Source organism: Struthio camelus, chromosome 3 (genome assembly GCF_040807025.1).
Source record: "Struthio camelus isolate bStrCam1 chromosome 3, bStrCam1.hap1, whole genome shotgun sequence".
Classification (NCBI taxonomy): Eukaryota; Metazoa; Chordata; class Aves; order Struthioniformes; family Struthionidae; genus Struthio; species Struthio camelus.
Window position 1 is genome coordinate 143420495 of NC_090944.1, and position 70007 is coordinate 143490501.

Below are 70007 nucleotides of genomic sequence, written 5' to 3' on the forward strand. Positions count from 1 at the left end.
CCCTCCCCTCCGTGACACACATTCCCCAGCCCTAGGGGACTCCCTTCCTGCTGCCCTGGGCAACTCCACTGAGGATCCCCCCCGAGGCACCAGCTGGGACCACCCAAAAGGGCCCTGCCACCTCTCCCAAACCTCCCAAGCACCTCCTGCCCACCGGAGCCCAGCACGCAGCCGCTTAGCTGCTCTGCTGCGAAGGGACCCCCTCCACCCCCCCACCACCTCCTCCCGGGGCCACACACACCAACGCCAGCGTGCTTGCCTGCACACTGCAGCGCACGGGCCCGGGACATCCTCGGCAGCTGCTCACCGCCACACTCAGCCGCCGTGCAAAGCAAAGGAGGAGTGAGGCCATCAGCGGCTGCCACCAGGCCACAGCCCCAAGAGACAAGCCCCCTGGGCCCCGACGGCACTCTCATCCCACCCTTGTGGAGGACTCCAGCGAGACCCCTGAGGGGCCAGGCAGCACAAGCCAAAAGGCTCCTCGGGGCTCTCCAACCCCTCCCAAACAGCCCCAACCCTCCGGGGCCCGGCCCGTGGCTGCGTACCTCCGCCATGGCACGCGGCCCCTCCGCACGCCAACACCGCGGCGCGCTCGCCTGCACTGCACTGCAGGGGCCTGGGACGTCCTCGGGAGCTGCTCTCCGCCACCCTTGGCCCCTGCGCAAAGCAAACGACGAGCAAAGCCAGCAGCAGCAGCTGCCAGGCCCCAGGCCCCAAACAACTCCCCACAGCTCCCTCGGCCCCAAGGCCCGCACACAGCTCGGGGCCCCCCACGCTGCACCACGGCAATGACAGTGCTGAGCCCCACGCTAGCTCCCCGGCTGCCCACGAGGACACCAACCTTGCGGCCAGGGGAGCCGCCCTCCACGGCCACCAGAACACACAACTCGCTGCCACCCCGGGCAACGGTGACAATGCCCTCAGCAACAGGCACTACCTCCCCGGCAAGACCAACAAGCGCCCCAGTCCCCCCACCAAACTCTCCCACCGTGGCACCCGCACGCCAAGAAGCCTGGCACGAGGGCCCCAGGCAGCCAAAAGCCCATGCTCAGAAACCCTCCCGCTGCTCCGGCCTCATCCGCAACCTCCCGATCCCTCTGCAGCACTCGACACTTGCTCTCGCAAAGGCTGCCTCACACAAGGACACCCTGCCAAGAAGACGACAGGCGCTCGGCCGCCACGCAAAGCAAAGGCGGCAAGAAGCCGCTGCCTGGACAAACCACCCCCGCCAGCCCCGCCACACCCAACGCCAACGCTCTGGCCCCAGGAGCCCCCTGCCCACTGGCCCTTTTCTCTCTCTTCCCACCACCACACACAGTGGCAAAGTGCAGGCTCACGTTGCCAGCAGAAGCAGGCTATACGGCGACTCTTTCCCAGCACACTTCTCCCCAAGGGGCAGCAGCTCCCCCATTCACCTGACCCACCACCACCCCCTCCACGCTGCAGGCACACAGCCCACGCTCCGTCTGCCCACACCAAAAAGGGCGACATGATGGGCACGCTGCTCAGGCCGCAGGCACCCCTTCCCCCAGCCAGCAATGGCCGCCCAATTCGGATGCACCACACCGAGGGGACGTTGCAGGGAAAAAAGACCAAGGCCCCCGGCTCAGCTTTCCCAAATGACACCAGGTCGGGGGCTGGAGCTGGGGGGTCAAGACCAACTCCAGCAAACCTGTCCCAAAAACAGCCCAAGGCTCGCTCTCTGCACCCACAAGTGCCCAACACCAACCTCCCCACACACCAGCGCAGCTCTTCTGAGATTGCAGTGGGCACGCAGGACACGAGTGGCACTAACGACAAGTCAACTCTCTGCTTTGGCGAGAGTCGCACAGCATGCAACAGCTTCTCCAACAGCTCACCCACCACCAAGCGCTTGCCGAGAAGCCCTCTTCGGCCCCTGCCCCCCCACCCCCCCGTAGCATTGGCGTGCCAAGTGCAGCCTCCAGAGACCTGCCCGTCCACGCTTCTGCTCGCTCCTCCCAAACCCACACCGTGCCCACTCAGACCCTGACACCAAAGCATCAGCCCCCCCTCCCCCTCGCAACGGTCACGCACTCGCCTGAAGTTGCAGAAAAGCGGTCTTGGGCCCCTCCGATGCCCTCCCTTAGCCAGTGCGAGGCAGAGGCCCAGCTCAGCACCAGAGAAGAGCTTGCCAAGCTCCACCCGCCGCCACCTTCTCTTCTCCAGGCTGAACGCTCCCAGCTTGCTCAGCCTCTCCTCCGAGGAGAGAGGCTGCCGCCCCTTCCTCGCCTTGGTGACCCTTTGCTGGACTCGCTGCAGTCGGTCCATGTCTCTCGTGTCCTGGGCAGCCCACAGCTGGAGCCAGTACTCCGCGGGTGGCCTGCCCAGGGCTGAGGAGAGGGCAAGGAGCCTCCCCCACACCCACCCTTCCCCCGCTACCTGCTGGCAATGCTCTTCTCATGCTTCCCAGGATACCTTCTTGGCCACAAGGGCACATTGCTGCCTCCTGCTCAGCTCGTGCACCACCACCACCCCCAGGGCCTTCTCCGCCGAGCCGCTCTCCAGCTGCCTGGCCCCTAGCACGGACCGGTGCCCGCGTTCTTCGTCTCCCCCGCCCCGGGGCGCACCCTTTGCCTTTGTGGCACGCCAGGAGCTTGCTCTCTGCCCCTTTTGCCAGCCTCTGCAGGGCCCTGGGAAAAGCAGCACAGCAACTTGGGCCATCAGCCACTCCTCCCAGGCTTGCATCACCTGTGTGACCTTGCTGCAGGTGCATTCAGTTGCATCTGCCAGGCTGCTAAGGAAGACCTCTGGAGTGAGAACACCTGTGCAAGCTCTGGCACACCTGTCAGTGCCTGGCAGAGTAGCTGCTAGCAGGCCCAGTGTGTGCAACTACACCCTGACCAAGTGCCCACCAGGGCCAGGCGGGCCTAGTCGCCCTTTTGGCAACAATGTCTAGCTGCTTCCCGGACAGCAGGTTCTCAGGCTTAGCACAGCTGAGCTAAGGGAAGAGTTGGCATAGCTTTAAGGGGCCCGTAGGCTGCAACGAGTCCAGTCCCGCCTGGGCGGCCGGCCCGTGCCTCCAGCAGCCTCCCATCAGCGAGCCCTGCCACGCGGTTCCCACGGCTCCCCGTGCAGCTCGGACTGCAAGTCCTTTCCTGTGTTACCCACCCCCCCCCAACCCACTTGCTTTGAGGGTCTCTCGGCCAGTAGCCGAGCCTCTCTTGCCCACCTCCTGAGCACTATGTTCCACACGCTTGGCTCCAGCATTGAGCCCTGGCGGACACCTGTGGTGCCTGGCCTCTCGCTGCTCCCTGTGCCCCCGAGCACAGCCCGCGGAGACCAGCGCTCGAGGCAGTGTTGCCTGCACCTCCCTGACCGCTTACCTAGCCTGTCCTTGCTCGGCTTGTCTAGGAGGAGGTGCAGGGCAGAGGCTGCTCGGAGTTTCCCAGACCCTCCGTCTTGCCCTTCTGGAAGGCTGGAGCCACTTTTGCCCTCCTCCCGTCCGCAGGCCCCTCGCCTCATCGCCACGACCTTTCCGAGATGATAGCGCGTGGCCTTACAATGACACGGGCCAGCGCCCGCCGCGCTCACGCGTGCAGCCCACCCGGGCCCATGCACGCGCCTGCGTCCACTTTGCTTCCACGCTCCCTTACCTGATCGTCCAGCCAGGGTCACAGAATTACAGAATTGTTTAGGTTGGAAGGGACCTCTGGAGATCATCTAGTCCAACCTCCCTGCTCAAGCCGGGACCTCTAGAGCATATTGCCCCGGATCACATCCGGATGGGTTTTGAATATCTCCAGGGAAGGAGACTCCACTACCTCTCTGGGCTCTGTCACCCTCATAGTGAAGTTTTTTCTCAGGTTGAGGTGGAACTTCCTGTGCTTCAGTTTCTGCCCATTGCCTCTTGTCCTGTTGCTGGGCACCACAGAGAAAAGTCTGGCCTCATCCTCTTGACACTCCCCCTTCAGATACTTGCACACGTTTATGAGATCGCCTCTCAATCTTCTCTTCTCCAGGCTGAACAGGCCCAGCTCTTGCAGTCTTTCTTCATAGGAAAGGTGCTCCAGTCCTCCAATCATCTTTGTAGCCCTCCGCTGGACTCTCTCCAGTAGTGCCAGGTCTCTCTTGTACTGGGGAGCGCAGTCACCCTTAGAGCAGCCTTCCCCTCTGCTCGCAGGCACCTGCGAGTGCTGAAGCCCGGTCTTCCTGGTGAAGCCTGAGCTGAAGAAAGCCTTCAGGACCTCTGCCTTGTCAGGCTCCTTTGTGCCCAGGGCCCCCGCCCCCTCTCGCAGCAGGCCCCCAGTTTCCCTCGCCTTCCTTTTGCTGCTGGTGGACGCTTAGGAGCCTTTCTTGTTGCCTTTCGTGGCCCTGGCCAGCTTCAACTCCAGGGGGCCTTTAGCTTGCCTAATGCCAGCCTCGCGCGCATGTGCACGCACCTGCTCACACGCTGTCTCCAGCTATGTGTCCTGAGGCACGCGACCACCTGCTTCCACCTCTTCTACACTTTGGACGTTTTGGGCACGAAAGACCGCTCCTCTGCTACAGAAGCGGTTCTCAAGGCAAAAGCTACAGGGGAAAAGTGAAGAGAAGAGCGAGAAAGGCCAGAGTGGTTGTGTTGGAGGTATGGGGAAAAAGGAGAGTAAGGTATTATTCAGTCTTTCACAGGTAGTTAACAAAACAAGGCCTTGAAGGAAGGAGCAAGACAACACTATAAGGCAACCAGATAAGGAAGTTCCCAAATAAACCTGAAGAGAACAAAAACAGCTGATAAACAGAGGAGAGAGAACTACTTGAACTCCGGGTGAACTATCCTAATTAGCATAATAAAAAACCCACCGGCAAGCAGGGAAGCCCCCTGCTGATCAAAGCCCCTTCCCCATAGAGCATGCCGAGTAGAAAAAGAGGATACTGTGACTTCCAATGAAGAGGAGACCTAACAGAACCAATAAGAATGAGGAGGACTTAATGGCCTTGTAAACTATACTGAGAACTGTTGCTTAAACTGTATAAAGTGTAAGCTGTGTAGTAATGAGGTGTGCTAGCTTGGTGGAGTTACCACCTAGCACCCATCTCTGCGCAGAAATGAATTAAACAAATATCTCGACTCTGTGTGGTTTAGGCTCATTGCACACCGGGCGAAAGAACCCTTCTTTGGGACAACAGGTGCACACTGTGCAGAACGTCAAGCTGCTGAGCCCTCGGATGAACATGGTCATTAGGTAAGGCCAGTTGTGCTCCAGGAGCCTCTCGCTGGCGCTGGCTAACAGCAGAGGGCTAGCGCAGAGCAGAAGAGCAAGGCATCGCGGGAGAGCGGTCTGTCCCAACACAGCCCTTCCCGTCAGCAAGGGCTCCGTGAGTTCCCGAGTGGGAAAACCGCACAGCAGCCAGGGCTGTTTTCCGTGGGCAAAACAGGCACCAGTGGTCTCAGGCGAAACACTGGTTGCCTTATTTCAAACAAGCCAGGGACGGTTTTGGCTTCCCCAGCGTGCTGCCAACTGGAACGCGGACAGTACCTGTGTGGGGGCTACAGCACCTTTGGCAGCGCATCAAGAGCAAGGCCCGAGCAACTTGCAGCCTTTGGCGAGGAAATGGCGCAGGCAGAAGGCTAGGCCTCTTCCAGGCATACAGGCCCTTTTACAAGAGCTGCAGCTGCTTTTGGCGCTCAGCGGCCAAGCCATCACAAACACACGGGAAAAAGTCAACACCGAGCACAGGCACTCAGAGGCATCGAGCTACCTTGCAGCAGGGCTTCTTCTCGAAGGCTGAGAGGAGGGTACTAGCACCACTACCTCGGAAAGACGTCAAAGCCCTAGCTGCCTGCAGCCTTGCCTTTGCCCGGCCTCAGCTGCCTGGACACTGCCTGGGCTTCAACAGCCTCACGAGAGCACTTTCGCCATCTGCTGCTTCTCGGCTCTTGCTCTTTGCTGCTGGCTTCCAAAGGCTCCTCTGCCGCTCATCACCCTGGCGGTTCCCTCACCACGCGCACGCTGCCATATGCCCAGCAAGCAGCTGCTGCTCCATGTGGGTGGCCAGCAGAAAGTCGCAAACGCACTCCCCGTGCTTGCAAGAGCGCGCCTTTCAGAACGCCAAGCTGACGTCCAGACAAACTCCCAAAGCACAGGGGGAGCAGTTCCACCGGGAGCTGTTTCTTGCCTTGCTATTTTGTTTTGCTCGGTAGCAGTGACCTCGTTAGGCACACCGCTCTCTCTTCGAGACTGCAACGGACAAACCCAAAGAGCCACTCAGCGAGCATCATTTCTTTAATAAGGTCTTTCCTTTTCTACAAAAGTGGACGAGACACATGTTGTTTCTCAGGGGCAAAGCGAATGCCCTCCCTCAGGTGCCGCCGGCGCGCTCGCCTCCGCCACCAAGACGCACGGCCCCAGGATGCCCTCGGGAGCTGCTCGCCGCCGCCGCCCTTGGCTGCTGGGCAAAGGAAAAGGAGGAGCGAGGCCGTCAGCGCTCCATGCCAGTCCCAGCCCTCCAAAGAAAGGCGCGCCCCCAAAGGCTGCAGCCTCAGGGGACCCCCTGCCCTGGGCAACCCCAGCCAGAGCCCCGAGGCGCCTGGCAGGACCACCCAGAAGGGCCCTGGGCACTCTCCGGCCCCGCCTGCACACCCAGCTCTCCCCCAGCTGGCCTGGCATGCAGACGCTTACCTCTGATGCAGCCGGGGGCGGGCGGCCCGCATGCAAACACTGGTGCCATCACCTGTGCACCGCCAAGCCGCTCAGCGCCAGGACGCCCTCGGGAGCTGACCGCCGCCACCACCACGCTCGTCCGGCATGCAAAGCAAAGCAGCAACGAGACCAGCAGTGGCCGCAGATGGGCCCCAGCCGCCCCAGAAACAAGCAGCCGACCCCCCCTCCCCTCCGTGACACACATTCCCCAGCCCTAGGGGACTCCCTTCCTGCTGCCCTGGGCAACTCCACTGAGGATCCCCCCCCGAGGCACCAGCTGGGACCACCCAAAAGGGCCCTGCCACCTCTCCCAAACCTCCCAAGCACCTCCTGCCCACCGGAGCCCAGCACGCAGCCACTTAGCTGCTCTGCTGCGAAGGGACCCCCTCCACCCCCCCACCACCTCCTCCCGGGGCCACACACACCAACGCCAGCGGGCTTGCCTGCACACTGCAGCGCACGGGCCCGGGACATCCTCGGCAGCTGCTCACCGCCACGCTCGGCCGCCGTGCAAAGCAAAGGAGGAGTGAGGCCATCAGCGGCTGCCACCAGGCCACAGCCCCAAGAGACAAGCCCCCTGGGCCCCGACGGCACTCTCATCCCACCCTTGTGGAGGACTCCAGCGAGACCCCTGAGGGGCCAGGCAGCACAAGCCAAAAGGCTCCTCGGGGCTCTCCAACCCCTCCCAAACAGCCCCAACCCTCCGGGGCCCGGCCCGTGGCTGCGTACCTCCGCCACGGCACGCGGCCCCTCCGCACGCCAACACCGGCGCGCTCGCCTGCACTGCACTGCAGGGGCCTGGGACGTCCTCGGGAGCTGCTCTCCGCCACCCTCGGCCCCTGCGCAAAGCAAACGACGAGCAAAGCCAGCAGCAGCAGCTGCCAGGCCCCAGGCCCCAAACAACTCCCCACAGCTCCCTCGGCCCCAAGGCCCGCACACAGCTCGGGGCCCCCCACGCTGCACCACGGCAATGACAGTGCTGAGCCCCACGCTAGCTCCCCGGCTGCCCACGAGGACACCAACCTTGCGGCCAGGGGAGCCGCCCTCCACGGCCACCAGAACACACAACTCGCTGCCACCCCGGGCAACGGTGACAATGCCCTCAGCAACAGGCACTACCTCCCCGGCAAGACCAACAAGCGCCCCAGTCCCCCCACCAAACTCTCCCACCGTGGCACCCGCACGCCAAGAAGCCTGGCACGAGGGCCCCAGGCAGCCAAAAGCCCATGCTCAGAAACCCTCCCGCTGCTCCGGCCTCATCCGCAACCTCCCGATCCCTCTGCAGCACTCGACACTTGCTCTCGCAAAGGCTGCCTCACACAAGGACACCCTGCCAAGAAGACGACAGGCGCTCGGCCGCCACGCAAAGCAAAGGCGGCAAGAAGCCGCTGCCTGGACAAACCACCCCCGCCAGCCCCGCCACACCCAACGCCAACGCTCTGGCCCCAGGAGCCCCCTGCCCACTGGCCCTTTTCTCTCTCTTCCCACCACCAAACACAGTGGCAAAGTGCAGGCTCACCTTTGCCAGCAGAAGCAGGCTATACGGCGACTCTTTCCCAGCACACTTCTCCCCAAGGGCAGCAGCTCCCCCATTCACCTGACCCACCACCACCCCCTCCACGCTGCAGGCACACAGCCCACGCTCCGTCTGCCCACACCAAAAAGGGCGACATGATGGGCACGCTGCTCAGGCCGCAGGCACCCCTTCCCCCAGCCAGCAATGGCCGCCCAATTCGGATGCACCACACCGAGGGGACGTTGCAGGGAAAAAAGACCAAGGCCCCCGGCTCAGCTTTCCCAAATGACACCAGGTCGGGGGCTGGAGCTGGGGGGTCAAGACCAACTCCAGCAAACCTGTCCCAAAAGCAGCCCAAGGCTCGCTCTCTGCACCCACAAGTGCCCAACACCAACCTCCCCACACACCAGCGCAGCTCTTCTGAGATTGCAGTGGGCACGCAGGACACGAGTGGCACTAACGACAAGTCAACTCTCTGCTTTGGCGAGAGTCGCACAGCATGCAACAGCTTCTCCAACAGCTCACCCACCACCAAGCGCTTGCCGAGAAGCCCTCTTCGGCCCCTGCCCCCCCACCCCCCCGTAGCATTGGCGTGCCAAGTGCAGCCTCCAGAGACCTGCCCGTCCACGCTTCTGCTCGCTCCTCCCAAACCCACACCGTGCCCACTCAGACCCTGACACCAAAGCATCAGCCCCCCCTCCCCCTCGCAACGGTCACGCACTCGCCTGAAGTTGCAGAAAAGCGGTCTTGGGCCCCTCCGATGCCCTCCCTTAGCCAGTGCGAGGCAGAGGCCCAGCTCAGCACCAGAGAAGAGCTTGCCAAGCTCCACCCGCCGCCACCTTCTCTTCTCCAGGCTGAACGCTCCCAGCTTGCTCAGCCTCTCCTCCGAGGAGAGAGGCTGCCGCCCCTTCCTCGCCTTGGTGACCCTTTGCTGGACTCGCTGCAGTCGGTCCATGTCTCTCGTGTCCTGGGCAGCCCACAGCTGGAGCCAGTACTCCGCGGGTGGCCTGCCCAGGGCTGAGGAGAGGGCAAGGAGCCTCCCCCACACCCACCCTTCCCCCGCTACCTGCTGGCAATGCTCTTCTCATGCTTCCCAGGATACCTTCTTGGCCACAAGGGCACATTGCTGCCTCCTGCTCAGCTCGTGCACCACCACCACCCCCAGGGCCTTCTCCGCCGAGCCGCTCTCCAGCTGCCTGGCCCCTAGCACGGACCGGTGCCCGCGTTCTTCGTCTCCCCCGCCCCGGGGCGCACCCTTTGCCTTTGTGGCACGCCAGGAGCTTGCTCTCTGCCCCTTTTGCCAGCCTCTGCAGGGCCCTGGGAAAAGCAGCACAGCAACTTGGGCCATCAGCCACTCCTCCCAGGCTTGCATCACCTGTGTGACCTTGCTGCAGGTGCATTCAGTTGCATCTGCCAGGCTGCTAAGGAAGACCTCTGGAGTGAGAACACCTGTGCAAGCTCTGGCACACCTGTCAGTGCCTGGCAGAGTAGCTGCTAGCAGGCCCAGTGTGTGCAACTACACCCTGACCAAGTGCCCACCAGGGCCAGGCGGGCCTAGTCGCCCTTTTGGCAACAATGTCTAGCTGCTTCCCGGACAGCAGGTTCTCAGGCTTAGCACAGCTGAGCTAAGGGAAGAGTTGGCATAGCTTTAAGGGGCCCGTAGGCTGCAACGAGTCCAGTCCCGCCTGGGCGGCCGGCCCGTGCCTCCAGCAGCCTCCCATCAGCGAGCCCTGCCACGCGGTTCCCACGGCTCCCCGTGCAGCTCGGACTGCAAGTCCTTTCCTGTGTTACCCACCCCCCCCCCCAACCCACTTGCTTTGAGGGTCTCTCGGCCAGTAGCCAAGCCTCTCTTGCCCACCTCCTGAGCACTATGTTCCACACGCTTGGCTCCAGCATTGAGCCCTGGCGGACACCTGTGGTGCCTGGCCTCTCGCTGCTCCCTGTGCCCCCGAGCACAGCCCGCGGAGACCAGCGCTCGAGGCAGTGTTGCCTGCACCTCCCTGACCGCTTACCTAGCCTGTCCTTGCTCGGCTTGTCTAGGAGGAGGTGCAGGGCAGAGGCTGCTCGGAGTTTCCCAGACCCTCCGTCTTGCCCTTCTGGAAGGCTGGAGCCACTTTTGCCCTCCTCCCGTCCGCAGGCCCCTCGCCTCATCGCCACGACCTTTCCGAGATGATAGCGCGTGGCCTTACAATGACACGGGCCAGCGCCCGCCGCGCTCACGCGTGCAGCCCACCCGGGCCCATGCACGCGCCTGCGTCCACTTTGCTTCCACGCTCCCTTACCTGATCGTCCAGCCAGGGTCACAGAATTACAGAATTGTTTAGGTTGGAAGGGACCTCTGGAGATCATCTAGTCCAACCTCCCTGCTCAAGCCGGGACCTCTAGAGCATATTGCCCCGGATCACATCCGGATGGGTTTTGAATATCTCCAGGGAAGGAGACTCCACTACCTCTCTGGGCTCTGTCACCCTCATAGTGAAGTTTTTTCTCAGGTTGAGGTGGAACTTCCTGTGCTTCAGTTTCTGCCCATTGCCTCTTGTCCTGTTGCTGGGCACCACAGAGAAAAGTCTGGCCTCATCCTCTTGACACTCCCCCTTCAGATACTTGCACACGTTTATGAGATCGCCTCTCAATCTTCTCTTCTCCAGGCTGAACAGGCCCAGCTCTTGCAGTCTTTCTTCATAGGAAAGGTGCTCCAGTCCTCCAATCATCTTTGTAGCCCTCCGCTGGACTCTCTCCAGTAGTGCCAGGTCTCTCTTGTACTGGGGAGCGCAGTCACCCTTAGAGCAGCCTTCCCCTCTGCTCGCAGGCACCTGCGAGTGCTGAAGCCCGGTCTTCCTGGTGAAGCCTGAGCTGAAGAAAGCCTTCAGGACCTCTGCCTTGTCAGGCTCCTTTGTGCCCAGGGCCCCCGCCCCCTCTCGCAGCAGGCCCCCAGTTTCCCTCGCCTTCCTTTTGCTGCTGGTGGACGCTTAGGAGCCTTTCTTGTTGCCTTTCGTGGCCCTGGCCAGCTTCAACTCCAGGGGGCCTTTAGCTTGCCTAATGCCAGCCTCGCGCGCATGTGCACGCACCTGCTCACACGCTGTCTCCAGCTATGTGTCCTGAGGCACGCGACCACCTGCTTCCACCTCTTCTACACTTTGGACGTTTTTGGCACGAAAGACCGCTCCTCTGCTACAGAAGCGGTTCTCAAGGCAAAAGCTACAGGGGAAAAGTGAAGAGAAGAGCGAGAAAGGCCAGAGTGGTTGTGTTGGAGGTATGGGGAAAAAGGAGAGTAAGTAATTCAGTCTTTCACAGGTAGTTAACAAAACAAGGCCTTGAAGGAAGGAGCAAGACAACACTATAAGGCAACCAGATAAGGAAGTTCCCAAATAAACCTGAAGAGAACAAAAACAGCTGATAAACAGAGGAGAGAGAACTACTTGAACTCCGGGTGAACTATCCTAATTAGCATAATAAAAAACCCACCGGCAAGCAGGGAAGCCCCCTGCTGATCAAAGCCCCTTCCCCATAGAGCATGCCGAGTAGAAAAAGAGGATACTGTGACTTCCAATGAAGAGGAGACCTAACAGAACCAATAAGAATGAGGAGGACTTAATGGCCTTGTAAACTATACTGAGAACTGTTGCTTAAACTGTATAAAGTGTAAGCTGTGTAGTAATGAGGTGTGCTAGCTTGGTGGAGTTACCACCTAGCACCCATCTCTGCGCAGAAATGAATTAAACAAATATCTCGACTCTGTGTGGTTTAGGCTCATTGCACACCGGGCGAAAGAACCCTTCTTTGGGACAACAGGTGCACACTGTGCAGAACGTCAAGCTGCTGAGCCCTCGGATGAACATGGTCATTAGGTAAGGCCAGTTGTGCTCCAGGAGCCTCTCGCTGGCGCTGGCTAACAGCAGAGGGCTAGCGCAGAGCAGAAGAGCAAGGCATCGCGGGAGAGCGGTCTGTCCCAACACAGCCCTTCCCGTCAGCAAGGGCTCCGTGAGTTCCCGAGTGGGAAAACCGCACAGCAGCCAGGGCTGTTTTCCGTGGGCAAAACAGGCACCAGTGGTCTCAGGCGAAACACTGGTTGCCTTATTTCAAACAAGCCAGGGACGGTTTTGGCTTCCCCAGCGTGCTGCCAACTGGAACGCGGACAGTACCTGTGTGGGGGCTACAGCACCTTTGGCAGCGCATCAAGAGCAAGGCCCGAGCAACTTGCAGCCTTTGGCGAGGAAATGGCGCAGGCAGAAGGCTAGGCCTCTTCCAGGCATACAGGCCCTTTTACAAGAGCTGCAGCTGCTTTTGGCGCTCAGCGGCCAAGCCATCACAAACACACGGGAAAAAGTCAACACCGAGCACAGGCACTCAGAGGCATCGAGCTACCTTGCAGCAGGGCTTCTTCTCGAAGGCTGAGAGGAGGGTACTAGCACCACTACCTCGGAAAGACGTCAAAGCCCTAGCTGCCTGCAGCCTTGCCTTTGCCCGGCCTCAGCTGCCTGGACACTGCCTGGGCTTCAACAGCCTCACGAGAGCACTTTCGCCATCTGCTGCTTCTCGGCTCTTGCTCTTTGCTGCTGGCTTCCAAAGGCTCCTCTGCCGCTCATCACCCTGGCGGTTCCCTCACCACGCGCACGCTGCCATATGCCCAGCAAGCAGCTGCTGCTCCATGTGGGTGGCCAGCAGAAAGTCGCAAACGCACTCCCCGTGCTTGCAAGAGCGCGCCTTTCAGAACGCCAAGCTGACGTCCAGACAAACTCCCAAAGCACAGGGGGAGCAGTTCCACCGGGAGCTGTTTCTTGCCTTGCTATTTTGTTTTGCTCGGTAGCAGTGACCTCGTTAGGCACACCGCTCTCTCTTCGAGACTGCAACGGACAAACCCAAAGAGCCACTCAGCGAGCATCATTTCTTTAATAAGGTCTTTCCTTTTCTACAAAAGTGGACGAGACACATGTTGTTTCTCAGGGGCAAAGCGAATGCCCTCCCTCAGGTGCCGCCGGCGCGCTCGCCTCCGCCACCAAGACGCACGGCCCCAGGATGCCCTCGGGAGCTGCTCGCCGCCGCCGCCCTTGGCTGCTGGGCAAAGGAAAAGGAGGAGCGAGGCCGTCAGCGCTCCATGCCAGTCCCAGCCCTCCAAAGAAAGGCGCGCCCCCAAAGGCTGCAGCCTCAGGGGACCCCCTGCCCTGGGCAACCCCAGCCAGAGCCCCGAGGCGCCTGGCAGGACCACCCAGAAGGGCCCTGGGCACTCTCCGGCCCCGCCTGCACACCCAGCTCTCCCCCAGCTGGCCTGGCATGCAGACGCTTACCTCTGATGCAGCCGGGGGCGGGGGGCCCGCATGCAAACACTGGTGCCATCACCTGTGCACCGCCAAGCCGCTCAGCGCCAGGACGCCCTCGGGAGCTGACCGCCGTCACCACGCTCGTCCGGCATGCGAAGCAAAGCAGCAACGAGACCAGCAGTGGCCGCAGATGGGCCCCAGCCGCCCCAGAAACAAGCAGCCGACCCCCCCCTCCCCTCCGTGACACACATTCCCCAGCCCTAGGGGACTCCCTTCCTGCTGCCCTGGGCAACTCCACTGAGGATCCCCCCCCGAGGCACCAGCTGGGACCACCCAAAAGGGCCCTGCCACCTCTCCCAAACCTCCCAAGCACCTCCTGCCCACCGGAGCCCAGCACGCAGCCACTTAGCTGCTCTGCTGCAAAGGGACCCCCTCCACCCCCCCACCACCTCCTCCCGGGGCCACACACACCAACGCCAGCGGGCTTGCCTGCACACTGCAGCGCACGGGCCCGGGACATCCTCGGCAGCTGCTCACCGCCACGCTCGGCCGCCGTGCAAAGCAAAGGAGGAGTGAGGCCATCAGCGGCTGCCACCAGGCCACAGCCCCAAGAGACAAGCCCCCTGGGCCCCGACGGCACTCTCATCCCACCCTTGTGGAGGACTCCAGCGAGACCCCTGAGGGGCCAGGCAGCACAAGCCAAAAGGCTCCTCGGGGCTCTCCAACCCCTCCCAAACAGCCCCAACCCTCCGGGGCCCGGCCCGTGGCTGCGTACCTCCGCCACGGCACGCGGCCCCTCCGCACGCCAACACCGGCGCGCTCGCCTGCACTGCACTGCAGGGGCCTGGGACGTCCTCGGGAGCTGCTCTCCGCCACCCTCGGCCCCTGCGCAAAGCAAACGACGAGCAAAGCCAGCAGCAGCAGCTGCCAGGCCCCAGGCCCCAAACAACTCCCCACAGCTCCCTCGGCCCCAAGGCCCGCACACAGCTCGGGGCCCCCCACGCTGCACCACGGCAATGACAGTGCTGAGCCCCACGCTAGCTCCCCGGCTGCCCACGAGGACACCAACCTTGCGGCCAGGGGAGCCGCCCTCCACGGCCACCAGAACACACAACTCGCTGCCACCCCGGGCAACGGTGACAATGCCCTCAGCAACAGGCACTACCTCCCCGGCAAGACCAACAAGCGCCCCAGTCCCCCCACCAAACTCTCCCACCGTGGCACCCGCACGCCAAGAAGCCTGGCACGAGGGCCCCAGGCAGCCAAAAGCCCATGCTCAGAAACCCTCCCGCTGCTCCGGCCTCATCCGCAACCTCCCGATCCCTCTGCAGCACTCGACACTTGCTCTCGCAAAGGCTGCCTCACACAAGGACACCCTGCCAAGAAGACGACAGGCGCTCGGCCGCCACGCAAAGCAAAGGCGGCAAGAAGCCGCTGCCTGGACAAACCACCCCCGCCAGCCCCGCCACACCCAACGCCAACGCTCTGGCCCCAGGAGCCCCCTGCCCACTGGCCCTTTTCTCTCTCTTCCCACCACCAAACACAGTGGCAAAGTGCAGGCTCACCTTTGCCAGCAGAAGCAGGCTATACGGCGACTCTTTCCCAGCACACTTCTCCCCAAGGGCAGCAGCTCCCCCATTCACCTGACCCACCACCACCCCCTCCACGCTGCAGGCACACAGCCCACGCTCCGTCTGCCCACACCAAAAAGGGCGACATGATGGGCACGCTGCTCAGGCCGCAGGCACCCCTTCCCCCAGCCAGCAATGGCCGCCCAATTCAGATGCACCACACCGAGGGGACGTTGCAGGGAAAAAAGACCAAGGCCCCCGGCTCAGCTTTCCCAAATGACACCAGGTCGGGGGCTGGAGCTGGGGGGTCAAGACCAACTCCAGCAAACCTGTCCCAAAAGCAGCCCAAGGCTCGCTCTCTGCACCCACAAGTGCCCAACACCAACCTCCCCACACACCAGCGCAGCTCTTCTGAGATTGCAGTGGGCACGCAGGACACGAGTGGCACTAACGACAAGTCAACTCTCTGCTTTGGCGAGAGTCGCACAGCATGCAACAGCTTCTCCAACAGCTCACCCACCACCAAGCGCTTGCCGAGAAGCCCTCTTCGGCCCCTGCCCCCCCACCCCCCCGTAGCATTGGCGTGCCAAGTGCAGCCTCCAGAGACCTGCCCGTCCACGCTTCTGCTCGCTCCTCCCAAACCCACACCGTGCCCACTCAGACCCTGACACCAAAGCATCAGCCCCCCCTCCCCCTCGCAACGGTCACGCACTCGCCTGAAGTTGCAGAAAAGCGGTCTTGGGCCCCTCCGATGCCCTCCCTTAGCCAGTGCGAGGCAGAGGCCCAGCTCAGCACCAGAGAAGAGCTTGCCAAGCTCCACCCGCCGCCACCTTCTCTTCTCCAGGCTGAACGCTCCCAGCTTGCTCAGCCTCTCCTCCGAGGAGAGAGGCTGCCGCCCCTTCCTCGCCTTGGTGACCCTTTGCTGGACTCGCTGCAGTCGGTCCATGTCTCTCGTGTCCTGGGCAGCCCACAGCTGGAGCCAGTACTCCGCGGGTGGCCTGCCCAGGGCTGAGGAGAGGGCAAGGAGCCTCCCCCACACCCACCCTTCCCCCGCTACCTGCTGGCAATGCTCTTCTCATGCTTCCCAGGATACCTTCTTGGCCACAAGGGCACATTGCTGCCTCCTGCTCAGCTCGTGCACCACCACCACCCCCCAGGGCCTTCTCCGCCGAGCCGCTCTCCAGCTGCCTGGCCCCTAGCACGGACCGGTGCCCGCGTTCTTCGTCTCCCCCGCCCCGGGGCGCACCCTTTGCCTTTGTGGCACGCCAGGAGCTTGCTCTCTGCCCCTTTTGCCAGCCTCTGCAGGGCCCTGGGAAAAGCAGCACAGCAACTTGGGCCATCAGCCACTCCTCCCAGGCTTGCATCACCTGTGTGACCTTGCTGCAGGTGCATTCAGTTGCATCTGCCAGGCTGCTAAGGAAGACCTCTGGAGTGAGAACACCTGTGCAAGCTCTGGCACACCTGTCAGTGCCTGGCAGAGTAGCTGCTAGCAGGCCCAGTGTGTGCAACTACACCCTGACCAAGTGCCCACCAGGGCCAGGCGGGCCTAGTCGCCCTTTTGGCAACAATGTCTAGCTGCTTCCCGGACAGCAGGTTCTCAGGCTTAGCACAGCTGAGCTAAGGGAAGAGTTGGCATAGCTTTAAGGGGCCCGTAGGCTGCAACGAGTCCAGTCCCGCCTGGGCGGCCGGCCCGTGCCTCCAGCAGCCTCCCATCAGCGAGCCCTGCCACGCGGTTCCCACGGCTCCCCGTGCAGCTCGGACTGCAAGTCCTTTCCTGTGTTACCCACCCCCCCCCCAACCCACTTGCTTTGAGGGTCTCTCGGCCAGTAGCCGAGCCTCTCTTGCCCACCTCCTGAGCACTATGTTCCACACGCTTGGCTCCAGCATTGAGCCCTGGCGGACACCTGTGGTGCCTGGCCTCTCGCTGCTCCCTGTGCCCCCGAGCACAGCCCGCGGAGACCAGCGCTCGAGGCAGTGTTGCCTGCACCTCCCTGACCGCTTACCTAGCCTGTCCTTGCTCGGCTTGTCTAGGAGGAGGTGCAGGGCAGAGGCTGCTCGGAGTTTCCCAGACCCTCCGTCTTGCCCTTCTGGAAGGCTGGAGCCACTTTTGCCCTCCTCCCGTCCGCAGGCCCCTCGCCTCATCGCCACGACCTTTCCGAGATGATAGCGTGTGGCCTTACAATGACACGGGCCAGCGCCCGCCGCGCTCACGCGTGCAGCCCACCCGGGCCCATGCACGCGCCTGCGTCCACTTTGCTTCCACGCTCCCTTACCTGATCGTCCAGCCAGGGTCACAGAATTACAGAATTGTTTAGGTTGGAAGGGACCTCTGGAGATCATCTAGTCCAACCTCCCTGCTCAAGCCGGGACCTCTAGAGCATATTGCCCCGGATCACATCCGGATGGGTTTTGAATATCTCCAGGGAAGGAGACTCCACTACCTCTCTGGGCTCTGTCACCCTCATAGTGAAGTTTTTTCTCAGGTTGAGGTGGAACTTCCTGTGCTTCAGTTTCTGCCCATTGCCTCTTGTCCTGTTGCTGGGCACCACAGAGAAAAGTCTGGCCTCATCCTCTTGACACTCCCCCTTCAGATACTTGCACACGTTTATGAGATCGCCTCTCAATCTTCTCTTCTCCAGGCTGAACAGGCCCAGCTCTTGCAGTCTTTCTTCATAGGAAAGGTGCTCCAGTCCTCCAATCATCTTTGTAGCCCTCCGCTGGACTCTCTCCAGTAGTGCCAGGTCTCTCTTGTACTGGGGAGCGCAGTCACCCTTAGAGCAGCCTTCCCCTCTGCTCGCAGGCACCTGCGAGTGCTGAAGCCCGGTCTTCCTGGTGAAGCCTGAGCTGAAGAAAGCCTTCAGGACCTCTGCCTTGTCAGGCTCCTTTGTGCCCAGGGCCCCCGCCCCCTCTCGCAGCAGGCCCCCGGTTTCCCTCGCCTTCCTTTTGCTGCTGGTGGACGCTTAGGAGCCTTTCTTGTTGCCTTTCGTGGCCCTGGCCAGCTTCAACTCCAGGGGGCCTTTAGCTTGCCTAATGCCAGCCTCGCGCGCATGTGCACGCACGCTGTCTCCAGCTATGTGTCCTGAGGCACGCGACCACCTGCTTCCACCTCTTCTACACTTTGGACGTTTTTGGCACGAAAGACCGCTCCTCTGCTACAGAAGCGGTTCTCAAGGCAAAAGCTACAGGGGAAAAGTGAAGAGAAGAGCGAGAAAGGCCAGAGTGGTTGTGTTGGAGGTATGGGGAAAAAGGAGAGTAAGGTATTATTCAGTCTTTCACAGGTAGTTAACAAAACAAGGCCTTGAAGGAAGGAGCAAGACAACACTATAAGGCAACCAGATAAGGAAGTTCCCAAATAAACCTGAAGAGAACAAAAACAGCTGATAAACAGAGGAGAGAGAACTACTTGAACTCCGGGTGAACTATCCTAATTAGCATAATAAAAAACCCACCTGCAAGCAGGGAAGCCCCCTGCTGATCAAAGCCCCTTCCCCATAGAGCATGCCGAGTAGAAAAAGAGGATACTGTGACTTCCAATGAAGAGGAGACCTAACAGAACCAATAAGAATGAGGAGGACTTAATGGCCTTGTAAACTATACTGAGAACTGTTGCTTAAACTGTATAAAGTGTAAGCTGTGTAGTAATGAGGTGTGCTAGCTTGGTGGAGTTACCACCTAGCACCCATCTCTGCGCAGAAATGAATTAAACAAATATCTCGACTCTGTGTGGTTTAGGCTCATTGCACACCGGGCGAAAGAACCCTTCTTTGGGACAACAGGTGCACACTGTGCAGAACGTCAAGCTGCTGAGCCCTCGGATGAACATGGTCATTAGGTAAGGCCAGTTGTGCTCCAGGAGCCTCTCGCTGGCGCTGGCTAACAGCAGAGGGCTAGCGCAGAGCAGAAGAGCAAGGCATCGCGGGAGAGCGGTCTGTCCCAACACAGCCCTTCCCGTCAGCAAGGGCTCCGTGAGTTCCCGAGTGGGAAAACCGCACAGCAGCCAGGGCTGTTTTCCGTGGGCAAAACAGGCACCAGTGGTCTCAGGCGAAACACTGGTTGCCTTATTTCAAACAAGCCAGGGACGGTTTTGGCTTCCCCAGCGTGCTGCCAACTGGAACGCGGACAGTACCTGTGTGGGGGCTACAGCACCTTTGGCAGCGCATCAAGAGCAAGGCCCGAGCAACTTGCAGCCTTTGGCGAGGAAATGGCGCAGGCAGAAGGCTAGGCCTCTTCCAGGCATACAGGCCCTTTTACAAGAGCTGCAGCTGCTTTTGGCGCTCAGCGGCCAAGCCATCACAAACACACGGGAAAAAGTCAACACCGAGCACAGGCACTCAGAGGCATCGAGCTACCTTGCAGCAGGGCTTCTTCTCGAAGGCTGAGAGGAGGGTACTAGCACCACTACCTCGGAAAGTCGTCAAAGCCCTAGCTGCCTGCAGCCTTGCCTTTGCCCGGCCTCAGCTGCCTGGACACTGCCTGGGCTTCAACAGCCTCACGAGAGCACTTTTGCCATCTGCTGCTTCTCGGCTCTTGCTCTTTGCTGCTGGCTTCCAAAGGCTCCTCTGCCGCTCATCACCCTGGCGGTTCCCTCACCACGCGCACGCTGCCATATGCCCAGCAAGCAGCTGCTGCTCCATGTGGGTGGCCAGCAGAAAGTCGCAAACGCACTCCCCGTGCTTGCAAGAGCGCGCCTTTCAGAACGCCAAGCTGACGTCCAGACAAACTCCCAAAGCACAGGGGGAGCAGTTCCACCGGGAGCTGTTTCTTGCCTTGCTATTTTGTTTTGCTCGGTAGCAGTGACCTCGTTAGGCACACCGCTCTCTCTTCGAGACTGCAACGGACAAACCCAAAGAGCCACTCAGCGAGCATCATTTCTTTAATAAGGTCTTTCCTTTTCTACAAAAGTGGACGAGACACATGTTGTTTCTCAGGGGCAAAGCGAATGCCCTCCCTCAGGTGCCGCCGGCGCGCTCGCCTCCGCCACCAAGACGCACGGCCCCAGGATGCCCTCGGGAGCTGCTCGCCGCCGCCGCCCTTGGCTGCTGGGCAAAGGAAAAGGAGGAGCGAGGCCGTCAGCGCTCCATGCCAGTCCCAGCCCTCCAAAGAAAGGCGCGCCCCCAAAGGCTGCAGCCTCAGGGGACCCCCTGCCCTGGGCAACCCCAGCCAGAGCCCCGAGGCGCCTGGCAGGACCACCCAGAAGGGCCCTGGGCACTCTCCGGCCCCGCCTGCACACCCAGCTCTCCCCCAGCTGGCCTGGCATGCAGACGCTTACCTCTGATGCAGCCGGGGGCGGGGGGCCCGCATGCAAACACTGGTGCCATCACCTGTGCACCGCCAAGCCGCTCAGCGCCAGGACGCCCTCGGGAGCTGACCGCCGTCACCACGCTCGTCCGGCATGCGAAGCAAAGCAGCAACGAGACCAGCAGTGGCCGCAGATGGGCCCCAGCCGCCCCAGAAACAAGCAGCCGACCCCCCCTCCCCTCCGTGACACACATTCCCCAGCCCTAGGGGACTCCCTTCCTGCTGCCCTGGGCAACTCCACTGAGGATCCCCCCCGAGGCACCAGCTGGGACCACCCAAAAGGGCCCTGCCACCTCTCCCAAACCTCCCAAGCACCTCCTGCCCACCGGAGCCCAGCACGCAGCCACTTAGCTGCTCTGCTGCAAAGGGACCCCCTCCACCCCCCCACCACCTCCTCCCGGGGCCACACACACCAACGCCAGCGGGCTTGCCTGCACACTGCAGCGCACGGGCCCGGGACATCCTCGGCAGCTGCTCACCGCCACGCTCGGCCGCCGTGCAAAGCAAAGGAGGAGTGAGGCCATCAGCGGCTGCCACCAGGCCACAGCCCCAAGAGACAAGCCCCCTGGGCCCCAACGGCACTCTCATCCCACCCTTGTGGAGGACTCCAGCGAGACCCCTGAGGGGCCAGGCAGCACAAGCCAAAAGGCTCCTCGGGGCTCTCCAACCCCTCCCAAACAGCCCCAACCCTCCGGGGCCCGGCCCGTGGCTGCGTACCTCCGCCACGGCACGCGGCCCCTCCGCACGCCAACACCGGCGCGCTCGCCTGCACTGCACTGCAGGGGCCTGGGACGTCCTCGGGAGCTGCTCTCCGCCACCCTCGGCCCCTGCGCAAAGCAAACGACGAGCAAAGCCAGCAGCAGCAGCTGCCAGGCCCCAGGCCCCAAACAACTCCCCACAGCTCCCTCGGCCCCAAGGCCCGCACACAGCTCGGGGCCCCCCACGCTGCACCACGGCAATGACAGTGCTGAGCCCCACGCTAGCTCCCCGGCTGCCCACGAGGACACCAACCTTGCGGCCAGGGGAGCCGCCCTCCACGGCCACCAGAACACACAACTCGCTGCCACCCCGGGCAACGGTGACAATGCCCTCAGCAACAGGCACTACCTCCCCGGCAAGACCAACAAGCGCCCCAGTCCCCCCACCAAACTCTCCCACCGTGGCACCCGCACGCCAAGAAGCCTGGCACGAGGGCCCCAGGCAGCCAAAAGCCCATGCTCAGAAACCCTCCCGCTGCTCCGGCCTCATCCGCAACCTCCCGATCCCTCTGCAGCACTCGACACTTGCTCTCGCAAAGGCTGCCTCACACAAGGACACCCTGCCAAGAAGACGACAGGCGCTCGGCCGCCACGCAAAGCAAAGGCGGCAAGAAGCCGCTGCCTGGACAAACCACCCCCGCCAGCCCCGCCACACCCAACGCCAACGCTCTGGCCCCAGGAGCCCCCTGCCCACTGGCCCTTTTCTCTCTCTTCCCACCACCAAACACAGTGGCAAAGTGCAGGCTCACCTTTGCCAGCAGAAGCAGGCTATACGGCGACTCTTTCCCAGCACACTTCTCCCCAAGGGCAGCAGCTCCCCCATTCACCTGACCCACCACCACCCCCTCCACGCTGCAGGCACACAGCCCACGCTCCGTCTGCCCACACCAAAAAGGGCGACATGATGGGCACGCTGCTCAGGCCGCAGGCACCCCTTCCCCCAGCCAGCAATGGCCGCCCAATTCAGATGCACCACACCGAGGGGACGTTGCAGGGAAAAAAGACCAAGGCCCCCGGCTCAGCTTTCCCAAATGACACCAGGTCGGGGGCTGGAGCTGGGGGGTCAAGACCAACTCCAGCAAACCTGTCCCAAAAGCAGCCCAAGGCTCGCTCTCTGCACCCACAAGTGCCCAACACCAACCTCCCCACACACCAGCGCAGCTCTTCTGAGATTGCAGTGGGCACGCAGGACACGAGTGGCACTAACGACAAGTCAACTCTCTGCTTTGGCGAGAGTCGCACAGCATGCAACAGCTTCTCCAACAGCTCACCCACCACCAAGCGCTTGCCGAGAAGCCCTCTTCGGCCCCTGCCCCCCCACCCCCCCGTAGCATTGGCGTGCCAAGTGCAGCCTCCAGAGACCTGCCCGTCCACGCTTCTGCTCGCTCCTCCCAAACCCACACCGTGCCCACTCAGACCCTGACACCAAAGCATCAGCCCCCCCTCCCCCTCGCAACGGTCACGCACTCGCCTGAAGTTGCAGAAAAGCGGTCTTGGGCCCCTCCGATGCCCTCCCTTAGCCAGTGCGAGGCAGAGGCCCAGCTCAGCACCAGAGAAGAGCTTGCCAAGCTCCACCCGCCGCCACCTTCTCTTCTCCAGGCTGAACGCTCCCAGCTTGCTCAGCCTCTCCTCCGAGGAGAGAGGCTGCCGCCCCTTCCTCGCCTTGGTGACCCTTTGCTGGACTCGCTGCAGTCGGTCCATGTCTCTCGTGTCCTGGGCAGCCCACAGCTGGAGCCAGTACTCCGCGGGTGGCCTGCCCAGGGCTGAGGAGAGGGCAAGGAGCCTCCCCCACACCCACCCTTCCCCCGCTACCTGCTGGCAATGCTCTTCTCATGCTTCCCAGGATACCTTCTTGGCCACAAGGGCACATTGCTGCCTCCTGCTCAGCTCGTGCACCACCACCACCCCCAGGGCCTTCTCCGCCGAGCCGCTCTCCAGCTGCCTGGCCCCTAGCACGGACCGGTGCCCGCGTTCTTCGTCTCCCCCGCCCCGGGGCGCACCCTTTGCCTTTGTGGCACGCCAGGAGCTTGCTCTCTGCCCCTTTTGCCAGCCTCTGCAGGGCCCTGGGAAAAGCAGCACAGCAACTTGGGCCATCAGCCACTCCTCCCAGGCTTGCATCACCTGTGTGACCTTGCTGCAGGTGCATTCAGTTGCATCTGCCAGGCTGCTAAGGAAGACCTCTGGAGTGAGAACACCTGTGCAAGCTCTGGCACACCTGTCAGTGCCTGGCAGAGTAGCTGCTAGCAGGCCCAGTGTGTGCAACTACACCCTGACCAAGTGCCCACCAGGGCCAGGCGGGCCTAGTCGCCCTTTTGGCAACAATGTCTAGCTGCTTCCCGGACAGCAGGTTCTCAGGCTTAGCACAGCTGAGCTAAGGGAAGAGTTGGCATAGCTTTAAGGGGCCCGTAGGCTGCAACGAGTCCAGTCCCGCCTGGGCGGCCGGCCCGTGCCTCCAGCAGCCTCCCATCAGCGAGCCCCGCCACGCGGTTCCCGCGGCTCCCCGTGCAGCTCAGACTGCAAGTCCTTTCCTGTGTTACCCACCCCCCCAACCCACTTGCTTTGAGGGTCTCTCGGCCAGTAGCCGAGCCTCTCTTGCCCACCTCCTGAGCACTATGTTCCACACGCTTGGCTCCAGCATTGAGCCCTGGCGGACACCTGTGGTGCCTGGCCTCTCGCTGCTCCCTGTGCCCCCGAGCACAGCCCGCGGAGACCAGCGCTCGAGGCAGTGTTGCCTGCACCTCCCTGACCGCTTACCTAGCCTGTCCTTGCTCGGCTTGTCTAGGAGGAGGTGCAGGGCAGAGGCTGCTCGGAGTTTCCCAGACCCTCCGTCTTGCCCTTCTGGAAGGCTGGAGCCACTTTTGCCCTCCTCCCGTCCGCAGGCCCCTCGCCTCATCGCCACGACCTTTCCGAGATGATAGCGCGTGGCCTTACAATGACACGGGCCAGCGCCCGCCGCGCTCACGCGTGCAGCCCACCCGGGCCCATGCACGCGCCTGCGTCCACTTTGCTTCCACGCTCCCTTACCTGATCGTCCAGCCAGGGTCACAGAATTACAGAATTGTTTAGGTTGGAAGGGACCTCTGGAGATCATCTAGTCCAACCTCCCTGCTCAAGCCGGGACCTCTAGAGCATATTGCCCCGGATCACATCCGGATGGGTTTTGAATATCTCCAGGGAAGGAGACTCCACTACCTCTCTGGGCTCTGTCACCCTCATAGTGAAGTTTTTTCTCAGGTTGAGGTGGAACTTCCTGTGCTTCAGTTTCTGCCCATTGCCTCTTGTCCTGTTGCTGGGCACCACAGAGAAAAGTCTGGCCTCATCCTCTTGACACTCCCCCTTCAGATACTTGCACACGTTTATGAGATCGCCTCTCAATCTTCTCTTCTCCAGGCTGAACAGGCCCAGCTCTTGCAGTCTTTCTTCATAGGAAAGGTGCTCCAGTCCTCCAATCATCTTTGTAGCCCTCCGCTGGACTCTCTCCAGTAGTGCCAGGTCTCTCTTGTACTGGGGAGCGCAGTCACCCTTAGAGCAGCCTTCCCCTCTGCTCGCAGGCACCTGCGAGTGCTGAAGCCCGGTCTTCCTGGTGAAGCCTGAGCTGAAGAAAGCCTTCAGGACCTCTGCCTTGTCAGGCTCCTTTGTGCCCAGGGCCCCCGCCCCCTCTCGCAGCAGGCCCCCAGTTTCCCTCGCCTTCCTTTTGCTGCTGGTGGACGCTTAGGAGCCTTTCTTGTTGCCTTTCGTGGCCCTGGCCAGCTTCAACTCCAGGGGGCCTTTAGCTTGCCTAATGCCAGCCTCGCGCGCATGTGCACGCACGCTGTCTCCAGCTATGTGTCCTGAGGCACGCGACCACCTGCTTCCACCTCTTCTACACTTTGGACGTTTTTGGCACGAAAGACCGCTCCTCTGCTACAGAAGCGGTTCTCAAGGCAAAAGCTACAGGGGAAAAGTGAAGAGAAGAGCGAGAAAGGCCAGAGTGGTTGTGTTGGAGGTATGGGGAAAAAGGAGAGTAAGGTATTATTCAGTCTTTCACAGGTAGTTAACAAAACAAGGCCTTGAAGGAAGGAGCAAGACAACACTATAAGGCAACCAGATAAGGAAGTTCCCAAATAAACCTGAAGAGAACAAAAACAGCTGATAAACAGAGGAGAGAGAACTACTTGAACTCCGGGTGAACTATCCTAATTAGCATAATAAAAAACCCACCGGCAAGCAGGGAAGCCCCCTGCTGATCAAAGCCCCTTCCCCATAGAGCATGCCGAGTAGAAAAAGAGGATACTGTGACTTCCAATGAAGAGGAGACCTAACAGAACCAATAAGAATGAGGAGGACTTAATGGCCTTGTAAACTATACTGAGAACTGTTGCTTAAACTGTATAAAGTGTAAGCTGTGTAGTAATGAGGTGTGCTAGCTTGGTGGAGTTACCACCTAGCACCCATCTCTGCGCAGAAATGAATTAAACAAATATCTCGACTCTGTGTGGTTTAGGCTCATTGCACACCGGGCGAAAGAACCCTTCTTTGGGACAACAGGTGCACACTGTGCAGAACGTCAAGCTGCTGAGCCCTCGGATGAACATGGTCATTAGGTAAGGCCAGTTGTGCTCCAGGAGCCTCTCGCTGGCGCTGGCTAACAGCAGAGGGCTAGCGCAGAGCAGAAGAGCAAGGCATCGCGGGAGAGCGGTCTGTCCCAACACAGCCCTTCCCGTCAGCAAGGGCTCCGTGAGTTCCCGAGTGGGAAAACCGCACAGCAGCCAGGGCTGTTTTCCGTGGGCAAAACAGGCACCAGTGGTCTCAGGCGAAACACTGGTTGCCTTATTTCAAACAAGCCAGGGACGGTTTTGGCTTCCCCAGCGTGCTGCCAACTGGAACGCGGACAGTACCTGTGTGGGGGCTACAGCACCTTTGGCAGCGCATCAAGAGCAAGGCCTGAGCAACTTGCAGCCTTTGGCAAGGAAATGGCGCAGGCAGAAGGCTAGGCCTCTTCCAGGCATACAGGCCCTTTTACAAGAGCTGCAGCTGCTTTTGGCGCTCAGCGGCCAAGCCATCACAAACACACGGGAAAAAGTCAACACCGAGCACAGGCACTCAGAGGCATCGAGCTACCTTGCAGCAGGGCTTCTTCTCGAAGGCTGAGAGGAGGGTACTAGCACCACTACCTCGGAAAGACGTCAAAGCCCTAGCTGCCTGCAGCCTTGCCTTTGCCCGGCCTCAGCTGCCTGGACACTGCCTGGGCTTCAACAGCCTCACGAGAGCACTTTCGCCATCTGCTGCTTCTCGGCTCTTGCTCTTTGCTGCTGGCTTCCAAAGGCTCCTCTGCCGCTCATCACCCTGGCGGTTCCCTCACCACGCGCACGCTGCCATATGCCCAGCAAGCAGCTGCTGCTCCATGTGGGTGGCCAGCAGAAAGTCGCAAACGCACTCCCCGTGCTTGCAAGAGCGCGCCTTTCAGAACGCCAAGCTGACGTCCAGACAAACTCCCAAAGCACAGGGGGAGCAGTTCCACCGGGAGCTGTTTCTTGCCTTGCTATTTTGTTTTGCTCGGTAGCAGTGACCTCGTTAGGCACACCGCTCTCTCTTCGAGACTGCAACGGACAAACCCAAAGAGCCACTCAGCGAGCATCATTTCTTTAATAAGGTCTTTCCTTTTCTACAAAAGTGGACGAGACACATGTTGTTTCTCAGGGGCAAAGCGAATGCCCTCCCTCAGGTGCCGCCGGCGCGCTCGCCTCCGCCACCAAGACGCACGGCCCCAGGATGCCCTCGGGAGCTGCTCGCCGCCGCCGCCCTTGGCTGCTGGGCAAAGGAAAAGGAGGAGCGAGGCCGTCAGCGCTCCATGCCAGTCCCAGCCCTCCAAAGAAAGGCGCGCCCCCAAAGGCTGCAGCCTCAGGGGACCCCCCTGCCCTGGGCAACCCCAGCCAGAGCCCCGAGGCGCCTGGCAGGACCACCCAGAAGGGCCCTGGGCACTCTCCGGCCCCGCCTGCACACCCAGCTCTCCCCCAGCTGGCCTGGCATGCAGACGCTTACCTCTGATGCAGCCGGGGGCGGGGGGCCCGCATGCAAACACTGGTGCCATCACCTGTGCACCGCCAAGCCGCTCAGCGCCAGGACGCCCTCGGGAGCTGACCGCCGCCACCACCACGCTCGTCCGGCATGCGAAGCAAAGCAGCAACGAGACCAGCAGTGGCCGCAGATGGGCCCCAGCCGCCCCAGAAACAAGCAGCCGACCCCCCCTCCCCTCCGTGACACACATTCCCCAGCCCTAGGGGACTCCCTTCCTGCTGCCCTGGGCAACTCCACTGAGGATCCCCCCCCGAGGCACCAGCTGGGACCACCCAAAAGGGCCCTGCCACCTCTCCCAAACCTCCCAAGCACCTCCTGCCCACCGGAGCCCAGCACGCAGCCACTTAGCTGCTCTGCTGCAAAGGGACCCCCTCCACCCCCCCACCACCTCCTCCCGGGGCCACACACACCAACGCCAGCGGGCTTGCCTGCACACTGCAGCGCACGGGCCCGGGACATCCTCGGCAGCTGCTCACCGCCACGCTCGGCCGCCGTGCAAAGCAAAGGAGGAGTGAGGCCATCAGCGGCTGCCACCAGGCCACAGCCCCAAGAGACAAGCCCCCTGGGCCCCGACGGCACTCTCATCCCACCCTTGTGGAGGACTCCAGCGAGACCCCTGAGGGGCCAGGCAGCACAAGCCAAAAGGCTCCTCGGGGCTCTCCAACCCCTCCCAAACAGCCCCAACCCTCCGGGGCCCGGCCCGTGGCTGCATACCTCCGCCACGGCACGCGGCCCCTCCGCACGCCAACACCGGCGCGCTCGCCTGCACTGCACTGCAGGGGCCTGGGACGTCCTCGGGAGCTGCTCTCCGCCACCCTCGGCCCCTGCGCAAAGCAAACGACGAGCAAAGCCAGCAGCAGCAGCTGCCAGGCCCCAGGCCCCAAACAACTCCCCACAGCTCCCTCGGCCCCAAGGCCCGCACACAGCTCGGGGCCCCCCACGCTGCACCACGGCAATGACAGTGCTGAGCCCCACGCTAGCTCCCCGGCTGCCCACGAGGACACCAACCTTGCGGCCAGGGGAGCCGCCCTCCACGGCCACCAGAACACACAACTCGCTGCCACCCCGGGCAACGGTGACAATGCCCTCAGCAACAGGCACTACCTCCCCGGCAAGACCAACAAGCGCCCCAGTCCCCCCACCAAACTCTCCCACCGTGGCACCCGCACGCCAAGAAGCCTGGCACGAGGGCCCCAGGCAGCCAAAAGCCCATGCTCAGAAACCCTCCCGCTGCTCCGGCCTCATCCGCAACCTCCCGATCCCTCTGCAGCACTCGACACTTGCTCTCGCAAAGGCTGCCTCACACAAGGACACCCTGCCAAGAAGACGACAGGCGCTCGGCCGCCACGCAAAGCAAAGGCGGCAAGAAGCCGCTGCCTGGACAAACCACCCCCGCCAGCCCCGCCACACCCAACGCCAACGCTCTGGCCCCAGGAGCCCCCTGCCCACTGGCCCTTTTCTCTCTCTTCCCACCACCAAACACAGTGGCAAAGTGCAGGCTCACCTTTGCCAGCAGAAGCAGGCTATACGGCGACTCTTTCCCAGCACACTTCTCCCCAAGGGCAGCAGCTCCCCCATTCACCTGACCCACCACCACCCCCTCCACGCTGCAGGCACACAGCCCACGCTCCGTCTGCCCACACCAAAAAGGGCGACATGATGGGCACGCTGCTCAGGCCGCAGGCACCCCTTCCCCCAGCCAGCAATGGCCGCCCAATTCGGATGCACCACACCGAGGGGACGTTGCAGGGAAAAAAGACCAAGGCCCCCGGCTCAGCTTTCCCAAATGACACCAGGTCGGGGGCTGGAGCTGGGGGGTCAAGACCAACTCCAGCAAACCTGTCCCAAAAGCAGCCCAAGGCTCGCTCTCTGCACCCACAAGTGCCCAACACCAACCTCCCCACACACCAGCGCAGCTCTTCTGAGATTGCAGTGGGCACGCAGGACACGAGTGGCACTAACGACAAGTCAACTCTCTGCTTTGGCGAGAGTCGCACAGCATGCAACAGCTTCTCCAACAGCTCACCCACCACCAAGCGCTTGCCGAGAAGCCCTCTTCGGCCCCTGCCCCCCCACCCCCCCGTAGCATTGGCGTGCCAAGTGCAGCCTCCAGAGACCTGCCCGTCCACGCTTCTGCTCGCTCCTCCCAAACCCACACCGTGCCCACTCAGACCCTGACACCAAAGCATCAGCCCCCCCTCCCCCTCGCAACGGTCACGCACTCGCCTGAAGTTGCAGAAAAGCGGTCTTGGGCCCCTCCGATGCCCTCCCTTAGCCAGTGCGAGGCAGAGGCCCAGCTCAGCACCAGAGAAGAGCTTGCCAAGCTCCACCCGCCGCCACCTTCTCTTCTCCAGGCTGAACGCTCCCAGCTTGCTCAGCCTCTCCTCCGAGGAGAGAGGCTGCCGCCCCTTCCTCGCCTTGGTGACCCTTTGCTGGACTCGCTGCAGTCGGTCCATGTCTCTCGTGTCCTGGGCAGCCCACAGCTGGAGCCAGTACTCCGCGGGTGGCCTGCCCAGGGCTGAGGAGAGGGCAAGGAGCCTCCCCCACACCCACCCTTCCCCCGCTACCTGCTGGCAATGCTCTTCTCATGCTTCCCAGGATACCTTCTTGGCCACAAGGGCACATTGCTGCCTCCTGCTCAGCTCGTGCACCACCACCACCCCCAGGGCCTTCTCCGCCGAGCCGCTCTCCAGCTGCCTGGCCCCTAGCACGGACCGGTGCCCGCGTTCTTCGTCTCCCCCGCCCCGGGGCGCACCCTTTGCCTTTGTGGCACGCCAGGAGCTTGCTCTCTGCCCCTTTTGCCAGCCTCTGCAGGGCCCTGGGAAAAGCAGCACAGCAACTTGGGCCATCAGCCACTCCTCCCAGGCTTGCATCACCTGTGTGACCTTGCTGCAGGTGCATTCAGTTGCATCTGCCAGGCTGCTAAGGAAGACCTCTGGAGTGAGAACACCTGTGCAAGCTCTGGCACACCTGTCAGTGCCTGGCAGAGTAGCTGCTAGCAGGCCCAGTGTGTGCAACTACACCCTGACCAAGTGCCCACCAGGGCCAGGCGGGCCTAGTCGCCCTTTTGGCAACAATGTCTAGCTGCTTCCCGGACAGCAGGTTCTCAGGCTTAGCACAGCTGAGCTAAGGGAAGAGTTGGCATAGCTTTAAGGGGCCCGTAGGCTGCAACGAGTCCAGTCCCGCCTGGGCGGCCGGCCCGTGCCTCCAGCAGCCTCCCATCAGCGAGCCCCGCCACGCGGTTCCCGCGGCTCCCCGTGCAGCTCAGACTGCAAGTCCTTTCCTGTGTTACCCACCCCCCCAACCCACTTGCTTTGAGGGTCTCTCGGCCAGTAGCCGAGCCTCTCTTGCCCACCTCCTGAGCACTATGTTCCACACGCTTGGCTCCAGCATTGAGCCCTGGCGGACACCTGTGGTGCCTGGCCTCTCGCTGCTCCCTGTGCCCCCGAGCACAGCCCGCGGAGACCAGCGCTCGAGGCAGTGTTGCCTGCACCTCCCTGACCGCTTACCTAGCCTGTCCTTGCTCGGCTTGTCTAGGAGGAGGTGCAGGGCAGAGGCTGCTCGGAGTTTCCCAGACCCTCCGTCTTGCCCTTCTGGAAGGCTGGAGCCACTTTTGCCCTCCTCCCGTCCGCAGGCCCCTCGCCTCATCGCCACGACCTTTCCGAGATGATAGCGCGTGGCCTTACAATGACACGGGCCAGCGCCCGCCGCGCTCACGCGTGCAGCCCACCCGGGCCCATGCACGCGCCTGCGTCCACTTTGCTTCCACGCTCCCTTACCTGATCGTCCAGCCAGGGTCACAGAATTACAGAATTGTTTAGGTTGGAAGGGACCTCTGGAGATCATCTAGTCCAACCTCCCTGCTCAAGCCGGGACCTCTAGAGCATATTGCCCCGGATCACATCCGGATGGGTTTTGAATATCTCCAGGGAAGGAGACTCCACTACCTCTCTGGGCTCTGTCACCCTCATAGTGAAGTTTTTTCTCAGGTTGAGGTGGAACTTCCTGTGCTTCAGTTTCTGCCCATTGCCTCTTGTCCTGTTGCTGGGCACCACAGAGAAAAGTCTGGCCTCATCCTCTTGACACTCCCCCTTCAGATACTTGCACACGTTTATGAGATCGCCTCTCAATCTTCTCTTCTCCAGGCTGAACAGGCCCAGCTCTTGCAGTCTTTCTTCATAGGAAAGGTGCTCCAGTCCTCCAATCATCTTTGTAGCCCTCCGCTGGACTCTCTCCAGTAGTGCCAGGTCTCTCTTGTACTGGGGAGCGCAGTCACCCTTAGAGCAGCCTTCCCCTCTGCTCGCAGGCACCTGCGAGTGCTGAAGCCCGGTCTTCCTGGTGAAGCCTGAGCTGAAGAAAGCCTTCAGGACCTCTGCCTTGTCAGGCTCCTTTGTGCCCAGGGCCCCCGCCCCCTCTCGCAGCAGGCCCCCAGTTTCCCTCGCCTTCCTTTTGCTGCTGGTGGACGCTTAGGAGCCTTTCTTGTTGCCTTTCGTGGCCCTGGCCAGCTTCAACTCCAGGGGGCCTTTAGCTTGCCTAATGCCAGCCTCGCGCGCATGTGCACGCACGCTGTCTCCAGCTATGTGTCCTGAGGCACGCGACCACCTGCTTCCACCTCTTCTACACTTTGGACGTTTTTGGCACGAAAGACCGCTCCTCTGCTACAGAAGCGGTTCTCAAGGCAAAAGCTACAGGGGAAAAGTGAAGAGAAGAGCGAGAAAGGCCAGAGTGGTTGTGTTGGAGGTATGGGGAAAAAGGAGAGTAAGGTATTATTCAGTCTTTCACAGGTAGTTAACAAAACAAGGCCTTGAAGGAAGGAGCAAGACAACACTATAAGGCAACCAGATAAGGAAGTTCCCAAATAAACCTGAAGAGAACAAAAACAGCTGATAAACAGAGGAGAGAGAACTACTTGAACTCCGGGTGAACTATCCTAATTAGCATAATAAAAAACCCACCTGCAAGCAGGGAAGCCCCCTGCTGATCAAAGCCCCTTCCCCATAGAGCATGCCGAGTAGAAAAAGAGGATACTGTGACTTCCAATGAAGAGGAGACCTAACAGAACCAATAAGAATGAGGAGGACTTAATGGCCTTGTAAACTATACTGAGAACTGTTGCTTAAACTGTATAAAGTGTAAGCTGTGTAGTAATGAGGTGTGCTAGCTTGGTGGAGTTACCACCTAGCACCCATCTCTGCGCAGAAATGAATTAAACAAATATCTCGACTCTGTGTGGTTTAGGCTCATTGCACACCGGGCGAAAGAACCCTTCTTTGGGACAACAGGTGCACACTGTGCAGAACGTCAAGCTGCTGAGCCCTCGGATGAACATGGTCATTAGGTAAGGCCAGTTGTGCTCCAGGAGCCTCTCGCTGGCGCTGGCTAACAGCAGAGGGCTAGCGCAGAGCAGAAGAGCAAGGCATCGCGGGAGAGCGGTCTGTCCCAACACAGCCCTTCCCGTCAGCAAGGGCTCCGTGAGTTCCCGAGTGGGAAAACCGCACAGCAGCCAGGGCTGTTTTCCGTGGGCAAAACAGGCACCAGTGGTCTCAGGCGAAACACTGGTTGCCTTATTTCAAACAAGCCAGGGACGGTTTTGGCTTCCCCAGCGTGCTGCCAACTGGAACGCGGACAGTACCTGTGTGGGGGCTACAGCACCTTTGGCAGCGCATCAAGAGCAAGGCCTGAGCAACTTGCAGCCTTTGGCAAGGAAATGGCGCAGGCAGAAGGCTAGGCCTCTTCCAGGCATACAGGCCCTTTTACAAGAGCTGCAGCTGCTTTTGGCGCTCAGCGGCCAAGCCATCACAAACACACGGGAAAAAGTCAACACCGAGCACAGGCACTCAGAGGCATCGAGCTACCTTGCAGCAGGGCTTCTTCTCGAAGGCTGAGAGGAGGGTACTAGCACCACTACCTCGGAAAGTCGTCAAAGCCCTAGCTGCCTGCAGCCTTGCCTTTGCCCGGCCTCAGCTGCCTGGACACTGCCTGGGCTTCAACAGCCTCACGAGAGCACTTTTGCCATCTGCTGCTTCTCGGCTCTTGCTCTTTGCTGCTGGCTTCCAAAGGCTCCTCTGCCGCTCATCACCCTGGCGGTTCCCTCACCACGCGCACGCTGCCATATGCCCAGCAAGCAGCTGCTGCTCCATGTGGGTGGCCAGCAGAAAGTCGCAAACGCACTCCCCGTGCTTGCAAGAGCGCGCCTTTCAGAACGCCAAGCTGACGTCCAGACAAACTCCCAAAGCACAGGGGGAGCAGTTCCATCGGGAGCTGTTTCTTGCCTTGCTATTTTGTTTTGCTCGGTAGCAGTGACCTCGTTAGGCACACCGCTCTCTCTTCGAGACTGCAACGGACAAACCCAAAGAGCCACTCAGCGAGCATCATTTCTTTAATAAGGTCTTTCCTTTTCTACAAAAGTGGACGAGACACATGTTGTTTCTCAGGGGCAAAGCGAATGCCCTCCCTCAGGTGCCGCCGGCGCGCTCGCCTCCGCCACCAAGACGCACGGCCCCAGGATGCCCTCGGGAGCTGCTCGCCGCCGCCGCCCTTGGCTGCTGGGCAAAGGAAAAGGAGGAGCGAGGCCGTCAGCGCTCCATGCCAGTCCCAGCCCTCCAAAGAAAGGCGCGCCCCCAAAGGCTGCAGCCTCAGGGGACCCCCTGCCCTGGGCAACCCCAGCCAGAGCCCCGAGGCGCCTGGCAGGACCACCCAGAAGGGCCCTGGGCACTCTCCGGCCCCGCCTGCACACCCAGCTCTCCCCCAGCTGGCCTGGCATGCAGACGCTTACCTCTGATGCAGCCGGGGGCGGGGGGCCCGCATGCAAACACTGGTGCCATCACCTGTGCACCGCCAAGCCGCTCAGCGCCAGGACGCCCTCGGGAGCTGACCGCCGTCACCACGCTCGTCCGGCATGCGAAGCAAAGCAGCAACGAGACCAGCAGTGGCCGCAGATGGGCCCCAGCCGCCCCAGAAACAAGCAGCCGACCCCCCCTCCCCTCCGTGACACACATTCCCCAGCCCTAGGGGACTCCCTTCCTGCTGCCCTGGGCAACTCCACTGAGGATCCCCCCCCGAGGCACCAGCTGGGACCACCCAAAAGGGCCCTGCCACCTCTCCCAAACCTCCCAAGCACCTCCTGCCCACCGGAGCCCAGCACGCAGCCACTTAGCTGCTCTGCTGCAAAGGGACCCCCTCCACCCCCCCACCACCTCCTCCCGGGGCCACACACACCAACGCCAGCGGGCTTGCCTGCACACTGCAGCGCACGGGCCCGGGACATCCTCGGCAGCTGCTCACCGCCACGCTCGGCCGCCGTGCAAAGCAAAGGAGGAGTGAGGCCATCAGCGGCTGCCACCAGGCCACAGCCCCAAGAGACAAGCCCCCTGGGCCCCGACGGCACTCTCATCCCACCCTTGTGGAGGACTCCAGCGAGACCCCTGAGGGGCCAGGCAGCACAAGCCAAAAGGCTCCTCGGGGCTCTCCAACCCCTCCCAAACAGCCCCAACCCTCCGGGGCCCGGCCCGTGGCTGCGTACCTCCGCCACGGCACGCGGCCCCTCCGCACGCCAACACCGGCGCGCTCGCCTGCACTGCACTGCAGGGGCCTGGGACGTCCTCGGGAGCTGCTCTCCGCCACCCTCGGCCCCTGCGCAAAGCAAACGACGAGCAAAGCCAGCAGCAGCAGCTGCCAGGCCCCAGGCCCCAAACAACTCCCCACAGCTCCCTCGGCCCCAAGGCCCGCACACAGCTCGGGGCCCCCCACGCTGCACCACGGCAATGACAGTGCTGAGCCCCACGCTAGCTCCCCGGCTGCCCACGAGGACACCAACCTTGCGGCCAGGGGAGCCGCCCTCCACGGCCACCAGAACACACAACTCGCTGCCACCCCGGGCAACGGTGACAATGCCCTCAGCAACAGGCACTACCTCCCCGGCAAGACCAACAAGCGCCCCAGTCTCCCCACCAAACTCTCCCACCGTGGCACCCGCACGCCAAGAAGCCTGGCACGAGGGCCCCAGGCAGCCAAAAGCCCATGCTCAGAAACCCTCCCGCTGCTCCGGCCTCATCCGCAACCTCCCGATCCCTCTGCAGCACTCGACACTTGCTCTCGCAAAGGCTGCCTCACACAAGGACACCCTGCCAAGAAGACGACAGGCGCTCGGCCGCCACGCAAAGCAAAGGCGGCAAGAAGCCGCTGCCTGGACAAACCACCCCCGCCAGCCCCGCCACACCCAACGCCAACGCTCTGGCCCCAGGAGCCCCCTGCCCACTGGCCCTTTTCTCTCTCTTCCCACCACCAAACACAGTGGCAAAGTGCAGGCTCACCTTTGCCAGCAGAAGCAGGCTATACGGCGACTCTTTCCCAGCACACTTCTCCCCAAGGGCAGCAGCTCCCCCATTCACCTGACCCACCACCACCCCCTCCACGCTGCAGGCACACAGCCCACGCTCCGTCTGCCCACACCAAAAAGGGCGACATGATGGGCACGCTGCTCAGGCCGCAGGCACCCCTTCCCCCAGCCAGCAATGGCCGCCCAATTCGGATGCACCACACCGAGGGGACGTTGCAGGGAAAAAAGACCAAGGCCCCCGGCTCAGCTTTCCCAAATGACACCAGGTCGGGGGCTGGAGCTGGGGGGTCAAGACCAACTCCAGCAAACCTGTCCCAAAAGCAGCCCAAGGCTCGCTCTCTGCACCCACAAGTGCCCAACACCAACCTCCCCACACACCAGCGCAGCTCTTCTGAGATTGCAGTGGGCACGCAGGACACGAGTGGCACTAACGACAAGTCAACTCTCTGCTTTGGCGAGAGTCGCACAGCATGCAACAGCTTCTCCAACAGCTCACCCACCACCAAGCGCTTGCCGAGAAGCCCTCTTCGGCCCCTGCCCCCCCACCCCCCCGTAGCATTGGCGTGCCAAGTGCAGCCTCCAGAGACCTGCCCGTCCACGCTTCTGCTCGCTCCTCCCAAACCCACACCGTGCCCACTCAGACCCTGACACCAAAGCATCAGCCCCCCCTCCCCCTCGCAACGGTCACGCACTCGCCTGAAGTTGCAGAAAAGCGGTCTTGGGCCCCTCCGATGCCCTCCCTTAGCCAGTGCGAGGCAGAGGCCCAGCTCAGCACCAGAGAAGAGCTTGCCAAGCTCCACCCGCCGCCACCTTCTCTTCTCCAGGCTGAACGCTCCCAGCTTGCTCAGCCTCTCCTCCGAGGAGAGAGGCTGCCGCCCCTTCCTCGCCTTGGTGACCCTTTGCTGGACTCGCTGCAGTCGGTCCATGTCTCTCGTGTCCTGGGCAGCCCACAGCTGGAGCCAGTACTCCGCGGGTGGCCTGCCCAGGGCTGAGGAGAGGGCAAGGAGCCTCCCCCACACCCACCCTTCCCCCGCTACCTGCTGGCAATGCTCTTCTCATGCTTCCCAGGATACCTTCTTGGCCACAAGGGCACATTGCTGCCTCCTGCTCAGCTCGTGCACCACCACCACCCCCAGGGCCTTCTCCGCCGAGCCGCTCTCCAGCTGCCTGGCCCCTAGCACGGACCGGTGCCCGCGTTCTTCGTCTCCCCCGCCCCGGGGCGCACCCTTTGCCTTTGTGGCACGCCAGGAGCTTGCTCTCTGCCCCTTTTGCCAGCCTCTGCAGGGCCCTGGGAAAAGCAGCACAGCAACTTGGGCCATCAGCCACTCCTCCCAGGCTTGCATCACCTGTGTGACCTTGCTGCAGGTGCATTCAGTTGCATCTGCCAGGCTGCTAAGGAAGACCTCTGGAGTGAGAACACCTGTGCAAGCTCTGGCACACCTGTCAGTGCCTGGCAGAGTAGCTGCTAGCAGGCCCAGTGTGTGCAACTACACCCTGACCAAGTGCCCACCAGGGCCAGGCGGGCCTAGTCGCCCTTTTGGCAACAATGTCTAGCTGCTTCCCGGACAGCAGGTTCTCAGGCTTAGCACAGCTGAGCTAAGGGAAGAGTTGGCATAGCTTTAAGGGGCCCGTAGGCTGCAACGAGTCCAGTCCCGCCTGGGCGGCCGGCCCGTGCCTCCAGCAGCCTCCCATCAGCGAGCCCTGCCACGCGGTTCCCACGGCTCCCCGTGCAGCTCGGACTGCAAGTCCTTTCCTGTGTTACCCACCCCCCCCCAACCCACTTGCTTTGAGGGTCTCTCGGCCAGTAGCCGAGCCTCTCTTGCCCACCTCCTGAGCACTATGTTCCACACGCTTGGCTCCAGCATTGAGCCCTGGCGGACACCTGTGGTGCCTGGCCTCTCGCTGCTCCCTGTGCCCCCGAGCACAGCCCGCGGAGACCAGCGCTCGAGGCAGTGTTGCCTGCACCTCCCTGACCGCTTACCTAGCCTGTCCTTGCTCGGCTTGTCTAGGAGGAGGTGCAGGGCAGAGGCTGCTCGGAGTTTCCCAGACCCTCCGTCTTGCCCTTCTGGAAGGCTGGAGCCACTTTTGCCCTCCTCCCGTCCGCAGGCCCCTCGCCTCATCGCCACGACCTTTCCGAGATGATAGCGCGTGGCCTTACAATGACACGGGCCAGCGCCCGCCGCGCTCACGCGTGCAGCCCACCCGGGCCCATGCACGCGCCTGCGTCCACTTTGCTTCCACGCTCCCTTACCTGATCGTCCAGCCAGGGTCACAGAATTACAGAATTGTTTAGGTTGGAAGGGACCTCTGGAGATCATCTAGTCCAACCTCCCTGCTCAAGCCGGGACCTCTAGAGCATATTGCCCCGGATCACATCCGGATGGGTTTTGAATATCTCCAGGGAAGGAGACTCCACTACCTCTCTGGGCTCTGTCACCCTCATAGTGAAGTTTTTTCTCAGGTTGAGGTGGAACTTCCTGTGCTTCAGTTTCTGCCCATTGCCTCTTGTCCTGTTGCTGGGCACCACAGAGAAAAGTCTGGCCTCATCCTCTTGACACTCCCCCTTCAGATACTTGCACACGTTTATGAGATCGCCTCTCAATCTTCTCTTCTCCAGGCTGAACAGGCCCAGCTCTTGCAGTCTTTCTTCATAGGAAAGGTGCTCCAGTCCTCCAATCATCTTTGTAGCCCTCCGCTGGACTCTCTCCAGTAGTGCCAGGTCTCTCTTGTACTGGGGAGCGCAGTCACCCTTAGAGCAGCCTTCCCCTCTGCTCGCAGGCACCTGCGAGTGCTGAAGCCCGGTCTTCCTGGTGAAGCCTGAGCTGAAGAAAGCCTTCAGGACCTCTGCCTTGTCAGGCTCCTTTGTGCCCAGGGCCCCCGCCCCCTCTCGCAGCAGGCCCCCAGTTTCCCTCGCCTTCCTTTTGCTGCTGGTGGACGCTTAGGAGCCTTTCTTGTTGCCTTTCGTGGCCCTGGCCAGCTTCAACTCCAGGGGGCCTTTAGCTTGCCTAATGCCAGCCTCGCGCGCATGTGCACGCACCTGCTCACACGCTGTCTCCAGCTATGTGTCCTGAGGCACGCGACCACCTGCTTCCACCTCTTCTACACTTTGGACGTTTTTGGCACGAAAGACCGCTCCTCTGCTACAGAAGCGGTTCTCAAGGCAAAAGCTACAGGGGAAAAGTGAAGAGAAGAGCGAGAAAGGCCAGAGTGGTTGTGTTGGAGGTATGGGGAAAAAGGAGAGTAAGGTATTATTCAGTCTTTCACAGGTAGTTAACAAAACAAGGCCTTGAAGGAAGGAGCAAGACAACACTATAAGGCAACCAGATAAGGAAGTTCCCAAATAAACCTGAAGAGAACAAAAACAGCTGATAAACAGAGGAGAGAGAACTACTTGAACTCCGGGTGAACTATCCTAATTAGCATAATAAAAAACCCACCGGCAAGCAGGGAAGCCCCCTGCTGATCAAAGCCCCTTCCCCATAGAGCATGCCGAGTAGAAAAAGAGGATACTGTGACTTCCAATGAAGAGGAGACCTAACAGAACCAATAAGAATGAGGAGGACTTAATGGCCTTGTAAACTATACTGAGAACTGTTGCTTAAACTGTATAAAGTGTAAGCTGTGTAGTAATGAGGTGTGCTAGCTTGGTGGAGTTACCACCTAGCACCCATCTCTGCGCAGAAATGAATTAAACAAATATCTCGACTCTGTGTGGTTTAGGCTCATTGCACACCGGGCGAAAGAACCCTTCTTTGGGACAACAGGTGCACACTGTGCAGAACGTCAAGCTGCTGAGCCCTCGGATGAACATGGTCATTAGGTAAGGCCAGTTGTGTTCCAGGAGCCTCTCGCTGGCGCTGGCTAACAGCAGAGGGCTAGCGCAGAGCAGAAGAGCAAGGCATCGCGGGAGAGCGGTCTGTCCCAACACAGCCCTTCCCGTCAGCAAGGGCTCCGTGAGTTCCCGAGTGGGAAAACCGCACAGCAGCCAGGGCTGTTTTCCGTGGGCAAAACAGGCACCAGTGGTCTCAGGCGAAACACTGGTTGCCTTATTTCAAACAAGCCAGGGACGGTTTTGGCTTCCCCAGCGTGCTGCCAACTGGAACGCGGACAGTACCTGTGTGGGGGCTACAGCACCTTTGGCAGCGCATCAAGAGCAAGGCCCGAGCAACTTGCAGCCTTTGGCGAGGAAATGGCGCAGGCAGAAGGCTAGGCCTCTTCCAGGCATACAGGCCCTTTTACAAGAGCTGCAGCTGCTTTTGGCGCTCAGCGGCCAAGCCATCACAAACACACGGGAAAAAGTCAACACCGAGCACAGGCACTCAGAGGCATCGAGCTACCTTGCAGCAGGGCTTCTTCTCGAAGGCTGAGAGGAGGGTACTAGCACCACTACCTCGGAAAGTCGTCAAAGCCCTAGCTGCCTGCAGCCTTGCCTTTGCCCGGCCTCAGCTGCCTGGACACTGCCTGGGCTTCAACAGCCTCACGAGAGCACTTTTGCCATCTGCTGCTTCTCGGCTCTTGCTCTTTGCTGCTGGCTTCCAAAGGCTCCTCTGCCGCTCATCACCCTGGCGGTTCCCTCACCACGCGCACGCTGCCATATGCCCAGCAAGCAGCTGCTGCTCCATGTGGGTGGCCAGCAGAAAGTCGCAAACGCACTCCCCGTGCTTGCAAGAGCGCGCCTTTCAGAACGCCAAGCTGACGTCCAGACAAACTCCCAAAGCACAGGGGGAGCAGTTCCATCGGGAGCTGTTTCTTGCCTTGCTATTTTGTTTTGCTCGGTAGCAGTGACCTCGTTAGGCACACCGCTCTCTCTTCGAGACTGCAACGGACAAACCCAAAGAGCCACTCAGCGAGCATCATTTCTTTAATAAGGTCTTTCCTTTTCTACAAAAGTGGACGAGACACATGTTGTTTCTCAGGGGCAAAGCGAATGCCCTCCCTCAGGTGCCGCCGGCGCGCTCGCCTCCGCCACCAAGACGCACGGCCCCAGGATGCGCTTGGGAGCTGCTCGCCGCCGCCGCCCTTGGCTGCTGGGCAAAGGAAAAGGAGGAGCGAGGCCGTCAGCGCTCCATGCCAGTCCCAGCCCTCCAAAGAAAGGCGCGCCCCCAAAGGCTGCAGCCTCAGGGGACCCCCTGCCCTGGGCAACCCCAGCCAGAGCCCCGAGGCGCCTGGCAGGACCACCCAGAAGGGCCCTGGGCACTCTCCGGCCCCGCCTGCACACCCAGCTCTCCCCCAGCTGGCCTGGCATGCAGACGCTTACCTCTGATGCAGCCGGGGGCGGGGGGCCCGCATGCAAACACTGGTGCCATCACCTGTGCACCGCCAAGCCGCTCAGCGCCAGGACGCCCTCGGGAGCTGACCGCCGTCACCACGCTCGTCCGGCATGCGAAGCAAAGCAGCAACGAGACCAGCAGTGGCCGCAGATGGGCCCCAGCCGCCCCAGAAACAAGCAGCCGACCCCCCCTCCCCTCCGTGACACACATTCCCCAGCCCTAGGGGACTCCCTTCCTGCTGCCCTGGGCAACTCCACTGAGGATCCCCCCCCGAGGCACCAGCTGGGACCACCCAAAAGGGCCCTGCCACCTCTCCCAAACCTCCCAAGCACCTCCTGCCCACCGGAGCCCAGCACGCAGCCACTTAGCTGCTCTGCTGCAAAGGGACCCCCTCCACCCCCCCACCACCTCCTCCCGGGGCCACACACACCAACGCCAGCGGGCTTGCCTGCACACTGCAGCGCACGGGCCCGGGACATCCTCGGCAGCTGCTCACCGCCACGCTCGGCCGCCGTGCAAAGCAAAGGAGGAGTGAGGCCATCAGCGGCTGCCACCAGGCCACAGCCCCAAGAGACAAGCCCCCTGGGCCCCGACGGCACTCTCATCCCACCCTTGTGGAGGACTCCAGCGAGACCCCTGAGGGGCCAGGCAGCACAAGCCAAAAGGCTCCTCGGGGCTCTCCAACCCCTCCCAAACAGCCCCAACCCTCCGGGGCCCGGCCCGTGGCTGCGTACCTCCGCCACGGCACGCGGCCCCTCCGCACGCCAACACCGGCGCGCTCGCCTGCACTGCACTGCAGGGGCCTGGGACGTCCTCGGGAGCTGCTCTCCGCCACCCTCGGCCCCTGCGCAAAGCAAACGACGAGCAAAGCCAGCAGCAGCAGCTGCCAGGCCCCAGGCCCCAAACAACTCCCCACAGCTCCCTCGGCCCCAAGGCCCGCACACAGCTCGGGGCCCCCCACGCTGCACCACGGCAATGACAGTGCTGAGCCCCACGCTAGCTCCCCGGCTGCCCACGAGGACACCAACCTTGCGGCCAGGGGAGCCGCCCTCCACGGCCACCAGAACACACAACTCGCTGCCACCCCGGGCAACGGTGACAATGCCCTCAGCAACAGGCACTACCTCCCCGGCAAGACCAACAAGCGCCCCAGTCCCCCCACCAAACTCTCCCACCGTGGCACCCGCACGCCAAGAAGCCTGGCACGAGGGCCCCAGGCAGCCAAAAGCCCATGCTCAGAAACCCTCCCGCTGCTCCGGCCTCATCCGCAACCTCCCGATCCCTCTGCAGCACTCGACACTTGCTCTCGCAAAGGCTGCCTCACACAAGGACACCCTGCCAAGAAGACGACAGGCGCTCGGCCGCCACGCAAAGCAAAGGCGGCAAGAAGCCGCTGCCTGGACAAACCACCCCCGCCAGCCCCGCCACACCCAACGCCAACGCTCTGGCCCCAGGAGCCCCCTGCCCACTGGCCCTTTTCTCTCTCTTCCCACCACCAAACACAGTGGCAAAGTGCAGGCTCACCTTTGCCAGCAGAAGCAGGCTATACGGCGACTCTTTCCCAGCACACTTCTCCCCAAGGGCAGCAGCTCCCCATTCACCTGACCCACCACCACCCCCTCCACGCTGCAGGCACACAGCCCACGCTCCGTCTGCCCACACCAAAAAGGGCGACATGATGGGCACGCTGCTCAGGCCGCAGGCACCCCTTCCCCCAGCCAGCAATGGCCGCCCAATTCAGATGCACCACACCGAGGGGACGTTGCAGGGAAAAAAGACCAAGGCCCCCGGCTCAGCTTTCCCAAATGACACCAGGTCGGGGGCTGGAGCTGGGGGGTCAAGACCAACTCCAGCAAACCTGTCCCAAAAGCAGCCCAAGGCTCACTCTCTGCACCCACAAGTGCCCAACACCAACCTCCCCACACACCAGCGCAGCTCTTCTGAGATTGCAGTGGGCACGCAGGAAGTGGCACTAACGACAAGTCAACTCTCTGCTTTGGCGAGAGTCGCACAGCATGCAACAGCTTCTCCAACAGCTCACCCACCACCAAGCGCTTGCCGAGAAGCCCTCTTCGGCCCCTGCCCCCCCCACCCCCCCGTAGCATTGGCGTGCCAAGTGCAGCCTCCAGAGACCTGCCCGTCCACGCTTCTGCTCGCTCCTCCCAAACCCACACCGTGCCCACTCAGACCCTGACACCAAAGCATCAGCCCCCCCTCCCCCTCGCAACGGTCACGCACTCGCCTGAAGTTGCAGAAAAGCGGTCTTGGGCCCCTCCGATGCCCTCCCTTAGCCAGTGCGAGGCAGAGGCCCAGCTCAGCACCAGAGAAGAGCTTGCCAAGCTCCACCCACCGCCACCTTCTCTTCTCCAGGCTGAACGCTCCCAGCTTGCTCAGCCTCTCCTCCGAGGAGAGAGGCTGCCGCCCCTTCCTCGCCTTGGTGACCCTTTGCTGGACTCGCTGCAGTCGGTCCATGTCTCTCGTGTCCTGGGCAGCCCACAGCTGGAGCCAGTACTCCGCGGGTGGCCTGCCCAGGGCTGAGGAGAGGGCAAGGAGCCTCCCCCACACCCACCCTTCCCCCGCTACCTGCTGGCAATGCTCTTCTCATGCTTCCCAGGATACCTTCTTGGCCACAAGGGCACATTGCTGCCTCCTGCTCAGCTCGTGCACCACCACCACCCCCAGGGCCTTCTCCGCCGAGCTGCTCTCCAGCTGCCTGGCCCCTAGCACGGACCGGTGCCCGCGTTCTTCGTCTCCCCCGCCCCGGGGCGCACCCTTTGCCTTTGTGGCATGCCAGGAGCTTGCTCTCTGCCCCTTTTGCCAGCCTCTGCAGGGCCCTGGGAAAAGCAGCACAGCAACTTGGGCCATCAGCCACTCCTCCCAGGCTTGCATCACCTGTGTGACCTTGCTGCAGGTGCATTCAGTTGCATCTGCCAGGCTGCTAAGGAAGACCTCTGGAGTGAGAACACCTGTGCAAGCTCTGGCACACCTGTCAGTGCCTGGCAGAGTAGCTGCTAGCAGGCCCAGTGTGTGCAACTACACCCTGACCAAGTGCCCACCAGGGCCAGGCGGGCCTAGTCGCCCTTTTGGCAACAATGTCTAGCTGCTTCCCGGACAGCAGGTTCTCAGGCTTAGCACAGCTGAGCTAAGGGAAGAGTTGGCATAGCTTTAAGGGGCCCGTAGGCTGCAACGAGTCCAGTCCCGCCTGGGCGGCCGGCCCGTGCCTCCAGCAGCCTCCCATCAGCGAGCCCTGCCACGCGGTTCCCACGGCTCCCCGTGCAGCTCGGACTGCAAGTCCTTTCCTGTGTTACCCACCCCCCCCCAACCCACTTGCTTTGAGGGTCTCTCGGCCAGTAGCCGAGCCTCTCTTGCCCACCTCCTGAGCACTATGTTCCACACGCTTGGCTCCAGCATTGAGCCCTGGCGGACACCTGTGGTGCCTGGCCTCTCGCTGCTCCCTGTGCCCCCGAGCACAGCCCGCGGAGACCAGCGCTCGAGGCAGTGTTGCCTGCACCTCCCTGACCGCTTACCTAGCCTGTCCTTGCTCGGCTTGTCTAGGAGGAGGTGCAGGGCAGAGGCTGCTCGGAGTTTCCCAGACCCTCCGTCTTGCCCTTCTGGAAGGCTGGAGCCACTTTTGCCCTCCTCCCGTCCGCAGGCCCCTCGCCTCATCGCCACGACCTTTCCGAGATGATAGCGCGTGGCCTTACAATGACACGGGCCAGCGCCCGCCGCGCTCACGCGTGCAGCCCACCCGGGCCCATGCACGCGCCTGCGTCCACTTTGCTTCCACGCTCCCTTACCTGATCGTCCAGCCAGGGTCACAGAATTACAGAATTGTTTAGGTTGGAAGGGACCTCTGGAGATCATCTAGTCCAACCTCCCTGCTCAAGCCGGGACCTCTAGAGCATATTGCCCCGGATCACATCCGGATGGGTTTTGAATATCTCCAGGGAAGGAGACTCCACTACCTCTCTGGGCTCTGTCACCCTCATAGTGAAGTTTTTTCTCAGGTTGAGGTGGAACTTCCTGTGCTTCAGTTTCTGCCCATTGCCTCTTGTCCTGTTGCTGGGCACCACAGAGAAAAGTCTGGCCTCATCCTCTTGACACTCCCCCTTCAGATACTTGCACACGTTTATGAGATCGCCTCTCAATCTTCTCTTCTCCAGGCTGAACAGGCCCAGCTCTTGCAGTCTTTCTTCATAGGAAAGGTGCTCCAGTCCTCCAATCATCTTTGTAGCCCTCCGCTGGACTCTCTCCAGTAGTGCCAGGTCTCTCTTGTACTGGGGAGCGCAGTCACCCTTAGAGCAGCCTTCCCCTCTGCTCGCAGGCACCTGCGAGTGCTGAAGCCCGGTCTTCCTGGTGAAGCCTGAGCTGAAGAAAGCCTTCAGGACCTCTGCCTTGTCAGGCTCCTTTGTGCCCAGGGCCCCCGCCCCCTCTCGCAGCAGGCCCCCAGTTTCCCTCGCCTTCCTTTTGCTGCTGGTGGACGCTTAGGAGCCTTTCTTGTTGCCTTTCGTGGCCCTGGCCAGCTTCAACTCCAGGGGGCCTTTAGCTTGCCTAATGCCAGCCTCGCGCGCATGTGCACGCACCTGCTCACACGCTGTCTCCAGCTATGTGTCCTGAGGCACGCGACCACCTGCTTCCACCTCTTCTACACTTTGGACGTTTTTGGCACGAAAGACCGCTCCTCTGCTACAGAAGCGGTTCTCAAGGCAAAAGCTACAGGGGAAAAGTGAAGAGAAGAGCGAGAAAGGCCAGAGTGGTTGTGTTGGAGGTATGGGGAAAAAGGAGAGTAAGGTATTATTCAGTCTTTCACAGGTAGTTAACAAAACAAGGCCTTGAAGGAAGGAGCAAGACAACACTATAAGGCAACCAGATAAGGAAGTTCCCAAATAAACCTGAAGAGAACAAAAACAGCTGATAAACAGAGGAGAGAGAACTACTTGAACTCCGGGTGAACTATCCTAATTAGCATAATAAAAAACCCACCGGCAAGCAGGGAAGCCCCCTGCTGATCAAAGCCCCTTCCCCATAGAGCATGCCGAGTAGAAAAAGAGGATACTGTGACTTCCAATGAAGAGGAGACCTAACAGAACCAATAAGAATGAGGAGGACTTAATGGCCTTGTAAACTATACTGAGAACTGTTGCTTAAACTGTATAAAGTGTAAGCTGTGTAGTAATGAGGTGTGCTAGCTTGGTGGAGTTACCACCTAGCACCCATCTCTGCGCAGAAATGAATTAAACAAATATCTCGACTCTGTGTGGTTTAGGCTCATTGCACACCGGGCGAAAGAACCCTTCTTTGGGACAACAGGTGCACACTGTGCAGAACGTCAAGCTGCTGAGCCCTCGGATGAACATGGTCATTAGGTAAGGCCAGTTGTGCTCCAGGAGCCTCTCGCTGGCGCTGGCTAACAGCAGAGGGCTAGCGCAGAGCAGAAGAGCAAGGCATCGCGGGAGAGCGGTCTGTCCCAACACAGCCCTTCCCGTCAGCAAGGGCTCCGTGAGTTCCCGAGTGGGAAAACCGCACAGCAGCCAGGGCTGTTTTCCGTGGGCAAAACAGGCACCAGTGGTCTCAGGCGAAACACTGGTTGCCTTATTTCAAACAAGCCAGGGACGGTTTTGGCTTCCCCAGCGTGCTGCCAACTGGAACGCGGACAGTACCTGTGTGGGGGCTACAGCACCTTTGGCAGCGCATCAAGAGCAAGGCCCGAGCAACTTGCAGCCTTTGGCGAGGAAATGGCGCAGGCAGAAGGCTAGGCCTCTTCCAGGCATACAGGCCCTTTTACAAGAGCTGCAGCTGCTTTTGGCGCTCAGCGGCCAAGCCATCACAAACACACGGGAAAAAGTCAACACCGAGCACAGGCACTCAGAGGCATCGAGCTACCTTGCAGCAGGGCTTCTTCTCGAAGGCTGAGAGGAGGGTACTAGCACCACTACCTCGGAAAGTCGTCAAAGCCCTAGCTGCCTGCAGCCTTGCCTTTGCCCGGCCTCAGCTGCCTGGACACTGCCTGGGCTTCAACAGCCTCACGAGAGCACTTTTGCCATCTGCTGCTTCTCGGCTCTTGCTCTTTGCTGCTGGCTTCCAAAGGCTCCTCTGCCGCTCATCACCCTGGCGGTTCCCTCACCACGCGCACGCTGCCATATGCCCAGCAAGCAGCTGCTGCTCCATGTGGGTGGCCAGCAGAAAGTCGCAAACGCACTCCCCGTGCTTGCAAGAGCGCGCCTTTCAGAACGCCAAGCTGACGTCCAGACAAACTCCCAAAGCACAGGGGGAGCAGTTCCATCGGGAGCTGTTTCTTGCCTTGCTATTTTGTTTTGCTCGGTAGCAGTGACCTCGTTAGGCACACCGCTCTCTCTTCGAGACTGCAACGGACAAACCCAAAGAGCCACTCAGCGAGCATCATTTCTTTAATAAGGTCTTTCCTTTTCTACAAAAGTGGACGAGACACATGTTGTTTCTCAGGGGCAAAGCGAATGCCCTCCCTCAGGTGCCGCCGGCGCGCTCGCCTCCGCCACCAAGACGCACGGCCCCAGGATGCGCTTGGGAGCTGCTCGCCGCCGCCGCCCTTGGCTGCTGGGCAAAGGAAAAGGAGGAGCGAGGCCGTCAGCGCTCCATGCCAGTCCCAGCCCTCCAAAGAAAGGCGCGCCCCCAAAGGCTGCAGCCTCAGGGGACCCCCTGCCCTGGGCAACCCCAGCCAGAGCCCCGAGGCGCCTGGCAGGACCACCCAGAAGGGCCCTGGGCACTCTCCGGCCCCGCCTGCACACCCAGCTCTCCCCCAGCTGGCCTGGCATGCAGACGCTTACCTCTGATGCAGCCGGGGGCGGGGGGCCCGCATGCAAACACTGGTGCCATCACCTGTGCACCGCCAAGCCGCTCAGCGCCAGGACGCCCTCGGGAGCTGACCGCCGTCACCACGCTCGTCCGGCATGCAAAGCAAAGCAGCAACGAGACCAGCAGTGGCCGCAGATGGGCCCCAGCCGCCCCAGAAACAAGCAGCCGACCCCCCCTCCCCTCCGTGACACACATTCCCCAGCCCTAGGGGACTCCCTTCCTGCTGCCCTGGGCAACTCCACTGAGGATCCCCCCCCGAGGCACCAGCTGGGACCACCCAAAAGGGCCCTGCCACCTCTCCCAAACCTCCCAAGCACCTCCTGCCCACCGGAGCCCAGCACGCAGCCACTTAGCTGCTCTGCTGCAAAGGGACCCCCTCCACCCCCCCACCACCTCCTCCCGGGGCCACACACACCAACGCCAGCGGGCTTGCCTGCACACTGCAGCGCACGGGCCCGGGACATCCTCGGCAGCTGCTCACCGCCACGCTCGGCCGCCGTGCAAAGCAAAGGAGGAGTGAGGCCATCAGCGGCTGCCACCAGGCCACAGCCCCAAGAGACAAGCCCCCTGGGCCCCGACGGCACTCTCATCCCACCCTTGTGGAGGACTCCAGCGAGACCCCTGAGGGGCCAGGCAGCACAAGCCAAAAGGCTCCTCGGGGCTCTCCAACCCCTCCCAAACAGCCCCAACCCTCCGGGGCCCGGCCCGTGGCTGCGTACCTCCGCCACGGCACGCGGCCCCTCCGCACGCCAACACCGGCGCGCTCGCCTGCACTGCACTGCAGGGGCCTGGGACGTCCTCGGGAGCTGCTCTCCGCCACCCTCGGCCCCTGCGCAAAGCAAACGACGAGCAAAGCCAGCAGCAGCAGCTGCCAGGCCCCAGGCCCCAAACAACTCCCCACAGCTCCCTCGGCCCCAAGGCCCGCACACAGCTCGGGGCCCCCCACGCTGCACCACGGCAATGACAGTGCTGAGCCCCACGCTAGCTCCCCGGCTGCCCACGAGGACACCAACCTTGCGGCCAGGGGAGCCGCCCTCCACGGCCACCAGAACACACAACTCGCTGCCACCCCGGGCAACGGTGACAATGCCCTCAGCAACAGGCACTACCTCCCCGGCAAGACCAACAAGCGCCCCAGTCCCCCCACCAAACTCTCCCACCGTGGCACCCGCACGCCAAGAAGCCTGGCACGAGGGCCCCAGGCAGCCAAAAGCCCATGCTCAGAAACCCTCCCGCTGCTCCGGCCTCATCCGCAACCTCCCGATCCCTCTGCAGCACTCGACACTTGCTCTCGCAAAGGCTGCCTCACACAAGGACACCCTGCCAAGAAGACGACAGGCGCTCGGCCGCCACGCAAAGCAAAGGCGGCAAGAAGCCGCTGCCTGGACAAACCACCCCCGCCAGCCCCGCCACACCCAACGCCAACGCTCTGGCCCCAGGAGCCCCCTGCCCACTGGCCCTTTTCTCTCTCTTCCCACCACCAAACACAGTGGCAAAGTGCAGGCTCACCTTTGCCAGCAGAAGCAGGCTATACGGCGACTCTTTCCCAGCACACTTCTCCCCAAGGGCAGCAGCTCCCCATTCACCTGACCCACCACCACCCCCTCCACGCTGCAGGCACACAGCCCACGCTCCGTCTGCCCACACCAAAAAGGGCGACATGATGGGCACGCTGCTCAGGCCGCAGGCACCCCTTCCCCCAGCCAGCAATGGCCGCCCAATTCAGATGCACCACACCGAGGGGACGTTGCAGGGAAAAAAGACCAAGGCCCCCGGCTCAGCTTTCCCAAATGACACCAGGTCGGGGGCTGGAGCTGGGGGGTCAAGACCAACTCCAGCAAACCTGTCCCAAAAGCAGCCCAAGGCTCACTCTCTGCACCCACAAGTGCCCAACACCAACCTCCCCACACACCAGCGCAGCTCTTCTGAGATTGCAGTGGGCACGCAGGAAGTGGCACTAACGACAAGTCAACTCTCTGCTTTGGCGAGAGTCGCACAGCATGCAACAGCTTCTCCAACAGCTCACCCACCACCAAGCGCTTGCCGAGAAGCCCTCTTCGGCCCCTGCCCCCCCACCCCCCCGTAGCATTGGCGTGCCAAGTGCAGCCTCCAGAGACCTGCCCGTCCACGCTTCTGCTCGCTCCTCCCAAACCCACACCGTGCCCACTCAGACCCTGACACCAAAGCATCAGCCCCCCCTCCCCCTCGCAACGGTCACGCACTCGCCTGAAGTTGCAGAAAAGCGGTCTTGGGCCCCTCCGATGCCCTCCCTTAGCCAGTGCGAGGCAGAGGCCCAGCTCAGCACCAGAGAAGAGCTTGCCAAGCTCCACCCGCCGCCACCTTCTCTTCTCCAGGCTGAACGCTCCCAGCTTGCTCAGCCTCTCCTCCGAGGAGAGAGGCTGCCGCCCCTTCCTCGCCTTGGTGACCCTTTGCTGGACTCGCTGCAGTCGGTCCATGTCTCTCGTGTCCTGGGCAGCCCACAGCTGGAGCCAGTACTCCGCGGGTGGCCTGCCCAGGGCTGAGGAGAGGGCAAGGAGCCTCCCCCACACCCACCCTTCCCCCGCTACCTGCTGGCAATGCTCTTCTCATGCTTCCCAGGATACCTTCTTGGCCACAAGGGCACATTGCTGCCTCCTGCTCAGCTCGTGCACCACCACCACCCCCAGGGCCTTCTCCGCCGAGCTGCTCTCCAGCTGCCTGGCCCCTAGCACGGACCGGTGCCCGCGTTCTTCGTCTCCCCCGCCCCGGGGCGCACCCTTTGCCTTTGTGGCACGCCAGGAGCTTGCTCTCTGCCCCTTTTGCCAGCCTCTGCAGGGCCCTGGGAAAAGCAGCACAGCAACTTGGGCCATCAGCCACTCCTCCCAGGCTTGCATCACCTGTGTGACCTTGCTGCAGGTGCATTCAGTTGCATCTGCCAGGCTGCTAAGGAAGACCTCTGGAGTGAGAACACCTGTGCAAGCTCTGGCACACCTGTCAGTGCCTGGCAGAGTAGCTGCTAGCAGGCCCAGTGTGTGCAACTACACCCTGACCAAGTGCCCACCAGGGCCAGGCGGGCCTAGTCGCCCTTTTGGCAACAATGTCTAGCTGCTTCCCGGACAGCAGGTTCTCAGGCTTAGCACAGCTGAGCTAAGGGAAGAGTTGGCATAGCTTTAAGGGGCCCGTAGGCTGCAACGAGTCCAGTCCCGCCTGGGCGGCCGGCCCGTGCCTCCAGCAGCCTCCCATCAGCGAGCCCTGCCACGCGGTTCCCACGGCTCCCCGTGCAGCTCGGACTGCAAGTCCTTTCCTGTGTTACCCACCCCCCCCCAACCCACTTGCTTTGAGGGTCTCTCGGCCAGTAGCCGAGCCTCTCTTGCCCACCTCCTGAGCACTATGTTCCACACGCTTGGCTCCAGCATTGAGCCCTGGCGGACACCTGTGGTGCCTGGCCTCTCGCTGCTCCCTGTGCCCCCGAGCACAGCCCGCGGAGACCAGCGCTCGAGGCAGTGTTGCCTGCACCTCCCTGACCGCTTACCTAGCCTGTCCTTGCTCGGCTTGTCTAGGAGGAGGTGCAGGGCAGAGGCTGCTCGGAGTTTCCCAGACCCTCCGTCTTGCCCTTCTGGAAGGCTGGAGCCACTTTTGCCCTCCTCCCGTCCGCAGGCCCCTCGCCTCATCGCCACGACCTTTCCGAGATGATAGCGCGTGGCCTTACAATGACACGGGCCAGCGCCCGCCGCGCTCACGCGTGCAGCCCACCCGGGCCCATGCACGCGCCTGCGTCCACTTTGCTTCCACGCTCCCTTACCTGATCGTCCAGCCAGGGTCACAGAATTACAGAATTGTTTAGGTTGGAAGGGACCTCTGGAGATCATCTAGTCCAACCTCCCTGCTCAAGCCGGGACCTCTAGAGCATATTGCCCCGGATCACATCCGGATGGGTTTTGAATATCTCCAGGGAAGGAGACTCCACTACCTCTCTGGGCTCTGTCACCCTCATAGTGAAGTTTTTTCTCAGGTTGAGGTGGAACTTCCTGTGCTTCAGTTTCTGCCCATTGCCTCTTGTCCTGTTGCTGGGCACCACAGAGAAAAGTCTGGCCTCATCCTCTTGACACTCCCCCTTCAGATACTTGCACACGTTTATGAGATCGCCTCTCAATCTTCTCTTCTCCAGGCTGAACAGGCCCAGCTCTTGCAGTCTTTCTTCATAGGAAAGGTGCTCCAGTCCTCCAATCATCTTTGTAGCCCTCCGCTGGACTCTCTCCAGTAGTGCCAGGTCTCTCTTGTACTGGGGAGCGCAGTCACCCTTAGAGCAGCCTTCCCCTCTGCTCGCAGGCACCTGCGAGTGCTGAAGCCCGGTCTTCCTGGTGAAGCCTGAGCTGAAGAAAGCCTTCAGGACCTCTGCCTTGTCAGGCTCCTTTGTGCCCAGGGCCCCCGCCCCCTCTCGCAGCAGGCCCCCAGTTTCCCTCGCCTTCCTTTTGCTGCTGGTGGACGCTTAGGAGCCTTTCTTGTTGCCTTTCGTGGCCCTGGCCAGCTTCAACTCCAGGGGGCCTTTAGCTTGCCTAATGCCAGCCTCGCGCGCATGTGCACGCACCTGCTCACACGCTGTCTCCAGCTATGTGTCCTGAGGCACGCGACCACCTGCTTCCACCTCTTCTACACTTTGGACGTTTTGGGCACGAAAGACCGCTCCTCTGCTACAGAAGCGGTTCTCAAGGCAAAAGCTACAGGGGAAAAGTGAAGAGAAGAGCGAGAAAGGCCAGAGTGGTTGTGTTGGAGGTATGGGGAAAAAGGAGAGTAAGGTATTATTCAGTCTTTCACAGGTAGTTAACAAAACAAGGCCTTGAAGGAAGGAGCAAGACAACACTATAAGGCAACCAGATAAGGAAGTTCCCAAATAAACCTGAAGAGAACAAAAACAGCTGATAAACAGAGGAGAGAGAACTACTTGAACTCCGGGTGAACTATCCTAATTAGCATAATAAAAAACCCACCGGCAAGCAGGGAAGCCCCCTGCTGATCAAAGCCCCTTCCCCATAGAGCATGCCGAGTAGAAAAAGAGGATACTGTGACTTCCAATGAAGAGGAGACCTAACAGAACCAATAAGAATGAGGAGGACTTAATGGCCTTGTAAACTATACTGAGAACTGTTGCTTAAACTGTATAAAGTGTAAGCTGTGTAGTAATGAGGTGTGCTAGCTTGGTGGAGTTACCACCTAGCACCCATCTCTGCGCAGAAATGAATTAAACAAATATCTCGACTCTGTGTGGTTTAGGCTCATTGCACACCGGGCGAAAGAACCCTTCTTTGGGACAACAGGTGCACACTGTGCAGAACGTCAAGCTGCTGAGCCCTCGGATGAACATGGTCATTAGGTAAGGCCAGTTGTGCTCCAGGAGCCTCTCGCTGGCGCTGGCTAACAGCAGAGGGCTAGCGCAGAGCAGAAGAGCAAGGCATCGCGGGAGAGCGGTCTGTCCCAACACAGCCCTTCCCGTCAGCAAGGGCTCCGTGAGTTCCCGAGTGGGAAAACCGCACAGCAGCCAGGGCTGTTTTCCGTGGGCAAAACAGGCACCAGTGGTCTCAGGCGAAACACTGGTTGCCTTATTTCAAACAAGCCAGGGACGGTTTTGGCTTCCCCAGCGTGCTGCCAACTGGAACGCGGACAGTACCTGTGTGGGGGCTACAGCACCTTTGGCAGCGCATCAAGAGCAAGGCCCGAGCAACTTGCAGCCTTTGGCGAGGAAATGGCGCAGGCAGAAGGCTAGGCCTCTTCCAGGCATACAGGCCCTTTTACAAGAGCTGCAGCTGCTTTTGGCGCTCAGCGGCCAAGCCATCACAAACACACGGGAAAAAGTCAACACCGAGCACAGGCACTCAGAGGCATCGAGCTACCTTGCAGCAGGGCTTCTTCTCGAAGGCTGAGAGGAGGGTACTAGCACCACTACCTCGGAAAGTCGTCAAAGCCCTAGCTGCCTGCAGCCTTGCCTTTGCCCGGCCTCAGCTGCCTGGACACTGCCTGGGCTTCAACAGCCTCACGAGAGCACTTTTGCCATCTGCTGCTTCTCGGCTCTTGCTCTTTGCTGCTGGCTTCCAAAGGCTCCTCTGCCGCTCATCACCCTGGCGGTTCCCTCACCACGCGCACGCTGCCATATGCCCAGCAAGCAGCTGCTGCTCCATGTGGGTGGCCAGCAGAAAGTCGCAAACGCACTCCCCGTGCTTGCAAGAGCGCGCCTTTCAGAACGCCAAGCTGACGTCCAGACAAACTCCCAAAGCACAGGGGGAGCAGTTCCATCGGGAGCTGTTTCTTGCCTTGCTATTTTGTTTTGCTCGGTAGCAGTGACCTCGTTAGGCACACCGCTCTCTCTTCGAGACTGCAACGGACAAACCCAAAGAGCCACTCAGCGAGCATCATTTCTTTAATAAGGTCTTTCCTTTTCTACAAAAGTGGACGAGACACATGTTGTTTCTCAGGGGCAAAGCGAATGCCCTCCCTCAGGTGCCGCCGGCGCGCTCGCCTCCGCCACCAAGACGCACGGCCCCAGGATGCGCTTGGGAGCTGCTCGCCGCCGCCGCCCTTGGCTGCTGGGCAAAGGAAAAGGAGGAGCGAGGCCGTCAGCGCTCCATGCCAGTCCCAGCCCTCCAAAGAAAGGCGCGCCCCCAAAGGCTGCAGCCTCAGGGGACCCCCTGCCCTGGGCAACCCCAGCCAGAGCCCCGAGGCGCCTGGCAGGACCACCCAGAAGGGCCCTGGGCACTCTCCGGCCCCGCCTGCACACCCAGCTCTCCCCCAGCTGGCCTGGCATGCAGACGCTTACCTCTGATGCAGCCGGGGGCGGGGGGCCCGCATGCAAACACTGGTGCCATCACCTGTGCACCGCCAAGCCGCTCAGCGCCAGGACGCCCTCGGGAGCTGACCGCCGTCACCACGCTCGTCCGGCATGCGAAGCAAAGCAGCAACGAGACCAGCAGTGGCCGCAGATGGGCCCCAGCCGCCCCAGAAACAAGCAGCCGACCCCCCCTCCCCTCCGTGACACACATTCCCCAGCCCTAGGGGACTCCCTTCCTGCTGCCCTGGGCAACTCCACTGAGGATCCCCCCCCGAGGCACCAGCTGGGACCACCCAAAAGGGCCCTGCCACCTCTCCCAAACCTCCCAAGCACCTCCTGCCCACCGGAGCCCAGCACGCAGCCACTTAGCTGCTCTGCTGCAAAGGGACCCCCTCCACCCCCCCACCACCTCCTCCCGGGGCCACACACACCAACGCCAGCGGGCTTGCCTGCACACTGCAGCGCACGGGCCCGGGACATCCTCGGCAGCTGCTCACCGCCACGCTCGGCCGCCGTGCAAAGCAAAGGAGGAGTGAGGCCATCAGCGGCTGCCACCAGGCCACAGCCCCAAGAGACAAGCCCCCTGGGCCCCGACGGCACTCTCATCCCACCCTTGTGGAGGACTCCAGCGAGACCCCTGAGGGGCCAGGCAGCACAAGCCAAAAGGCTCCTCGGGGCTCTCCAACCCCTCCCAAACAGCCCCAACCCTCCGGGGCCCGGCCCGTGGCTGCGTACCTCCGCCACGGCACGCGGCCCCTCCGCACGCCAACACCGGCGCGCTCGCCTGCACTGCACTGCAGGGGCCTGGGACGTCCTCGGGAGCTGCTCTCCGCCACCCTCGGCCCCTGCGCAAAGCAAACGACGAGCAAAGCCAGCAGCAGCAGCTGCCAGGCCCCAGGCCCCAAACAACTCCCCACAGCTCCCTCGGCCCCAAGGCCCGCACACAGCTCGGGGCCCCCCACGCTGCACCACGGCAATGACAGTGCTGAGCCCCACGCTAGCTCCCCGGCTGCCCACGAGGACACCAACCTTGCGGCCAGGGGAGCCGCCCTCCACGGCCACCAGAACACACAACTCGCTGCCACCCCGGGCAACGGTGACAATGCCCTCAGCAACAGGCACTACCTCCCCGGCAAGACCAACAAGCGCCCCAGTCCCCCCACCAAACTCTCCCACCGTGGCACCCGCACGCCAAGAAGCCTGGCACGAGGGCCCCAGGCAGCCAAAAGCCCATGCTCAGAAACCCTCCCGCTGCTCCGGCCTCATCCGCAACCTCCCGATCCCTCTGCAGCACTCGACACTTGCTCTCGCAAAGGCTGCCTCACACAAGGACACCCTGCCAAGAAGACGACAGGCGCTCGGCCGCCACGCAAAGCAAAGGCGGCAAGAAGCCGCTGCCTGGACAAACCACCCCCGCCAGCCCCGCCACACCCAACGCCAACGCTCTGGCCCCAGGAGCCCCCTGCCCACTGGCCCTTTTCTCTCTCTTCCCACCACCAAACACAGTGGCAAAGTGCAGGCTCACCTTTGCCAGCAGAAGCAGGCTATACGGCGACTCTTTCCCAGCACACTTCTCCCCAAGGGCAGCAGCTCCCCATTCACCTGACCCACCACCACCCCCTCCACGCTGCAGGCACACAGCCCACGCTCCGTCTGCCCACACCAAAAAGGGCGACATGATGGGCACGCTGCTCAGGCCGCAGGCACCCCTTCCCCCAGCCAGCAATGGCCGCCCAATTCAGATGCACCACACCGAGGGGACGTTGCAGGGAAAAAAGACCAAGGCCCCCGGCTCAGCTTTCCCAAATGACACCAGGTCGGGGGCTGGAGCTGGGGGGTCAAGACCAACTCCAGCAAACCTGTCCCAAAAGCAGCCCAAGGCTCACTCTCTGCACCCACAAGTGCCCAACACCAACCTCCCCACACACCAGCGCAGCTCTTCTGAGATTGCAGTGGGCACGCAGGAAGTGGCACTAACGACAAGTCAACTCTCTGCTTTGGCGAGAGTCGCACAGCATGCAACAGCTTCTCCAACAGCTCACCCACCACCAAGCGCTTGCCGAGAAGCCCTCTTCGGCCCCTGCCCCCCCACCCCCCCGTAGCATTGGCGTGCCAAGTGCAGCCTCCAGAGACCTGCCCGTCCACGCTTCTGCTCGCTCCTCCCAAACCCACACCGTGCCCACTCAGACCCTGACACCAAAGCATCAGCCCCCCCTCCCCCTCGCAACGGTCACGCACTCGCCTGAAGTTGCAGAAAAGCGGTCTTGGGCCCCTCCGATGCCCTCCCTTAGCCAGTGCGAGGCAGAGGCCCAGCTCAGCACCAGAGAAGAGCTTGCCAAGCTCCACCCGCCGCCACCTTCTCTTCTCCAGGCTGAACGCTCCCAGCTTGCTCAGCCTCTCCTCCGAGGAGAGAGGCTGCCGCCCCTTCCTCGCCTTGGTGACCCTTTGCTGGACTCGCTGCAGTCGGTCCATGTCTCTCGTGTCCTGGGCAGCCCACAGCTGGAGCCAGTACTCCGCGGGTGGCCTGCCCAGGGCTGAGGAGAGGGCAAGGAGCCTCCCCCACACCCACCCTTCCCCCGCTACCTGCTGGCAATGCTCTTCTCATGCTTCCCAGGATACCTTCTTGGCCACAAGGGCACATTGCTGCCTCCTGCTCAGCTCGTGCACCACCACCACCCCCAGGGCCTTCTCCGCCGAGCCGCTCTCCAGCTGCCTGGCCCCTAGCACGGACCGGTGCCCGCGTTCTTCGTCTCCCCCGCCCCGGGGCGCACCCTTTGCCTTTGTGGCACGCCAGGAGCTTGCTCTCTGCCCCTTTTGCCAGCCTCTGCAGGGCCCTGGGAAAAGCAGCACAGCAACTTGGGCCATCAGCCACTCCTCCCAGGCTTGCATCACCTGTGTGACCTTGCTGCAGGTGCATTCAGTTGCATCTGCCAGGCTGCTAAGGAAGACCTCTGGAGTGAGAACACCTGTGCAAGCTCTGGCACACCTGTCAGTGCCTGGCAGAGTAGCTGCTAGCAGGCCCAGTGTGTGCAACTACACCCTGACCAAGTGCCCACCAGGGCCAGGCGGGCCTAGTCGCCCTTTTGGCAACAATGTCTAGCTGCTTCCCGGACAGCAGGTTCTCAGGCTTAGCACAGCTGAGCTAAGGGAAGAGTTGGCATAGCTTTAAGGGGCCCGTAGGCTGCAACGAGTCCAGTCCCGCCTGGGCGGCCGGCCCGTGCCTCCAGCAGCCTCCCATCAGCGAGCCCTGCCACGCGGTTCCCACGGCTCCCCGTGCAGCTCGGACTGCAAGTCCTTTCCTGTGTTACCCACCCCCCCCCCAACCCACTTGCTTTGAGGGTCTCTCGGCCAGTAGCCGAGCCTCTCTTGCCCACCTCCTGAGCACTATGTTCCACACGCTTGGCTCCAGCATTGAGCCCTGGCGGACACCTGTGGTGCCTGGCCTCTCGCTGCTCCCTGTGCCCCCGAGCACAGCCCGCGGAGACCAGCGCTCGAGGCAGTGTTGCCTGCACCTCCCTGACCGCTTACCTAGCCTGTCCTTGCTCGGCTTGTCTAGGAGGAGGTGCAGGGCAGAGGCTGCTCGGAGTTTCCCAGACCCTCCGTCTTGCCCTTCTGGAAGGCTGGAGCCACTTTTGCCCTCCTCCCGTCCGCAGGCCCCTCGCCTCATCGCCACGACCTTTCCGAGATGATAGCGCGTGGCCTTACAATGACACGGGCCAGCGCCCGCCGCGCTCACGCGTGCAGCCCACCCGGGCCCATGCACGCGCCTGCGTCCACTTTGCTTCCACGCTCCCTTACCTGATCGTCCAGCCAGGGTCACAGAATTACAGAATTGTTTAGGTTGGAAGGGACCTCTGGAGATCATCTAGTCCAACCTCCCTGCTCAAGCCGGGACCTCTAGAGCATATTGCCCCGGATCACATCCGGATGGGTTTTGAATATCTCCAGGGAAGGAGACTCCACTACCTCTCTGGGCTCTGTCACCCTCATAGTGAAGTTTTTTCTCAGGTTGAGGTGGAACTTCCTGTGCTTCAGTTTCTGCCCATTGCCTCTTGTCCTGTTGCTGGGCACCACAGAGAAAAGTCTGGCCTCATCCTCTTGACACTCCCCCTTCAGATACTTGCACACGTTTATGAGATCGCCTCTCAATCTTCTCTTCTCCAGGCTGAACAGGCCCAGCTCTTGCAGTCTTTCTTCATAGGAAAGGTGCTCCAGTCCTCCAATCATCTTTGTAGCCCTCCGCTGGACTCTCTCCAGTAGTGCCAGGTCTCTCTTGTACTGGGGAGCGCAGTCACCCTTAGAGCAGCCTTCCCCTCTGCTCGCAGGCACCTGCGAGTGCTGAAGCCCGGTCTTCCTGGTGAAGCCTGAGCTGAAGAAAGCCTTCAGGACCTCTGCCTTGTCAGGCTCCTTTGTGCCCAGGGCCCCCGCCCCCTCTCGCAGCAGGCCCCCAGTTTCCCTCGCCTTCCTTTTGCTGCTGGTGGACGCTTAGGAGCCTTTCTTGTTGCCTTTCGTGGCCCTGGCCAGCTTCAACTCCAGGGGGCCTTTAGCTTGCCTAATGCCAGCCTCGCGCGCATGTGCACGCACCTGCTCACACGCTGTCTCCAGCTATGTGTCCTGAGGCACGCGACCACCTGCTTCCACCTCTTCTACACTTTGGACGTTTTTGGCACGAAAGACCGCTCCTCTGCTACAGAAGCGGTTCTCAAGGCAAAAGCTACAGGGGAAAAGTGAAGAAAAGAGCGAGAAAGGCCAGAGTGGTTGTGTTGGAGGTATGGGGAAAAAGGAGAGTAAGGTATTATTCAGTCTTTCACAGGTAGTTAACAAAACAAGGCCTTGAAGGAAGGAGCAAGACAACACTATAAGGCAACCAGATAAGGAAGTTCCCAAATAAACCTGAAGAGAACAAAAACAGCTGATAAACAGAGGAGAGAGAACTACTTGAACTCCGGGTGAACTATCCTAATTAGCATAATAAAAAACCCACCGGCAAGCAGGGAAGCCCCCTGCTGATCAAAGCCCCTTCCCCATAGAGCATGCCGAGTAGAAAAAGAGGATACTGTGACTTCCAATGAAGAGGAGACCTAACAGAACCAATAAGAATGAGGAGGACTTAATGGCCTTGTAAACTATACTGAGAACTGTTGCTTAAACTGTATAAAGTGTAAGCTGTGTAGTAATGAGGTGTGCTAGCTTGGTGGAGTTACCACCTAGCACCCATCTCTGCGCAGAAATGAATTAAACAAATATCTCGACTCTGTGTGGTTTAGGCTCATTGCACACCGGGCGAAAGAACCCTTCTTTGGGACAACAGGTGCACACTGTGCAGAACGTCAAGCTGCTGAGCCCTCAGATGAACATGGTCATTAGGTAAGGCCAGTTGTGCTCCAGGAGCCTCTCGCTGGCGCTGGCTAACAGCAGAGGGCTAGCGCAGAGCAGAAGAGCAAGGCATCGCGGGAGAGCGGTCTGTCCCAACACAGCCCTTCCCGTCAGCAAGGGCTCCGTGAGTTCCCGAGTGGGAAAACCGCACAGCGGCCAGGGCTGTTTTCCGTGGGCAAAACAGGCACCAGTGGTCTCAGGCGAAACACTGGTTGCCTTATTTCAAACAAGCCAGGGACGGTTTTGGCTTCCCCAGCGTGCTGCCAACTGGAACGCGGACAGTACCTGTGTGGGGGCTACAGCACCTTTGGCAGCGCATCAAGAGCAAGGCCCGAGCAACTTGCAGCCTTTGGCGAGGAAATGGCGCAGGCAGAAGGCTAGGCCTCTTCCAGGCATACAGGCCCTTTTACAAGAGCTGCAGCTGCTTTTGGCGCTCAGCGGCCAAGCCATCACAAACACACGGGAAAAAGTCAACACCGAGCACAGGCACTCAGAGGCATCGAGCTACCTTGCAGCAGGGCTTCTTCTCGAAGGCTGAGAGGAGGGTACTAGCACCACTACCTCGGAAAGACGTCAAAGCCCTAGCTGCCTGCAGCCTTGCCTTTGCCCGGCCTCAGCTGCCTGGACACTGCCTGGGCTTCAACAGCCTCACGAGAGCACTTTTGCCATCTGCTGCTTCTCGGCTCTTGCTCTTTGCTGCTGGCTTCCAAAGGCTCCTCTGCCGCTCATCACCCTGGCGGTTCCCTCACCATGCGCACGCTGCCATATGCCCAGCAAGCAGCTGCTGCTCCATGTGGGTGGCCAGCAGAAAGTCGCAAACGCACTCCCCGTGCTTGCAAGAGCGCGCCTTTCAGAACGCCAAGCTGACGTCCAGACAAACTCCCAAAGCACAGGGGGAGCAGTTCCACCGGGAGCTGTTTCTTGCCTTGCTATTTTGTTTTGCTCGGTAGCAGTGACCTCGTTAGGCACACCGCTCTCTCTTCGAGACTGCAACGGACAAACCCAAAGAGCCACTCAGCGAGCATCATTTCTTTAATAAGGTCTTTCCTTTTCTACAAAAGTGGACGAGACACATGTTGTTTCTCAGGGGCAAAGCGAATGCCCTCCCTCAGGTGCCGCCGGCGTGCTCGCCTCCGCCACCAAGACGCACGGCCCCAGGATGCCCTCGGGAGCTGCTCGCCGCCGCCGCCCTTGGCTGCTGGGCAAAGGAAAAGGAGGAGCGAGGCCGTCAGCGCTCCATGCCAGTCCCAGCCCTCCAAAGAAAGGCGCGCCCCCAAAGGCTGCAGCCTCAGGGGACCCCCTGCCCTGGGCAACCCCAGCCAGAGCCCCGAGGCGCCTGGCAGGACCACCCAGAAGGGCCCTGGGCACTCTCCGGCCCCGCCTGCACACCCAGCTCTCCCCCAGCTGGCCTGGCATGCAGACGCTTACCTCTGATGCAGCCGGGGGCGGGGGGCCCGCATGCAAACACTGGTGCCATCACCTGTGCACCGCCAAGCCGCTCAGCGCCAGGACGCCCTCGGGAGCTGACCGCCGTCACCACGCTCGTCCGGCATGCAAAGCAAAGCAGCAACGAGACCAGCAGTGGCCGCAGATGGGCCCCAGCCGCCCCAGAAACAAGCAGCTGACCCCCCCCTCCCCTCCGTGACACACATTCCCCAGCCCTAGGGGACTCCCTTCCTGCTGCCCTGGGCAACTCCACTGAGGATCCCCCCCGAGGCACCAGCTGGGACCACCCAAAAGGGCCCTGCCACCTCTCCCAAACCTCCCAAGCACCTCCTGCCCACCGGAGCCCAGCACGCAGCCGCTTAGCTGCTCTGCTGCGAAGGGACCCCCTCCACCCCCCACCACCTCCTCCCGGGGCCACACACACCAACGCCAGCGTGCTTGCCTGCACACTGCAGCGCACGGGCCCGGGACATCCTCGGCAGCTGCTCACCGCCACGCTCGGCCGCCGTGCAAAGCAAAGGAGGAGTGAGGCCATCAGCGGCTGCCACCAGGCCACAGCCCCAAGAGACAAGCCCCCTGGGCCCCGACGGCACTCTCATCCCACCCTTGTGGAGGACTCCAGCGAGACCCCTGAGGGGCCAGGCAGCACAAGCCAAAAGGCTCCTCGGGGCTCTCCAACCCCTCAAAAAACAGCCCCAACCCTCTGGGGCCCGGCCCGTGGCTGCGTACCTCCGCCATGGCACGCGGCCCCTCCGCACGCCAACACCGCGGCGCGCTTGCCTGCACTGCACTGCAGGGGCCTGGGACGTCCTCGGGAGCTGCTCTCCGCCACCCTCGGCCCCTGCGCAAAGCAAACGACGAGCAAAGCCAGCAGCAGCAGCTGCCAGGCCCCAGGCCCCAAACAACTCCCCACAGCTCCCTCGGCCCCAAGGCCCGCACACAGCTCGGGGCCCCCCACGCTGCACCACGGCAATGACAGTGCTGAGCCCCACGCTAGCTCCCCGGCTGCCCACGAGGACACCAACCTTGCGGCCAGGGGAGCCGCCCTCCACGGCCACCAGAACACACAACTCGCTGCCACCCCGGGCAACGGTGACAATGCCCTCAGCAACAGGCACTACCTCCCCGGCAAGACCAACAAGCGCCCCAGTCCCCCCACCAAACTCTCCCACCGTGGCACCCGCACGCCAAGAAGCCTGGCACGAGGGCCCCAGGCAGCCAAAAGCCCATGCTCAGAAACCCTCCCGCTGCTCCGGCCTCATCCGCAACCTCCCGATCCCTCTGCAGCACTCGACACTTGCTCTCGCAAAGGCTGCCTCACACAAGGACACCCTGCCAAGAAGACGACAGGCGCTCGGCCGCCACGCAAAGCAAAGGCGGCAAGAAGCCGCTGCCTGGACAAACCACCCCCGCCAGCCCCGCCACACCCAACGCCAACGCTCTGGCCCCAGGAGCCCCCTGCCCACTGGCCCTTTTCTCTCTCTTCCCACCACCAAACACAGTGGCAAAGTGCAGGCTCACCTTTGCCAGCAGAAGCAGGCTATACGGCGACTCTTTCCCAGCACACTTCTCCCCAAGGGCAGCAGCTCCCCATTCACCTGACCCACCACCACCCCCTCCACGCTGCAGGCACACAGCCCACGCTCCGTCTGCCCACACCAAAAAGGGCGACATGATGGGCACGCTGCTCAGGCCGCAGGCACCCCTTCCCCCAGCCAGCAATGGCCGCCCAATTCAGATGCACCACACCGAGGGGACGTTGCAGGGAAAAAAGACCAAGGCCCCCGGCTCAGCTTTCCCAAATGACACCAGGTCGGGGGCTGGAGCTGGGGGGTCAAGACCAACTCCAGCAAACCTGTCCCAAAAGCAGCCCAAGGCTCACTCTCTGCACCCACAAGTGCCCAACACCAACCTCCCCACACACCAGCGCAGCTCTTCTGAGATTGCAGTGGGCACGCAGGAAGTGGCACTAACGACAAGTCAACTCTCTGCTTTGGCGAGAGTCGCACAGCATGCAACAGCTTCTCCAACAGCTCACCCACCACCAAGCGCTTGCCGAGAAGCCCTCTTCGGCCCCTGCCCCCCCACCCCCCCGTAGCATTGGCGTGCCAAGTGCAGCCTCCAGAGACCTGCCCGTCCACGCTTCTGCTCGCTCCTCCCAAACCCACACCGTGCCCACTCAGACCCTGACACCAAAGCATCAGCCCCCCCTCCCCCTCGCAACGGTCACGCACTCGCCTGAAGTTGCAGAAAAGCGGTCTTGGGCCCCTCCGATGCCCTCCCTTAGCCAGTGCGAGGCAGAGGCCCAGCTCAGCACCAGAGAAGAGCTTGCCAAGCTCCACCCGCCGCCACCTTCTCTTCTCCAGGCTGAACGCTCCCAGCTTGCTCAGCCTCTCCTCCGAGGAGAGAGGCTGCCGCCCCTTCCTCGCCTTGGTGACCCTTTGCTGGACTCGCTGCAGTCGGTCCATGTCTCTCGTGTCCTGGGCAGCCCACAGCTGGAGCCAGTACTCCGCGGGTGGCCTGCCCAGGGCTGAGGAGAGGGCAAGGAGCCTCCCCCACACCCACCCTTCCCCCGCTACCTGCTGGCAATGCTCTTCTCATGCTTCCCAGGATACCTTCTTGGCCACAAGGGCACATTGCTGCCTCCTGCTCAGCTCGTGCACCACCACCACCCCCAGGGCCTTCTCCGCCGAGCCGCTCTCCAGCTGCCTGGCCCCTAGCACGGACCGGTGCCCGCGTTCTTCGTCTCCCCTGCCCCGGGGCGCACCCTTTGCCTTTGTGGCACGCCAGGAGCTTGCTCTCTGCCCCTTTTGCCAGCCTCTGCAGGGTCCTGGGAAAAGCAGCACAGCAACTTGGGCCATCAGCCACTCCTCCCAGGCTTGCATCACCTGTGTGACCTTGCTGCAGGTGCATTCAGTTGCATCTGCCAGGCTGCTAAGGAAGACCTCTGGAGTGAGAACACCTGTGCAAGCTCTGGCACACCTGTCAGTGCCTGGCAGAGTAGCTGCTAGCAGGCCCAGTGTGTGCAACTACACCCTGACCAAGTGCCCACCAGGGCCAGGCGGGCCTAGTCGCCCTTTTGGCAACAATGTCTAGCTGCTTCCCGGACAGCAGGTTCTCAGGCTTAGCACAGCTGAGCTAAGGGAAGAGTTGGCATAGCTTTAAGGGGCCCGTAGGCTGCAACGAGTCCAGTCCCGCCTGGGCGGCCGGCCCGTGCCTCCAGCAGCCTCCCATCAGCGAGCCCTGCCACGCGGTTCCCACGGCTCCCCGTGCAGCTCGGACTGCAAGTCCTTTCCTGTGTTACCCACCCCCCCCCAACCCACTTGCTTTGAGGGTCTCTCGGCCAGTAGCCAAGCCTCTCTTGCCCACCTCCTGAGCACTATGTTCCACACGCTTGGCTCCAGCATTGAGCCCTGGCGGACACCTGTGGTGCCTGGCCTCTCGCTGCTCCCTGTGCCCCCGAGCACAGCCCGCGGAGACCAGCGCTCGAGGCAGTGTTGCCTGCACCTCCCTGACCGCTTACCTAGCCTGTCCTTGCTCGGCTTGTCTAGGAGGAGGTGCAGGGCAGAGGCTGCTCGGAGTTTCCCAGACCCTCCGTCTTGCCCTTCTGGAAGGCTGGAGCCACTTTTGCCCTCCTCCCGTCCGCAGGCCCCTCGCCTCATCGCCACGACCTTTCCGAGATGATAGCGCGTGGCCTTACAATGACACGGGCCAGCGCCCGCCGCGCTCACGCGTGCAGCCCACCCGGGCCCATGCACGCGCCTGCGTCCACTTTGCTTCCACGCTCCCTTACCTGATCGTCCAGCCAGGGTCACAGAATTACAGAATTGTTTAGGTTGGAAGGGACCTCTGGAGATCATCTAGTCCAACCTCCCTGCTCAAGCCGGGACCTCTAGAGCATATTGCCCCGGATCACATCCGGATGGGTTTTGAATATCTCCAGGGAAGGAGACTCCACTACCTCTCTGGGCTCTGTCACCCTCATAGTGAAGTTTTTTCTCAGGTTGAGGTGGAACTTCCTGTGCTTCAGTTTCTGCCCATTGCCTCTTGTCCTGTTGCTGGGCACCACAGAGAAAAGTCTGGCCTCATCCTCTTGACACTCCCCCTTCAGATACTTGCACACGTTTATGAGATCGCCTCTCAATCTTCTCTTCTCCAGGCTGAACAGGCCCAGCTCTTGCAGTCTTTCTTCATAGGAAAGGTGCTCCAGTCCTCCAATCATCTTTGTAGCCCTCCGCTGGACTCTCTCCAGTAGTGCCAGGTCTCTCTTGTACTGGGGAGCGCAGTCACCCTTAGAGCAGCCTTCCCCTCTGCTCGCAGGCACCTGCGAGTGCTGAAGCCCGGTCTTCCTGGTGAAGCCTGAGCTGAAGAAAGCCTTCAGGACCTCTGCCTTGTCAGGCTCCTTTGTGCCCAGGGCCCCCGCCCCCTCTCGCAGCAGGCCCCCAGTTTCCCTCGCCTTCCTTTTGCTGCTGGTGGACGCTTAGGAGCCTTTCTTGTTGCCTTTCGTGGCCCTGGCCAGCTTCAACTCCAGGGGGCCTTTAGCTTGCCTAATGCCAGCCTCGCGCGCATGTGCACGCACCTGCTCACACGCTGTCTCCAGCTATGTGTCCTGAGGCACGCGACCACCTGCTTCCACCTCTTCTACACTTTGGACGTTTTTGGCACGAAAGACCGCTCCTCTGCTACAGAAGCGGTTCTCAAGGCAAAAGCTACAGGGGAAAAGTGAAGAGAAGAGCGAGAAAGGCCAGAGTGGTTGTGTTGGAGGTATGGGGAAAAAGGAGAGTAAGGTATTATTCAGTCTTTCACAGGTAGTTAACAAAACAAGGCCTTGAAGGAAGGAGCAAGACAACACTATAAGGCAACCAGATAAGGAAGTTCCCAAATAAACCTGAAGAGAACAAAAACAGCTGATAAACAGAGGAGAGAGAACTACTTGAACTCCGGGTGAACTATCCTAATTAGCATAATAAAAAACCCACCGGCAAGCAGGGAAGCCCCCTGCTGATCAAAGCCCCTTCCCCATAGAGCATGCCGAGTAGAAAAAGAGGATACTGTGACTTCCAATGAAGAGGAGACCTAACAGAACCAATAAGAATGAGGAGGACTTAATGGCCTTGTAAACTATACTGAGAACTGTTGCTTAAACTGTATAAAGTGTAAGCTGTGTAGTAATGAGGTGTGCTAGCTTGGTGGAGTTACCACCTAGCACCCATCTCTGCGCAGAAATGAATTAAACAAATATCTCGACTCTGTGTGGTTTAGGCTCATTGCACACCGGGCGAAAGAACCCTTCTTTGGGACAACAGGTGCACACTGTGCAGAACGTCAAGCTGCTGAGCCCTCAGATGAACATGGTCATTAGGTAAGGCCAGTTGTGCTCCAGGAGCCTCTCGCTGGCGCTGGCTAACAGCAGAGGGCTAGCGCAGAGCAGAAGAGCAAGGCATCGCGGGAGAGCGGTCTGTCCCAACACAGCCCTTCCCGTCAGCAAGGGCTCCGTGAGTTCCCGAGTGGGAAAACCGCACAGCGGCCAGGGCTGTTTTCCGTGGGCAAAACAGGCACCAGTGGTCTCAGGCGAAACACTGGTTGCCTTATTTCAAACAAGCCAGGGACGGTTTTGGCTTCCCCAGCGTGCTGCCAACTGGAACGCGGACAGTACCTGTGTGGGGGCTACAGCACCTTTGGCAGCGCATCAAGAGCAAGGCCCGAGCAACTTGCAGCCTTTGGCAAGGAAATGGCGCAGGCAGAAGGCTAGGCCTCTTCCAGGCATACAGGCCCTTTTACAAGAGCTGCAGCTGCTTTTGGCGCTCAGCGGCCAAGCCATCACAAACACACGGGAAAAAGTCAACACCGAGCACAGGCACTCAGAGGCATCGAGCTACCTTGCAGCAGGGCTTCTTCTCGAAGGCTGAGAGGAGGGTACTAGCACCACTACCTCGGAAAGACGTCAAAGCCCTAGCTGCCTGCAGCCTTGCCTTTGCCCGGCCTCAGCTGCCTGGACACTGCCTGGGCTTCAACAGCCTCACGAGAGCACTTTTGCCATCTGCTGCTTCTCGGCTCTTGCTCTTTGCTGCTGGCTTCCAAAGGCTCCTCTGCCGCTCATCACCCTGGCGGTTCCCTCACCATGCGCACGCTGCCATATGCCCAGCAAGCAGCTGCTGCTCCATGTGGGTGGCCAGCAGAAAGTCGCAAACGCACTCCCCGTGCTTGCAAGAGCGCGCCTTTCAGAACGCCAAGCTGACGTCCAGACAAACTCCCAAAGCACAGGGGGAGCAGTTCCACCGGGAGCTGTTTCTTGCCTTGCTATTTTGTTTTGCTCGGTAGCAGTGACCTCGTTAGGCACACCGCTCTCTCTTCGAGACTGCAACGGACAAACCCAAAGAGCCACTCAGCGAGCATCATTTCTTTAATAAGGTCTTTCCTTTTCTACAAAAGTGGACGAGACACATGTTGTTTCTCAGGGGCAAAGCGAATGCCCTCCCTCAGGTGCCGCCGGCGTGCTCGCCTCCGCCACCAAGACGCACGGCCCCAGGATGCCCTCGGGAGCTGCTCGCCGCCGCCGCCCTTGGCTGCTGGGCAAAGGAAAAGGAGGAGCGAGGCCGTCAGCGCTCCATGCCAGTCCCAGCCCTCCAAAGAAAGGCGCGCCCCCAAAGGCTGCAGCCTCAGGGGACCCCCTGCCCTGGGCAACCCCAGCCAGAGCCCCGAGGCGCCTGGCAGGACCACCCAGAAGGGCCCTGGGCACTCTCCGGCCCCGCCTGCACACCCAGCTCTCCCCCAGCTGGCCTGGCATGCAGACGCTTACCTCTGATGCAGCCGGGGGCGGGGGGCCCGCATGCAAACACTGGTGCCATCACCTGTGCACCGCCAAGCCGCTCAGCGCCAGGACGCCCTCGGGAGCTGACCGCCGTCACCACGCTCGTCCGGCATGCAAAGCAAAGCAGCAACGAGACCAGCAGTGGCCGCAGATGGGCCCCAGCCGCCCCAGAAACAAGCAGCTGACCCCCCCCTCCCCTCCGTGACACACATTCCCCAGCCCTAGGGGACTCCCTTCCTGCTGCCCTGGGCAACTCCACTGAGGATCCCCCCCGAGGCACCAGCTGGGACCACCCAAAAGGGCCCTGCCACCTCTCCCAAACCTCCCAAGCACCTCCTGCCCACCGGAGCCCAGCACGCAGCCGCTTAGCTGCTCTGCTGCGAAGGGACCCCCTCCACCCCCCACCACCTCCTCCCGGGGCCACACACACCAACGCCAGCGTGCTTGCCTGCACACTGCAGCGCACGGGCCCGGGACATCCTCGGCAGCTGCTCACCGCCACGCTCGGCCGCCGTGCAAAGCAAAGGAGGAGTGAGGCCATCAGCGGCTGCCACCAGGCCACAGCCCCAAGAGACAAGCCCCCTGGGCCCCGACGGCACTCTCATCCCACCCTTGTGGAGGACTCCAGCGAGACCCCTGAGGGGCCAGGCAGCACAAGCCAAAAGGCTCCTCGGGGCTCTCCAACCCCTCAAAAAACAGCCCCAACCCTCTGGGGCCCGGCCCGTGGCTGCGTACCTCCGCCATGGCACGCGGCCCCTCCGCACGCCAACACCGCGGCGCGCTTGCCTGCACTGCACTGCAGGGGCCTGGGACGTCCTCGGGAGCTGCTCTCCGCCACCCTCGGCCCCTGCGCAAAGCAAACGACGAGCAAAGCCAGCAGCAGCAGCTGCCAGGCCCCAGGCCCCAAACAACTCCCCACAGCTCCCTCGGCCCCAAGGCCCGCACACAGCTCGGGGCCCCCCACGCTGCACCACGGCAATGACAGTGCTGAGCCCCACGCTAGCTCCCCGGCTGCCCACGAGGACACCAACCTTGCGGCCAGGGGAGCCGCCCTCCACGGCCACCAGAACACACAACTCGCTGCCACCCCGGGCAACGGTGACAATGCCCTCAGCAACAGGCACTACCTCCCCGGCAAGACCAACAAGCGCCCCAGTCCCCCCACCAAACTCTCCCACCGTGGCACCCGCACGCCAAGAAGCCTGGCACGAGGGCCCCAGGCAGCCAAAAGCCCATGCTCAGAAACCCTCCCGCTGCTCCGGCCTCATCCGCAACCTCCCGATCCCTCTGCAGCACTCGACACTTGCTCTCGCAAAGGCTGCCTCACACAAGGACACCCTGCCAAGAAGACGACAGGCGCTCGGCCGCCACGCAAAGCAAAGGCGGCAAGAAGCCGCTGCCTGGACAAACCACCCCCGCCAGCCCCGCCACACCCAACGCCAACGCTCTGGCCCCAGGAGCCCCCTGCCCACTGGCCCTTTTCTCTCTCTTCCCACCACCAAACACAGTGGCAAAGTGCAGGCTCACCTTTGCCAGCAGAAGCAGGCTATACGGCGACTCTTTCCCAGCACACTTCTCCCCAAGGGCAGCAGCTCCCCCATTCACCTGACCCACCACCACCCCCTCCACGCTGCAGGCACACAGCCCACGCTCCGTCTGCCCACACCAAAAAGGGCGACATGATGGGCACGCTGCTCAGGCCGCAGGCACCCCTTCCCCCAGCCAGCAATGGCCGCCCAATTCGGATGCACCACACCGAGGGGACGTTGCAGGGAAAAAAGACCAAGGCCCCCGGCTCAGCTTTCCCAAATGACACCAGGTCGGGGGCTGGAGCTGGGGGGTCAAGACCAACTCCAGCAAACCTGTCCCAAAAGCAGCCCAAGGCTCGCTCTCTGCACCCACAAGTGCCCAACACCAACCTCCCCACACACCAGCGCAGCTCTTCTGAGATTGCAGTGGGCACGCAGGACACGAGTGGCACTAACGACAAGTCAACTCTCTGCTTTGGCGAGAGTCGCACAGCATGCAACAGCTTCT